The sequence below is a fragment of the Quercus suber genome, unplaced genomic scaffold, assembly GCF_002906115.3.
Source record: "Quercus suber isolate HL8 unplaced genomic scaffold, Cork oak 2.0 scaffold_160, whole genome shotgun sequence".
Classification (NCBI taxonomy): Eukaryota; Viridiplantae; Streptophyta; class Magnoliopsida; order Fagales; family Fagaceae; genus Quercus; species Quercus suber.
The window spans coordinates 960,864-1,032,952 of NW_027069621.1; the positions used below are offsets into that span (position 1 = coordinate 960,864).

A 72,089-nucleotide genomic window follows, 5' to 3' on the forward strand; every position below is an offset into this window, starting at 1 on the left:
TCAAGGAGATCAGAGAGAGGTTAGATTTAATAGCAAAGGATAGAGATCAATTTCAGCTTGAGGTGAGACTCGATGATAAGCGTGTTGTGCATAGGGAGACCCACTCCTTTGTTCGTGATTGTGATGTTATTGGGAGGGATGCTGACAAGCAAAAGATAATAGATCTTTTGATGCACACAGGTGATGATCGTAAAGTTTTAGTGATTTCTATAGTGGGGATAGGAGGTTTGGGCAAGACTACACTTGCTCAGTTGGTGTATAATGATGTGAGGGTAGCTAGTAGTTTTGACCCCAAAATATGGGTGTGTGTGTCAGAAGACTTTAATGTTGTAAAATTAGCAAAAGAAATCCTAAAGTCTGCAGGTGGTGGGATTAGCGAGAATATGAGTATGGATTCTGTGCAAGCTAGTTTACGAAGTATTTTGAGGGAAAGAAGATTTTTGATTGTTTTGGATGATGTCTGGAATGAGGATCGTGACAAATGGATTGACCTAGAGAATTTCTTAGTAGAAGGAGGACATGGAAGTAAAATTCTTGTCACTACACGTAGTCACAAAGTTGTGTCAACGATGGCTCCTGGATCAATCCATGACCTAAAGGGTCTTCCAAACAAGGATTGTTTGTCCTTGTTCTTAAGGCGTGCATTCATTGAAGGAAAACATGAACAGCATCCAAAACTAGTAGAGATCGGAGAACAAATAGCGGAGAAATGCAAAGGTGTTCCTTTGGCTGTAAAAACTTTAGGGAGTTTACTTTATTCTAAAATTGAGGAGCGTGATTGGATCTCTATAAGGGATAGTGAGATATGAAAACTGGAGCAAAAGGAAGACGACATTTTACCAGCATTAAAATTGAGTTACAATAAATTGCCATCGTACTTAAAACAATGTTTTGCTTATTGCTCATTATATCCAAAGGATTTTTGTTTTTTTTTTTTTGTTTTTAACAAAAGGGAAATAATCATTTAAGATAGAAATAAATTGAAAAAAAAAAGTATGTTATGTAATGAAAAAGATAATTGTTTTTTGGTTTTAAAGATTGAGTCTATGGAGAATAAAAGAGTAGACAAATTATGAACTCTATTTTTGTAATCTTTTCATTTCCTCTCTCTAAAAGTGAACTGAACATGGTGTTAATGAGCTTACTTGGCCTGTATTTTCTTACTAAGAGTAGATGCGATGCAAAAATATAAAACCTAACCCATGTGTAACTTGCAATATTAAAGTCATATTATCAAGGAAGTATGAAATCTATATTTTTGTGAAATTGGCATTATTTTAAATATATTTGATTCTTCTTGTTTCTAAATTGACAGATGTTCTTGGGAGATTGTTCTCTCAGAAAAGTATGTTCCTTGTGCTTAAAATTGCCACTAGTAAGATATTTTTATAATTTTTAATTTTCATTGTTCAATCTAGTGAGTGATTGCATTGGATTTACATTTCTTAATACCGGTGGATTTTCTTCAATTTATACTCATCTAATGATTCCATGCTTCAAAACATTGCAGCTTATCAATTCAGCCATAACATGCAGCACAGAAAGTCTCAGCCTTCTCTTGTATTGTAAATAATTTTAATAATATTGTGGTGTGCATTTAGTGTTTGTAATGATTAATGGAGTGATGTGTGTTTATATTTATGATTTCAATTATATTTCATGTATTATCTAATTTGCACAATGTTTTAGTAACTTGAGTCATGTGTGTGTTATTGATTGTTTGTCTCTGCTTCTTGGTTATTGGAGTTATTCAAATGAAATTTGTGCTTTATCATTTAATTAAAAAATATTGAAGTTTGAAATTTTTTTTCATGTGATGTAAAATACCTAATAGTATTAGAATATTTGGTAAGCCAACATTGTGAAAATTTGAATTTTATGGAAGTGGAATACTACCTAGAAGTTTGCTTTAGCCATCAACTGTTGGTTTCGAATGTCAATTTTTTTTTGAAAATTTGGTATTTTAAACATCCAAAGTTGCCATATCTACTGAGTGGCATTAATGCCCAAAGAGAACTGAGGACTGAAGACTGAAGATTGTTCTGAAATCAAGATGACAATGCCAAGGAGATATTCGTGAGTATTGTGTATAAGTTGCCTATAAAATTGGCCTCCATTGTTTGCTGAGATTCACACAATTTTGACAATAATTGATGCCTCTTGTTTTCGATGTTTTGTCAGGTATTTGTGGAAGATTCTTCCAAGGAAAAGGGATTCCTTTAGCTTAAACCTTCTTTTCTAGGTGAGATTTCAGAGTTTGATTGTAAAAAAATCCATGATGATGTGAAAGCAACAAAGAAAGACATTGAATTAGCCATTAAAGTAGCTTAGTGTCTCACTTGTGCGCACTTGATTGAATCGATCTTTGTCCTAGGTCATACATGGCTCTATCAAAACTTGCTATTGATTTTGGAAGAGAATCTATGTTGTCATTGCAATGGTTTTTTAGCTCACAACATGCACCTGTGATATCTATTGGCTCATGAAAACTTGCTATAGCTCTGAGGTTTGGAGGATTACCAAAAGTGAATATTTGACGAAGCAAAAATTTCCTGCTTGCCACATGTTTGGTGGTGAGCATATGCATAGCTTCTTCAAAAATTTCCAAACCCTTAACTATTAAATCCATAGTTATTGTAATCCTAAAAAAAAACAAACTTCAATTTTTTTTTTACTTAGTGAACACCAGAGAAGATATATGTAGTTTTGTGTCTGAAGGCTATATTTTTTTAATCTCATTTTACACTTAAAAACCTTGATTCTTCCTGGATATTAATTAGGCTAAATCCACTAAACGAACACTATTGACTTCTAGATTTAGGTACTTTTTACTTTCATTTGAAGGCTTTGGATACTTCCTATAGGTTTTTAATTTTTGGTACTTTCTATAGATTATCAATATAATGTTCAAGTTTCCGGCCTTTAATATATGGTCCTCCGGCTAGGTTATTACTATCATGCTCAAGGTTTAGAAATTCCTTAGGAGCTATGTAATGTAGGATGTGGGGAAAAAATTAACATTATTTCTTATTGCTTGCATGATGTACTATGTTATTTGCTTTGCTTTACTTTACTTGCATGCATAATGTTGATGATGTATAGCTTGGGTTTGCATTGTTGACACTTGATATGCTTATGAGTACTCAGCTGATAAGTGTTTCTTGATGAAAATTTGGAATTACAGCCTATCAGTATATATAAAGAGTTTTATATTTTACTAATGATCCTTTGTTTATTGGTTTGATCTCAATTTTAGGTTAGTCTGGAGTCATTACAGCTGTGGTAAAAGGTTTCCTCTGCACTTTACAAGGTAGAATCTATGAACTTTATGGGCGAGAGGCATCTGGAAAAACAACACTTAGCCCTTCACGTCATCAAGGAAGTTCAAATCAAAAGTTCTAAGGTACATCCTAATTTTGTCCTCTTAAACTTTTTGATCAGAAGTGTTTAAGGTATAATTGGAATTAGTTTGGTTTACTCAGGTAAACAGGGGACTTCTTTCTAACCTATTATTGTGAAATCTGAAAAGTCAATTTACATAGATCTCAAAACCCTTGATTGTTCTAATATATAGTTTTCACAATAATCAAAGCTAATTATAGATCATTTTTCAAAACTTTCATGCCTATTTTAGCTATTATCATTTTATCAAAGGCTGTTGAACCTTAAGCACATCCCTGTCTCATGTCTCTCTTCTAATGTGAGAGTTTCATGACCAATGGATTTGTCACATTTAGTTTTGCACAATTTATAACTTTTATCTGTATTCTTCATTTATGGTGGCACTTTTAAAAGAAAAAAGAAAAAGATGACACTCCTGTTTTTTATCTGAAGAAATTTTGAGAACTACTATAATAATATTGTAATTCATTACATCTTATATGCTATGATATGTAAAGACTTGACCAACAGTTCCCATGAAAAGAAGGAAGTATTAGACGATATTGAAAACATTTACCTGAACAATTAGTAGTTAAATTTACATTTTACTATGCTTAAATTGGTGGTTTGAGCAATGGCTTTTCATAGAGATATCCCATTGGTTTTGGAAACTGTTAGTTGTTTATCCTTTTAAGATTATCTTATCAGCTATGTTCAGCGTAGCTTTTGTTAAGGCTAATATTTTGGCTTGACCACTCTTTTGGTGAACTTTTTATTCTAAATTTTTAACTTTTCTAGTTGTTTATAAGATATTTTTATAATGGAATTACTGTTAGTCCATTGTTTGATATCCTGATATCTTAATTTTAACTGATAGTCTCTTAGATGAAGCCCATTTTGCAATTAATCCCGACGCACTAGATATGACTGTCTCCAGATCTTCTGCTCAAGAATGCAGGATCATGCCATATCACATTGTTTGATGCTGCTTTGTCATGGAAAGGAGCTCCTACTATCTTTTAGTTCTTGCTGTAAGGTTTTTCCATATACTCACTTTTTCATTATAAATGTTTTCTATTCGTTTTACAACTATTAAGATACAATTATAAATACTTTGTACATGTAATAGTTAATATTAAAACCACTTGCATCACCATAACAGTGATAGCAATTTAGAATTAGGCATCTTATGAATATAAATAGCAACATGTATATTTGCTAGTGTTGTCTGTCAATGATGGAGAATCTTGCTGCCAGTTTAGTCCGTAGATGGTAATGATAGTGAATTTGAGAAAATGAGTACTAATGATCCTTGTGTGTATACTATAAGCACAAATTTGTAAGATCACACTTAGTGATTGGCATGTTAGGATTTTTCATTTTCTTTATTCTTTTTCCCCTTTTTTGGGTGTACATTATATTTAATATGGCAGTTGTTGCCTTGGATTGCTTTTGGTTCTGAGTCCAGAATATCTGCACTTTAAATGATTGCGGTGTTGGTTGTTCAAGTTTCATTAACACATTCATTAGAATTGCAACTGCAAAGTTGTCATTGTCATTGTCATCATCATTTTCTGTCATTTAAACAAAATATACCCAACAACTATAGGTGGCCAAATCTCCGTATGTTAACCTATATTGATCGGGTTTGCAGTTTGTTTCATCATTGGAGCCTATATTAGTACAACTTACTCAATGTAGACAAGAAAAGAGTGTTAAGTTATTTGCACTCTGTTATTTTCTTTCTCAATATTCTTATGCTTTAATACCATCCTAAAAGTGACATATGCTAGCTTTTTTTTTTTTTTTTTTAATCTTTTCATTTTCTCTCTCTAAAAGTGAACTGAAAATGGTATTAATGAATTTACTTGGCCTGTATTTTTTTAGTACCTATGGATTTTCTTTAGTTCATACTCATCTAACGATTCCATGTTTAAAATGTTGCAACTAATCAATTCAACAACTGGCAGCACAGAAACGTCGGAAAGTCTTAGCCTTCGCTTGTATTGTAAATAATTTTAATAATATTGTAGTTTGAATTAAGTGTCATAATGGTTAATGGAGTGATGTGTGTTTATATTTATGATTTCATTCATTTTTCATGTATTGTCTAATTTGCACAACGTTTCAGTAACTTGAGTCATGTGTTATTGATTGTTTGTTTCTACTTATTGGTTATTTGTTGTGCTTTATTGTTTAAAGCATAAAACTCATTTTCGTCCCTACATTTTTACGTAATTTTCACTCTGGTCCCTAACTTTTTTTTTCACCGTTTTTAGTCCCTATCCTGGAAAATGCGTCTCGTTTTTGTCCCTGCCGTTACATCAGAGACGGAAATTGCACAGCTGGCAAATAGAAGCTGAAGTGGCCATTAAAATAATAATAATAAATTTTATTTTGGCATTAAAAAATGTCACGTCAACATCTAAATTTAAAAAAATTAATTTATTAATTTTAACTAAATTAAAAAAATTAAAAACCGAATTAAAAACCAAAAATCAAATGAATTGAGATCTAAGTGTGTCTTAAACAAGAACAACAAAAACACAAACTCAGATATAAGAACACAAACTCAGAAATTAAAATCCAAAAATTAAAAATCTCAAAATCACCATTTTATCAAACCCAGCAAAATCATCAAATCCTATACCCTCGAGTACCAAATCAATCCAAAAATACAACACATCCAATCCAAACAAAAAAAATCTCAAACTCAGAAAAACTCATCTCAAGCAAACCCAACAAACCCGCCTCAAGCTAGTCCAAAACCTACAACAACAATGAACCCATTGCCGAAGTCTCGCAACGCCTTTTAGAAGCTTCACTCTCCAGCGATTTGAAGTCGGCGTTGGAGCTCATCGTCGATCCGTCTGTTGACGTTAACTTCGTCGATGCCGTGTGCTTGAAGAGCAGGAAGACCGAGGTGATACCGTGTGATGAATCGACAAGTCAGGTATTAGGGGCAAATGAGAGCCCCTAAATGGGGAATGCAATTTAGCAGAGGCTTTTGCTGTAAGGCTAAAGAATTGGTTTGTGAACATGTACTCATCATCAAAGAAGAAGGCAACTACCTTCATAGATGGGGAAGTTTCCAGTGACAAACATGAAGCTGGACAGTATATGTTCGAGAATGATGGAATTCTTGATAAGATATCATGATCTTAAGAAGACAGGCGTTTGAAAGAAAAGGAGAATCAATGTCATATTCTTGAATAAATGAATTATAGTCATATATGGTAGGTGTCAAATTACCTGGCCACTTTTGAACACGTGAAGTGACTTGAAGGATCTTTGCACTTGAGATTACAAAAATCTAGCTCTTCAAGTATAAGTGTTGCTCTTGATGTGAATTAAGCATTTAACGACCGTAACAATTTAACTGGTCTCAAGTGAAAATGCCTTTTGTTTTTCTAGGAAGAATTGGGTCTCTTTAGTCTGTCTTGGGACTAAACTGTTAGGAAACTTAAATCTCCTATCATTCTTGTCTAGTTTATCTTGTAAAATAATTTTTATAATGAATTATAATTCTTTGTTTTAGTATTATAGTAATCTTAAAGATCAATTAAGAATTGGTTTGTGAACATGTACTCATCATCAAAGAAGAAGGCAACTACCTTCATAGATGGGGAAGTTTCCAGTGACAAACATGAAGCTGGACAGTATATGTTCGAGAATGATGGAATTCTTGATAAGATATCATGATCTTAAGAAGACAGGCGTTTGAAAGAAAAGGAGAATCAATGTCATATTCTTGAATAAATGAATTATAGTCATATATGGTAGGTGTCAAATTACCTGGCCACTTTTGAACACGTGAAGTGACTTGAAGGATCTTTGCACTTGAGATTACAAAAATCTAGCTCTTCAAGTATAAGTGTTGCTCTTGATGTGAATTAAGCATTTAACGACCGTAACAATTTAACTGGTCTCAAGTGAAAATGCCTTTTGTTTTTCTAGGAAGAATTGGGTCTCTTTAGTCTGTCTTGGGACTAAACTGTTAGGAAACTTAAATCTCCTATCATTCTTGTCTAGTTTATCTTGTAAAATAATTTTTATAATGAATTATAATTCTTTGTTTTAGTATTATAGTAATCTTAAAGATCAATTAAAACATCATTTATGTGTCTTCAAGATCAGTTATATCTAACACTATGTTTAGGTTTGTTTTGTTTGATCTCCTAAATCTGCAAAATAGTGTTTGATCGATACTTGTTAGATTGGCTATTAGTGTTGAGCTAGAGTAATAAGTAATTTGCATAAAGCAAGATTAGAAGAGCCAAGCCTCCAACAATGGCTAGCTAAGGCTTTATGGCCAGTTTAGATTAAGGGAAAGGGAGTTAGAGTAGAGTAGAGTTGGCCATCCAATTTTCAGCCAACTCTACTCTACTCCCCTTCCCTTTCCTTCAATCCAAACTGATCCTTTGTGCAATGCTGGGAGGGGCAGGGTTTTGGTTTTTCAATTTCCTCATGCCCTAGTATCATAAGAGATATCATTTATTATTACTTGTCTTTCTCGACTTGTATGAAGATAACTCAAATGGGATTTTTCTGTGTTTCATATGTTTATTAAAAAAAAAAAAACTTCATATTTGTGGAAATCTGATCATTGTAGCCATATGGTATGAATTACCCAATCACTTTGAAAATTCTGGCAAGTCCAACATTGTGAAAAGCTTAATGGTGATAGAAGTGGAAGACTACCAAGCAAGAGGTTTGCTTTACCCTTCAATTGCTACTTTCCAATATTAATTCATTTTGTAAGTTCTTAGTTTCATACTTCTAACATAGTTATCTATACAGGAGGAGATACCATAGTCTAATAGTCCTAACAGGACTGAAAGTTGAAATTTTCATAACTTGTGTTAAAAATTCATGAGAAACTATTAAGGACATACCAAGTATAACCTCTTATTGTAGTGATTAATATTGACAAAGGCATAGAAGATGTTTAGGTATGTGCAAATTCTTTCCCCTCTTCTAGTTCTTCTCTTTTTTTTAGGAAAAAAGAATCTTAGTAAGTCATAAGTTAATCATAATCAACTAAGATATCTGAAAGTTACTTAATATTTTGACTTTGTTTAAATTGAAAATTTCACCATGTGTCTCCTTCAAGTCTTGGGTTTATGAAACTTTAACTTTTATTAGGGATCTTTTAATCAAGTCTTTGAATTGCAGAGTTGAGGGCTACTAAATCTACTATAACCAAATACTTTATTAATGAGAACTATAATCAATATTAACACAATCTTGGTAAACTCCTTAAAAAATAAAAATAATTTGTCATTCCTCCCTTAGTCTCTAAGTAATAATGACAAGAATTCCATAAAAGGATATTATTAGATTTAATCTAGCGTGTTCCATGCATTGTCTAGATTTCATGTGATCCACTAAGTCAAGTCATAGAAATTAGAAAGAAAGTTGGGATTGCCAGGTTCTTAGGCAGGCGCATTTACAACCTTTTAAAGATATATATACTTGCCTTTAAAAGAAATTATTTAGACTTATTGTTTAATTTATAATTGCAATTAACATAATTGAGTAGGGGTGTCAATTCGGGTTAGCGTGTCGGATTCGTGTCGTGTAAAGGCAGGGGTGTTCGACTAAATGGCTCAACCCTAACTTGACCCATTTAATAATCGTGTCATGATCTTTCAACCCTAACCCGACCTGTTAAGGTTGACCTGACCCAACCCATTTGACATGCTTAATAAACGAGTTGTGTTGGGTTAACACAAATGTAACACAACTCATTTCAACCTGCATAATATTAAATATAACATTCATCTAAAAATAATTTTTTTTACATCCCAAAAAGCAGTGTATACACTTCAAGTTTTCAACCCACATTCAAAATTATATAGTTCAACAAAAATATAACATTCATCTAGAAATATGTTCTTTACACTCCAAAAGAAGTGCATACACTTCAACCTAAATTCAAAATAACAAAGTTTCAAAAAAATAAAATAACATAGTTCAACAAATATATAATATTCTTGGAACTCGCCAAATGCTGCTAAGTATCAATATTGAAAGAATTTGAGCAAACAGTAGACTAATCCTGACTATGACCACGATTATCATCCATAGATTCTTTATTGATGTCCAAATTCATAACATCTTCCACAAGCTCATCCAATTTCATTTGTGTAAGTTCTATACCAAAAAAGAAAAAGAAAAAAGTATTAGTAGTTCTAGGATCTGTAAAGTTTCAATTTCCAATTATATCCCTTGTAAAATTTTATAATTACTCACTTTTCTTTTTTAATTTAAAATATATGTTGGATATAAAAGGTATATGACAAATCTAAAATAAAATAAATATTTATTTGTTATATGAGTTAAACGGGTTGTATTAAGTGGGTCATTTCGGGTTGACACAAATAAATTGGCGTGTCAAACGTGTCTATTGCGAGTTACGCGGGTTGACCCGTTTATGATCTGTTTCTTATCATGTCGCTTTCGAGTTGACCTGTTTATGACCCAAACCCATTAAGGCCCAACCTTAACCTGAAAAACCCCGTGTTGGGTTCGTGTTGTGTTCGCAGGTTGGGTCGAACATTAACACCCCTATAATTGAGCATAATATTCTAAGGCTTAAAATCCAAAATAAATCCAACTAATAAATTGAAAATATAATTTTTAAATTATTAATAGTGTAGGTTAAGTCAATTTACTTTAGTTGATCATTTTGCCAAGTCAAACTTGATCCAATCTATGCTTAGAATATATATATATATATATACAAAGTAATGTTACACCACTCATTATTTTTTAATAAGATGCCAATTTTGACAAATCCACCATTAGATTACGTTATCTTCGTATATTCTCCATGCTTGCAAAATTTCAAGGTAATCAAATATCAATAGTCTTATCATCAATTAATTGTTTAAATTTAAGTATTTGTAATTCAAAGTAATGTTACACTAATCAATATTTTTTAATTGGATGCAAATTTTGACAAATCCACCGTTGGATTACATTATATTCGTATATTCTCTATACTTGCAAAATTTCAAAGTGATCAAATATCAATAATCATGTCATCAATTAATTGTTTAAATTTAAGTTTTTGTAGTTTAAAATAATACATAAAAAATGAGATTATGGATCGAATGGTAAATAACATCTAATTGTCATAAAAATTGACATACATGTTAAGAACATATAGTCATGTAATCCAACGGTGAGATTTTCAAAATATGAATTCAATAGTATGTTATTGGGTGGTGTAATATTCCTTATAGTTACACCTGATGTAACTTGAACTCAGCATTTATTTTATATATATATATAAAAGCTGAAACTTAGCATTTATTATTGCTACGTTTCTATTGAGCCATATTAGTAGCCACGTCATCCATTTATTTCCAACATTTTCTCTCTCATTTTTAATTATTTTTCTCCTTAGTAATTAATGACCATACAATTACTCTTCCTCCAACATTTTCCCCACTTTTACCTTTTTATCTACTACTGCTCTATTCCTTAACCTTACAATTCCTCTATCCCTTATCTTTTCTTTTCTTTTTTATTTTGACTATTCTTCTCCCCATTTTATTTACTATAAATATATGTTTTTCTCTCTTCCATTCAATCCATATTTTTCCCCACAAAATAGTAAATACTCTCTCTCTCTCTCTCTCTCTCTCTCTCTCTCTCTCTCCTTTCTTTTGGTGAATTTTTAATTCTTTGTTGCATATCTAATTTAGGTTGATGACTTTTTTTGTTGAAATCTATTTTGGGTTGATGCATTTGGTTATATTTAATTTGTTATCTTTTTTTTTTTTTAATTGTTAAATGTTATCCAATGATATTATATAATGATATAATGTTATTCTATTACGTAGCATAACTTGGATAATTTTTTTGTTTACAATTATATATTTTCTTTTGAGTATTCTTTTACTCATCTTATTTTTATATTTTTTTTTTCTATTTCTCTCACATTCTCTCCTAGAATACGTGGTTAAAAATAAAAAAATGAGAGAAAATATAAATAATTTAACGATACGGAGGATGTGGCTGAATTTGAATGTCAAATAAAATTAGATGAGAAGAAAAAAAAGTAAAAATAAAAGATATACCAGTAAACACCAAATTATCTATATCATCCTATGCAATAGAATAATACTATATTGCTGTATACCAAAGAATAGCTTGTGAGGTGTGGGGGGCACGGGCCGGGGTTCAAGTTTATAAGAAAAAGTTTCATATACATATACACTTAGTGTCTGTTTGGCTAGCTTAATTTTTGCCAACTTATTTTACTATTTAACTTATTTTTGCTACTATTCATAGGTCCTACACTCCTACTGCACTTTTTGATACTATTCATAGGTCTCACTGTACTATTTCAATTAACATTTATATTTACCTACAGTAATTTCAACAAAAAATTTTCAGTTTCAACAAATAAGCGGATCCCAAACAGACCCCTAGTGTTAGTTTGGATTGCGCTGAAAATATTTTTTAGCATGTTTGCGTCTTAAACAGTGGGTCCTGTGCACTGTTCACGGGACTCACAAGTACGGGATTCAGTAAAATTTTTATTAAAATTGGGTTTCACGGCACTATTCATATATTTAAAAATTATTTTGTTATAGTATTTTCAGTTTTCAGTAATAAGCGATATTCAAACAGATCCTTAGATTAGTTTAGAGTAAAATTTTATGTTGTAAAAAAAAAAAAAAAAAAAAATAGCATGAAGAAATACTTTCATCGGTGGTGTGGTTTATCAAAAAAAAAAAAAAACTTTCATCACAACAATGATGGCAATAAAAGAAATACTCGGTGAAATTATCAGAAAACAGATACGGCTTTCCTACTATTTCTACCTTAAACCCCAAAGCCAAAATCTTCACAGGAATTCCTTGCAAAATGGGTTTCTTTACACCTTCACTAATGAACCATCTTTGTCTCAATGCCTTCAGCAGAAGACCTCGCCTTTCCACTGTACTCTGCTCTCTCCACCAGGTATCTCTCTCTCTCTCTCCAATTTTATTTCACAGTTTGTTGCGGTAAACTTTCTGGGACATTGTAATTTTCTTGGTTTTTTGGGTTTGTTTGATTTCAATGCCTTTGTGCTTGACCTTAATTTTTCTGAACTGGGTTCCTAGATTTTGCAAAGTTTCCTTCTTTTTCGTTTTTGGGTATTTTTCAATGACTCCAATGCATGTTTGCATGAATGTGAAATTGAAAAGATTAAAAATAATGTATAGAGTTCTTGCTTTCTCTTTGCTTAATTTACATGTGAAAGAAGAAACAAAGGCCCATCTGTAGGTACTGTAATTATAGTATATAAAAAAAGTAAAGAGGAACTATAAATTACAAAGGGAAGCCAGAAATTTTCTGATATTGATTGAAACTAAAGAGGGAATAAGGGATTTTATTGCTGGAATGCTGGAGCTTGTGATGGTAATAATGGAAAGAAGAAAGATAGGAAGAATTTGAGAAATTGGTAAGTGGAACGAGACTAGTACTTGCAAGGGCATAAACATGGTGAGTTGAGTGCAGTAGGTCACGGAGAAAATGAACAATGAATGATCTCAACAATGTGTCTCAGATTGTGTATGAAAAAGATCCTGTTGATGAGGATGGCACAAACATGTTCTGCAGCAGTCAATTCTTGTTTCTTCTTAGATTGGCTAAATCCACTAAATAATCAACCCCTGCCACCTCCCCGCTTCTCTCAAAATATTAATAAAAGGAAAAAAAAAAAGAGAAAGAGATAAGTTCCTTTCAATTTTTGAGAGTGAAGATAATCTGTGGGTTTTTTATTTTATTTTTTGTAGAATATTTTTTAAATAATTGGTATGTGCTGTAACTGATGTGCAACAAGGGATTTCATCTTATGCTTAACCATATCAACTAGGGCCCAAATCTGAAACTTTGATGGAATCTTCAGTACACCCTGTAATTTTACTTATCCAAAACAGAAGAAGTATTCCTTCTCAGACCTTAACATCGTGTTCAAGTAGTGAGCTCTTTTGACTTCTAGATTGGGATACTTGTTATTGGTGTGTTCAAGGTTTTGGGTAAATACTATAGTTCTGTAATATATGGTACTACCTTTAGGTTCTTTACATAGTGCTCAACTTTTAGGAATTCGTTAGTAGCTGTTTGAGTGGGATGTGGAGAAAAAAGTAGTGTTGCTTGCATGGTCTACCATTTTATTTTGAGTCCCTTAACTATTAATTTATTAATTGAAAGAGGGTTCTTTTCATGTTATGCTTTAATCACATTATTTGCATTGCTGTTGCGCATGTGCATAAGGCTCGTGATATGCAACTGATGAGTGTTGTTACATGAAAATTTGGAACTTCTGTCTGTCAACATATGAAAGAGCTTTAAAATGTACTACTTATGAACCAGTTACTTCTTGATGAAGGTATGATAATGATTTTTATCTCAAGTGTAAGTTTAGCTACAAATAAATGGATTATGGAGTAGTGTCATTACAGCTGTGGTGAGAGATTTCCTCTGCACTTTGCAGGGAAGAATTTTTGAAATTTATGGGTGAGAGGCATCTGGGAAGATAACGCTTTCCCTTCACATCATCAAGGTAGCTCAAAAGCTTAGAGGTGCATACTAATTCTCTCCTCTTGTACTTTGTGATTGGTGTTTTAAATGACTCGAATTAGTTTGGTTTGAGTAGCATAACAGGAAATTTCTTTTTAACTCATCACAGTATAATCCAATTAGTCAATTTAAAACATAGATCCAAGACCCTTAACTATTTTAATATACATTTATTACATTAATCAAAGCTTCTTTTATTTTTTATTTTTTATTTTTGTTGATAAGATCCTTCTAAAAAATTTCATGCCTATTCTGCTTCTAGGCATGAGCTTAAACTACTTATCCCATCAAGGGTGAATGCACCCAAATTATCCAGCAACTACTATCGGAGGGTGGGATCAGTTGCCTGTAAATTTCACTGGTTATAGGCGATTCTAAAGGGCTCTTATTTAGAAAGGTTTCCTACATTATCTAAACAGGAAAAAAGGTCATGCCTATTTTAGCTATTATCATTCTATCAAGGGATGTTGAACCATACTTATAAAAAAAAAATAATAATAATCAAGGCATAAATTTTGTTGGGGCTAATGTTTCCGCTAGACCACCCTTTTGGTGTACTTTCATTGGAAATATCACACGTCTGGCAACTGATTAGAAATACATTTATAATTCAATTGCTGTTAATCTATTGTTTAAATCATAACTGATAATCTCTTAAAACCCATCTTGCAATTAATCCTCAGATGCAAGATACAACTGCATTCAAAATTTATTCTCTAGAATGCGGGACGGTATCACATTGCTTCATGCTTCTTGGTCATGGATAGTTTGGTACTATATTTTTTACTGATTTTATGCAGTCTTAGCTCAGAGGTAGAGCATTTGGCTTTTAACCAGATGGTCTTGGGTTCAATCCAGACAGATGGCGTTACCTTTTGTCTTTCACTTACCCAAAAATAAAAAAATTACAACTATTAAGCTACAGTTATGAATGCTTTGTACATAGCAACACGTAATTGTGAATATTAAAACTGCTAGCATCACCAGAACAGTGTGACCAATTTGAAGATTGACATCTTATGAACATGAACAACAGTATGGACCTTCCATCACTGACAGACAGCATAAGTAGATCTCCATGCTGTTGAATTTTCAAAAAAACAACAGAATGGAGATCTATTTATGCTGTCTGTCAGTGATGGACGGTCTAGACCATGAATTTGACAGAATGATTACTAGTGAACCTTGTGATTATAGGCACAAATTTATAAGATTACACCAAGTTCTTGGCATGTTAGGATTGCCTTTTTGTTTCTTTTGGGTATACCGACTACATTTTATTGGCAGTTGTTGGCCTGGACTGAAGTGCTTTGGTTCTAACTTCTAAGTCAAGAATATCTGCACTTTAAATCCTTGTCCATAAATTATTTCTAGAGGTATAGGTTTTTGGTTCCTTCATTTGTATTCAAAGCCTCTGTCACTTTAGGTCTGGAATCGTTTGTTAAAATTTGGGAAGGTGAAAGACTATAGAGCTAGAGGAATATGGCACATGTATGATAGTTTTAGAACTAAACATGAAGCATAGCACAATCCCATCAAGATAGACTTTTTCAAAATCATTGATATCTTTCACAATGTTAAGCTATGTTTCCTTTGATGTTCTAAATCTGCAAAATAGTGTTTCAATGCTTGTTGGATATTGGCTATCAGTGTTTTTGTATTAGTTTTGGTGCCAGGGTTATGATTAATTTGTGTAACGTGAGATAAATAGAGATAATTTAGTTTTTATTTTTAAAATAATGATACAGATGTAAATTGAAAATACACAAAATGAAAATGAAAGCGATACTGATTTTTAAGCATGAGCTGTACGACCAAGCCCAAGTCAAGAAGCCAATGTCCAAGTCTAAAGAGTCAGACAAAAATTAAAATCAGTATAGCATAACTCTGTCCAAGGAGGTCTAGTATACGCACTAGTTAACATTATGTCAAGGAGCAAGACTATGGCTCCATTTTGAAAGCATCGACTTGGAATTATTTCTCATGTCAATGAGGGGACCAATAAAAAAAAAAAAATCTAAATTAAGATATGGACAATATCACACTCAGGGGAATTTGCATTTCTCTTACAATCACACGTACGTGATCCACAAAAAACCAAACATTTCAAATCCATAGTATTTGAATTTAAAGCGCATTTGAATTTCAATTGGGTTTCATAATTTTCATTTCTCATACACAGCCAAACAAGAACAACCAAACCACCTTAATTATTGGCCTTTCATTTTATATCTTTGATTCTTTGCAATAGAAACTGTAAAGAAACATGAAAGGGAAATTTACATTAAGGAATAAAACAAATTCACCAAATTATACCATGTTATTAGTGAATTTGGCATCAATTTATTTAGCTTTTTGCTAAAAGTATGCTAAAGTAAACTTGTATTTTTTTTTAAAAAGTGAGATTTAAAAAAAAAAAAAAAATTGTACATAAAACTTGTCAAAGTTGGAATTTAATCGGTATTTGAATTTCATTTGGGCTTAATTTTTAAAGAAGCAAGCAAGCGAAGGGCCTACCTTTGTGAAATTCTGAAGCACTGATGTTGACTGAAAAGAATAGGAAGCAGCGAAGAAGAAACATTACACTTTCCTGTCTCGTATTATAGGCCTCTGTTCGTCTTATGTTTTCTTTTGCAACAAAATATTTGTTCACACTCACTCACCGGTATCACTACTGCAACACCAACATTCTCATTTAACAAAGTCACAAGCAACTGTAACTCCTCCTTTCCTCCACCTCTGGTTGATCATCTTCACCTGTGGAACTTAACCACTCTTGTTAGGTAGAGTATATCCATATAAGAGAAGTCTTTAGCCTATAAAATCAACCATTGATAAAATGTGAGGCTTAATTATCTTTGCCTCTCCTTGTTTTTTAAAAAGTGAGATTTAAAAAAAAAAAAATTGTACATAAAACTTGTCAAAGTTGGAATTTAATCGGTATTTGAATTTCATTTGGGCTTAATTTTTAAAGAAGCAAGCAAGCGAAGGGCCTACCTTTGTGAAATTCTGAAGCACTGATGTTGACTGAAAAGAATAGGAAACAGCGAAGAAGAAACATTACACTTTCCTGTCTCGTATTATAGGCCTCTGTTCGTCTTATGTTTTCTTTTGCAACAAAATATTTGTTCACACTCACTCACCGGTATCACTACTGCAACACCAACATTCTCATTTAACAAAGTCACAAGCAACTGTAACTCCTCCTTTCCTCCACCTCTGGTTGATCATCTTCACCTGTGGAACTTAACCACTCTTGTTAGGTAGAGTATATCCATATAAGAGAAGTCTTTAGCCTATAAAATCAACCATTGATAAAATGTGAGGCTTAATTATCTTTGCCTCTCCTTGTGATTCAAATCTAGTGACTAGGGATGGAACCAGGATTCAAACTTAGGGGGGCTGAAGTTCTTTGTTCATAGATTTTAAAAAATTGGAATATCAATACTAGAGGTTGACAGCCCTGCATCTTAGTTCTTCAGTTATGGTGGCTCTACATTTTTCTTTTCTAAGATGACAGCCCTGCTTTTTATCTGAAAGTTTGAGAACTGTTATAACAAATTAGTAAAGGCTCAACCAACAATTCCCTCAAAAAAGATGGAAGTATTAGAAGATATTCAAAATATTTAGGTGAAAAATTAGTAGATAAATTTATAATTTACAATTCATAGTTTGGTAGTTTGGTAGTTTAAACAATGGCATTTCATAGAGAAATTTCATTGGTTTGGAAACTATTGGTAGTTTAGCCTTTTATAAGTACAATTATATACTACTTAGTCCAGAGGACTTAACTAAAGTCCATTTAATAAAAGATCAAAATCATCATTTCATTAGCTATGTTCAGCGTAGCTTTTGTTAAGGCTAATATTTCCACCCTTTTGGTGAACTTTGTTTTGAAAGTATACTTTTGTAGCTGTTGATAAGCAATTTATTTATAATGGAATTGTTGTTAATCCATCATCTGATGTCCCGATATCTTAATTTTAACTAAAATTCTCTTAGATGAAGCCCATCTGTCTTGATACACTAGACAAACATACTTCTAAATTTACAAATTATGGTGCTTAAAAAAAAATTAAGATATACATTTATTAGTACTAGTTTTCTTCAAATTATACTCATCTAACAATTCCATGGTTTAAAATGTTGCAGCTTATCAATTCAGCAATAACAAGCAGCACAGAAAGTCTCAGCCTTCTCCTGTATTGTAAATAAGCTTGATAATATTGTGGTGTGTATTAAGTTTGTAATGGTAATTGAGTGATGTGTGCTTATATTTATGATTTCATTCCTATTTCATGTATTATCTAATTTGCACAACGTTTTAGTAATTTCAATCGTGTTATTGATTATTTGTCTCTGATTCTTGGATATTTTAGTTACTCAAATGAAACTTTCTGTTGTTCTTTATTGTTTAATTAAAAATATTTGAAGTTTGATCTCTTTGCCGCATGTGTGGAATACCTAATGACATTAGAATATTTGGTAAGCCGACAATGTGAAAAGTTGAATTTGATGGAAGTGGAAGTCTATGAAGAGGTTTGCTTTAGCCATCAATTGCTGGTTCCGAATGTCAATTTATTTTGAAACTTTGGTATTTTATATTTCCAAATTGTCATATCTGAGGGGGATGTATGGCCGTAATGTCGTATGAGGACTGAAGACTGAAGATTGTTCTATATCAAATTGAAAATGACTGGGGGATATTGGTGAGTATTGTGTATAAATTGCCACTTATATCATATCACCACGTGACTTTGGCCTCCATTGAGATTCACATAATTTGGAATACACTTTACGCCTCTTGTTTCTGAAGTTTCAGGTTTTCGTGGAAGATATTTCTGTCCGAGAAAAAGTTATTCCTTTAGCTTAAAACCTCTTTTACTAGTGAGATGTCAGAGTTTGAATTTGACTAAATCCGTGATGTCAAAGTAACAAAGAAAGACATTGAATCGGCCATGAAATTGACTTAGTTGCTTGTTTACAATCCCTTGTTTGAATCAGTCTTTCTCATAGGGCATGGGTGGCTCTCTCAAAACTTGCTGGTGACTTTGGTAGAGAATATGTGTTGTTATTGCAACATTTTTTAGTTCACAAGATGCACTTGTGATATCTACTGGCTCATTAAAACTTGATAAAGCCCTAAGGTTTGGTGGATTACCAAAGGTGAATATTTGACCCCAAAAAAAATTCCTCTTGCCACATGTTTGGTATGAGCATTTGCATGACTACTTCAAAAATTTCCAAACCCTTAAATTTTAATTCCATAGTTATTGTAAACAGAAAAGAACCAACTTTAGTTATTAATCTCATTTCACACTTAAACCTTGATTCCTTTTGGATGTTAGTTAGGCTAAATCCACTAAATGTACTCTTTTGACTTCTAGATTTAGGTATTTGTTACTATCATGTTGGGTTAAAGATTGACTTCTAAATTTATATTCTTTTCTTTTCTTTTTTTTCCCTTTTGAAAAATCAAACACAAAATTTTAAAAATTTGTAATCTTTTCACTTCCATCTCTGAAGATGAATTGAACATAGTGTAAGCGAATTTACTTGGCCTATATTTTCTTACTAAGATCGGATGTGAAGCTAAAATAAGAAATAAAAAAGGAAAAATAGATTAACCTGAACCATGCATAATTTACAATTTGTACTTTGTAGTCATATTATTAAGGAAATATGAAATAGGAAATCTATATATATTTGTGAAATAGACATATTTTGAATATAATTGATTTTTCTTGTTTCTAAACGGCAAATTCTCTTGGGAGATTGTTCTTTCAAAATGGGATGTTCCTTGGGATGTTCAATCTATTTAATTGTTATATTATAAACAATGTCTTGAATGAGCAATATTCAAACATTCTAAGTATGACATTTTTGGAATATTATATAAAATGAGTCATACCTTCAGGCTTCAGGTTTCAAATTGTCTATATGCTTTGTTCTTCATGATCAAAAGCTTGATTAGCAAGCTAACCTCTTCTCCATACCAAATTTTATTATGTGTTGAAGGAGAAGGAATTGTACATCATACAATCTTTTGTGCAAATGAAACATTTGTTTCCAAATTTACAAAGCATAGTGCCTAAAAAATAAAGAGAAAGATATCTTAATTTTTAGTTAACACCAAAACAAAATGAAGCAAACTTGTGCTGATTATAATTTTATAGTACACCAAAAATACCTCGAGCAAGTGAGTTTGCTGTTTACATCACCAAGAAAAGGAATTAGATAGAACCCATAACGGCCTGTAGATCTTGGGCTTGGGCCTTAGACCAAAGGGCAATAACAGAAATACAGAACTCAGGAAGTGAAATCATAGGAAATGTGTATTAAGCTATGTTTCCTTTGATGTACTAAATCCACAAAATTGTGTGGGCAATAACAGAAATACAGAACTCAGGAAGTGAAATCATAGGAAATGTGTATTAAGCTATGTTTCCTTTGATGTACTAAATCCACAAAATTGTGATTCGTTGCTTGTTTGATTGGCTATATTATTTTTAGTGCCAAAGTAATGAGAAATTTGCGTAAATTAGATGAATAGAGATAATTTACTTTTTATTTTTAAAATAATAATGCATATATAAATTGAAAATGCACAAAATAAAAAATGCTAGTGATACTGATTTTTAAGAACGAAATGTCTAACCAAGTCAAGAAGCCGATGTCTAAAAATCCGAAAAGTCAGACAAAAATTAAAATCAGTATCGCAGATTTCACTCTGACCAAGTGGATCTAGTATACGCACTACTTGTATCCCAAATTTCTATGTCAAGGTCCATTTTCAAAGCACCCACTTAGAATTTTTCTCATAACCGATAAACACCTTTTGTATATGCTATTTGAGTTTAGTGTTTGGTTGTTGTGGGTATTAATTTTGTGTCCTTGAAGGAGTAATGAGATGGTTGGCGGGTCAAATTTGTCTTCATTCTTGGACTTGAAATTGTCTATAACATGTCCACAACCTATTTTGGGTTGTTGGGTTCTAAATACAGGTCCACAGTCAAACTAATTTTCCTTTCAGGGTCCACCTATTTATATTTTTCATTTATGAGTTTTCACACACCATTTTAGGGAATGAAACATTACTTTCCACCAAGTTTAATGTATACAGGATATAGTATATTGGTTGATCATTTTCTCCTGTGGAACTTAACCACTCTTGTTGGGTAGGCTAGATCCTTATAAGAGAAGTCTCATTAGAATATAAAACCAATCATTGATAAAATTTGAGGCTTAATTCTCTAGGGCACTTCCTCGTGATTCAAATCTAGCAACCACCCTAGTTGTGTGGCCATAGGAAGCTCTCAAAGAGACCCATTACTTCAGTCCAAGTGCCAATAGGTCGTAGGTTTGAGTGCTAATACTAACCCATACTTTCTAATATGCAGAAATCGTGATAATAGGACCGAGAAGCAGCACGCCCTGTTGTGTGTCAATGATATCAAAAAGCCTAAGTGATAATGTACCACAAGCGTGGAGCAATAATTACAAATACCAGCCTTCTTTCTTTTTCCTTTTTTTTGTGGAAGAAAAATTTTAAAAAATATCTAGCAACTTCAAGATAGGTTGTGTCGTCATATCAGCATAGCTGGCAAGTAAAACAACATTAAAATTTAAGGACATTAATGTGTTGCAGGATTGATGCAACCTCCTCTGCGTAGAATCACGCTGGAGTTGATGGATTGGGATTCCGTGAAATTACTAGAGCAATTCATTCCAATCCTTCACAATTTTTTTTATAATTTTTTCTTTTATTCATATTTTATATTTAAGAGTTGAGATTTAAAGCTTTTTTTTTTTATTTTAAATCTCAACTATTTTTTTTTTTTGAGAAAAATAATTCTCAACTATTTATATCAATTATATCTATACCAATTGTATCAAGTAGAGTATTGCACTTATCTTAATTCCGAGTTGATAATGTTTGTGGTACGAAGGGGTTGGGCTGTCATATCAACACAGCTACAAGGTAGGACGATATTAATATAGAAGAACATAATTGAGCATTTCTATTAACTTGTGCATTAATTTGTTGAATGATTGATGCAACCTCCTCTACGTACAATTAAGCTCAAGTTGATAATTTTCTCTCTGTGGCCTCTCTCTCTGGAGGATGCCAGTGAGGTGAAAAATTTTGTTCTCCTCCCTCTCGACCCCCCCGGGGTTCCGGATAGAGTGAAAGATTTAGCCTCAGTGGCTCTGTTTTTCTCCTTTAGGTAGAATACGCAGTTTCGTTCTCTGAGTAGCTTCTTAGGAAGTTTTATTTTGGTGTGCTCACACACCCTTTCTCTCTTATAATGGAGGAACTAACCCAGAGCTGTAAGAACCTTAAGCTCTCTGGAAAAGAAGGTGGAGAGGTGAACATCGAATCAGAGGTGGAAGCCCCCGGAATGGTGGTCGTTGGGAAGTTCCTCACAAAAAGAAGAATAAGCCTAGAAGCAATAGTGCGTACTTTGAAGCCCATCTGGAAAACAACAGAGAGCTTTGAAGTACAGGATGTGGGGGATAATATGGTGCTCTTTGTATTTAGGAATGAAGAGGACATGAACAAGATCCTGTGGTCCAGCCCATGGTCCTATGATAAGTATTTACTTGTCCTTCATAGGCTTGGTGAGTCGGAATCGATCTCCACCCTCTCTCTTGTACAGGCGTCTTTTTGGGTGCAAATCCATGGTCTGCCGATGAGAAAACAGACCAGAGAAACAGGGGAACGCATTGGTGGCACCATGGGGGAAGTGATAAGGGTTGATGGGGTGGAGAGAGGTTTCAGCATGGGTAAATACCTACGAGTAAGGGTGTGCATTGATATCTCGGAACCGATTTGCAGGGGTAGAATGATACGTACAGGAAACACGTCCTCAACTTGGGTGGATTTCAGGTACGAGCGACTACCGATATTTTGCTACTGGTGCGGGAAACTCGACCATGATGATAGAGACTGCTCCCTATGGATTCAAAGCAAGGAATCGCTGAGTTTAGAGGACAGGCAATATGGGCCGTGGCTTAGAGCAGACATGGAGCGACTACAAAGGCCCTTAGTGGCAGAGGTGAAACGGAAGGAGACTAAGAAAGCAAAGGAAGCAGAGGTGGGTGGTGCGTGGAGTAAACAGTACAGGCAGGCCAAAACCCAGCCAAAGCAAACCTCCACAACCCACCCGATGGAGGACAGGGGAGCAGGTTGCTGGGACGAGCGGCCCCAGGAAATGCGTGACGCATCAGAGATGGCAGTTGATGGACTAGCACTGCCAATTAGGATGGCAGCGGATTTTGAGGTCCAGCTGCAGGAATTAGACCGAGCAATAAATGGAGAAGACATGTTGGTAAATCCGAGAAAGGAAGAGCTGCCAACCAGTCCCCAAATCACGGGAATCACGGAGGGATCAGCAACACAGGAAAGTAACGGGCCACCCCAAGACTTACGGCCCATCCCATTTCCGAAAAAAGGCCTCGGTGAAATGGAGGGGCCCATGCGACAACAAGAATACAAGGGGGGCACTGAAGCCCAATATGAAGAGATGCAAACCAAAGCCAACTGCCCAGGTACCTACAGGACTGGGTCAAAGGAGGGTAGAGAAGGGCCCACTACAAGGTCAGAGGGATTAAAAGGGGCTAACTCTCAGCCATTTCAAACCAAACACAGTGGGGTAGGAAAAGAAAACACTTTGAAGAAAGGAGAGACGGTGATAAACACAAAGGGTCACAATGAGCCGAAAAACCAGACAACGTGGAAGAGGGTGCAGAGGGAACCCACTAGCTTGGCCTCGCCGATCAGTGAAGGGGATGGGATTGGTGTGAAGAGGAAGGGGATGACGCCTTTAAAAGAAATCCCAGCCAACGTACCAGTGGAAAAACGATCAAAGCTTGGAGTGAGCGCAATGGAGCTCTGCCAAAATCAGATCAAGCAAGTACTATCGGTGGAGGCTGCAAGGCAGCCCCGCCGGGACCAATGATAACGCTCAGCTGGAACTGTCGGGGGCTTGGGAACCGCCGTACAGTCCGAGCGCTAGAGAAGGTAGTGTCTTCACAAGATCCTAGTTTAATTTTTCTCATGGAAACTAAGATGTGTGTCTCTGAGATGGATGGCATCAAGGAAACGATTGACAGGCCAGGAGGCTTGGTGGTGCCTAGCAAAGGTAGGAGCGGTGGGTTGGCCCTCCTTTGGAAGAGGGACATCAGGGTGGAGGTCCAAACTTTTTCCGAAAACCACATCGACGCCATCATCGTGCCGGGGAGGGGCTCCCCAAGATGGAGGCTCACCGGTTTCTATGGAAATCCGGAAACGAGTAAAAGGGAAGAGTCGTGGTCTTTACTCACCAGGTTGGCAAATGGTAATTCTCTCCCTTGGCTTTGCATTGGGGATTTTAACGAGCTGATGCAGGGAGATGAAAAAGAAGGTGGCAGCACCAGGCCAGTAAGACAAATGGCCAGTTTTTGTATTGCTGTGAACGAGAGTCAGCTGAGGGATTTAGGCTACGTTGGCCAAAAGTTTACTTGGTGTCGCAGAATGGGAGACAGGGGTTGGGTCAGGGAGAGACTTGACAGGGCTTTAGTATCCACGGCGTGGGCACAACACTTCCCCACCCACCAGTTGTTCCATATTGCAAACTCGGCATCGGATCACTGCATTCTGGTTCTCAAAGACACTCCACCGCGTTGTAAGCCAAGACAAAGGAAGAAGCTTTTTAGATTCGAATCGATGTGGATCAATGATGAGTCATGCTCGCCAGTGGTGGAAGAAGCGTGGGCTAAAGGTATGGCACGAGCACCAATCTCCCCCTATTCCTGCTGTCTCGAGGAATGCCGCTCTGCCTTGGCCTCTTGGAACTCCTCTACATTTGGGCATGTGGGAAAGAAAATTGCTAACCTCCAACGATCACTTCAAGACCTCGAAAGCCAGAAAGATAATAATCACTTACTGGAAGAAATCGAGGACACAAGGAGAGAATTGAACAAGTTGCTGGATATGGAAGAAGCAATGTGGCATCAAAGGACTCACATCTCTTGGCTCAAACAAGGCGACAGGAACACCTCCTTTTTCCACACTAAGGCATCAAGCAGGTACAAACACAACACTCTCCTGGGGATTAAGGATATGGAGGGAGTTTGGAGGGAAGATGTGGAGGAGATTGGGAACGTGTTTATTGATTACTATAAATCTTTATTTACATCTTCCAATCCAATTGTCAGTGAGGAATTGATTGATGCCATTCACCCGAAGGTGTCAGCCCACATGAACTCCTTTCTAACGAGGGACTTCCGTGCAGAGGAGGTGACCAGAGCTCTGAAACAGATGTTCCCCACCACAGCACCGGGGCCAGACGGGATGCCCCCCCTATTCTACCAGCAATATTGGCCTACAGTTGGTAAGGTCATAACTGAAACTGTATTAGATTTTCTAAATGTTGGTATCACTCCTCTAAACTTCAATGAGACACATATAGTGCTAATTCCAAAAGTAAAAGACCCAAAACATGTGCAGGACTTTCGTCCGATTAGTTTATGCAATGTAGCATACAAACTTGCATCAAAAATCCTTGCAAACAGGTTGAAGCCTTTTCTCCCAACCCTGGTGTGCGAGAACCAGAGTGCATTCGTGGCGGAAAGGCTGATTACAGATAATATCTTAGTGGCATCAGAGACCATGTTCCACATCAGTCAAAAAAGGAAGGGCAAGGTTGGGGAGATGGCACTAAAATTGGACATGAGCAAGGCTTACGACCGGGTGGAATGGAAATGCCTGGAACAGATCATGGTCAAGTTAGGNATAGATTAACCTGAACCATGCATAATTTACAATTTGTACTTTGTAGTCATATTATTAAGGAAATATGAAATAGGAAATCTATATATATTTGTGAAATAGACATATTTTGAATATAATTGATTTTTCTTGTTTCTAAACGGCAAATTCTCTTGGGAGATTGTTCTTTCAAAATGGGATGTTCCTTGGGATGTTCAATCTATTTAATTGTTATATTATAAACAATGTCTTGAATGAGCAATATTCAAACATTCTAAGTATGACATTTTTGGAATATTATATAAAATGAGTCATACCTTCAGGCTTCAGGTTTCAAATTGTCTATATGCTTTGTTCTTCATGATCAAAAGCTTGATTAGCAAGCTAACCTCTTCTCCATACCAAATTTTATTATGTGTTGAAGGAGAAGGAATTGTACATCATACAATCTTTTGTGCAAATGAAACATTTGTTTCCAAATTTACAAAGCATAGTGCCTAAAAAATAAAGAGAAAGATATCTTAATTTTTAGTTAACACCAAAACAAAATGAAGCAAACTTGTGCTGATTATAATTTTATAGTACACCAAAAATACCTCGAGCAAGTGAGTTTGCTGTTTACATCACCAAGAAAAGGAATTAGATAGAACCCATAACGGCCTGTAGATCTTGGGCTTGGGCCTTAGACCAAAGGGCAATAACAGAAATACAGAACTCAGGAAGTGAAATCATAGGAAATGTGTATTAAGCTATGTTTCCTTTGATGTACTAAATCCACAAAATTGTGATTCGTTGCTTGTTTGATTGGCTATATTATTTTTAGTGCCAAAGTAATGAGAAATTTGCGTAAATTAGATGAATAGAGATAATTTACTTTTTATTTTTAAAATAATAATGCATATATAAATTGAAAATGCACAAAATAAAAAATGCTAGTGATACTGATTTTTAAGAACGAAATGTCTAACCAAGTCAAGAAGCCGATGTCTAAAAATCCGAAAAGTCAGACAAAAATTAAAATCAGTATCGCAGATTTCACTCTGACCAAGTGGATCTAGTATACGCACTACTTGTATCCCAAATTTCTATGTCAAGGTCCATTTTCAAAGCACCCACTTAGAATTTTTCTCATAACCGATAAACACCTTTTGTATATGCTATTTGAGTTTAGTGTTTGGTTGTTGTGGGTATTAATTTTGTGTCCTTGAAGGAGTAATGAGATGGTTGGCGGGTCAAATTTGTCTTCATTCTTGGACTTGAAATTGTCTATAACATGTCCACAACCTATTTTGGGTTGTTGGGTTCTAAATACAGGTCCACAGTCAAACTAATTTTCCTTTCAGGGTCCACCTATTTATATTTTTCATTTATGAGTTTTCACACACCATTTTAGGGAATGAAACAATACTTTCCACCAAGTTTAATGTATACAGGATATAGTATATTGGTTGATCATTTTCTCCTGTGGAACTTAACCACTCTTGTTGGGTAGGCTAGATCCTTATAAGAGAAGTCTCATTAGCATATAAAACCAATCATTGATAAAATTTGAGGCTTAATTCTCTAGGCACTTCCTCGTGATTCAAATCTAGCAACCACCCTAGTTGTGTGGCCATAGGAAGCTCTCAAAGAGACCCATTACTTCAGTCCAAGTGCCAATAGGTCGCAGGTTTGAGTGCTAATACTAACCCATACTTTCTAATATGCAGAAATCGTGATAATAGGACCGAGAAGCAGCACACCCTGTTGCGTGTCAATGATATCAAAAAGCCTAAGTGATAATGTACCACAAGCGTGGAGCAATAATTACAAATATCAGCCTTCTTTCTTTTTTTTTTTTCTTTTTTTTGGAAGAAAAATTTTAAAAAATATCTAGCAACTTCAAGATAGGTTGTGTTGTCATATCAGCATAGCTGGCAAGTAAAACAACATTAAAATTTAAGGACATTAATGTGTTGAAGGATTGATGCAACCTCCTCTGCGTACAATCACGCTGGAGTTGATGGATTGGGATTCCGTGAAATTACTAGTGCAATTCATTCCAATCCTTCACAATTTTTTTTTTAATTTTTTTCTTTTATTCATATTTTATATTTAAGAGTTGAGATTTAAAGCTTTTTTTTTTTTTTAATTTTAAATCTCAACTATTTATATCAATTATATCTATACCAATTGTATCAAGTAGAGTATTGCACTTATCTTAATTCCGAGTTGATAATGTTTGTGGTACGAAGGGGTTGGGCTGTCATATCAACACAGCTACAAGGTAGGACGATATTAATATAGAAGAACATAATTGAGCATTTCTATTAACTTGTGCATTAATTTGTTGAATGATTGATGCAACCTCCTCTACGTACAATTAAGCTCAAGTTGATAAAGCTTGTGGTACAACCGTACAAATCGGTAGGGCTGTCATATCAACACAGCTATAAGGTAGGACGATATTAATATTCATGAACATTATTGGGCATTTCTATTAACTTGTGCAAAAATATTGAGGAGGCTATAATTTTCCTAATCTAATGTACCATTTATTTTTTAATTGTGGTAATTTTTTAATTTTGATATTTTTTTATGTAATTTTTTTATTTACTTTTAGGTTTAGAGTATTTATTTTTTTGTTTTAGGTACTTGTAATATTGTTTAGTTAAATTAAGATTTGATATAATTTTCTAAGTTTTAGGTTTTTTAGCCGACCTAAGTTTTTTTTTTATTATTTAAATATATTATAACCTCTAAAGTAATCGTTAACGTTAACGGTTATCTTTAAGGTAATTGTTAATAAATAATTCTTTAAAAATTTTAATTTAACTTTTATAAAAATTATCAAAAAAGTTAATTTTTTTCAATAAATTTTTTTTTAAAATAATTTCTAAACCAATACGCTTGGAGTATCCATTAACTTTTCTGACTCTTTTTGTTGTACTGGACTCTTCTTTGTTTATTGTTTGTGGGTATTAACTTCATGACCTAATTGGACGAGTAAGAGCATCCACAGCAGGTGTGGCAAATGTGCCAAATGCTAAATATTTGGCACATTTGCCACACCAAACACAAAAATGGAGCATTATGAGATGTGCCAAATCTTAAAATTTATACCACATATCTACAGTACCGTTGCAAATTTGCAACGGTACGGTCAGATGTGGTAAAAATAAAAATTGTTTTTTATTCACTCTTCTCTCTCCTCTCTCTTCATTTTTTCTTCTCACATAGTGAGGGATTAGGTGAAATCGATTTCCTAGAAGTTTTCTTCCCATTAATTTGATCTTTGAACAACATATTTTTTTTCCTCTGCTTATTTTCTTTAATTTGATTTTATTTTAAATTCCAATTACAACAATCTTAGTGACTTCTCTAGATAAAATCAAGATTAGCATAACTTTGGTATTTGTCAAAAGTAAGTTACCAATCCCTGAGGACGATACTCTTCTCATCACTTTACTACAAAACTACAATACTATGCACTTGCAGTTTTGCACCGATCAGTGTGTAAGTCACAAAAACCAAAAAAAATAGCCAAGTAACAAGATTCCGCCTAGACGGATGTAAGTTACTGACAATGATAAGATCCCTAAAGGGGTATAAGTTACAAAAACCAAAAATGGCCAAGTAACAAAATTCCGCTTAAACGGATGTAAGTTACTGATGATGACAAGATCCCTAAAAGGGTGTAAGTCACAAAAACCAAAAATGGCCAAGTAACAAGATTCCGCCTAGACGGATGTAAGTTACTAACGAAGCAAAGATCCATTGAAGAGACAAGAACCTTACAACAAACCAGAACAAAACTCAGGCTGAATCTGAGCTCCCAACCAGTTCACCAAAACCCTCAACGAGATCCCTTGAAAAGGTGCGAGTTGCAAGAAATCAAATAAATAACAGAACCCGCGCAGACAATCATTGACGAAGAAAAAAGAAAAGTACAACTAACAATTTTTCTAAGTACAAAGCATGGACGGGTGTAAAATACCACAAGCATATAATGCACCAATAAGTGAGCAATCACAAATACAAGTAAGTACGTAGCTACAAATTTAGTTAAAGCCCAAAAACAACGGGCAATTACCATTGTTTTTACATCTAAAGGCCCATAAACACTGGGCTAAAAATATTGTTCTCGAAGACAGATTAAAAGGAAATTGTTCTGAAATTAGATTTACAAAAAGCCCAAAACATAAACGGGCACCCAAAAAGAAAAAAGAGAACATTTTTATAAGTATCAAGTTTGGACATCAGTAGCAGCATTGTCACCGATGAGGGCGTCACTAGCAGGGGCATTAAGGGCGTTCTTGGGAGCATCGGTCTCAGTGGCAGAAGATTGTGTTGGGGTTTATGCCCTAAAATCCAATTGGTTTGTATGTCGTGAATAATTAAGTTGTTTAATTATATGAAACAATCTATTTATGTACTAATGGGACATTATCTTAGTCCATGAGATGCATAGTATGTGATTTATGTGAAAAGTCACAGAAGATGTAAGTCACAAGTTCTTTGTAAACTCAAAATTTTAGTTCGTAGTCGGTGATGAAATTAGGTATTTCATTTGCGAAGACTATAACATATCAACTAAGATGATTTGTCTTGATCATGGAAGTGGAGACTTCTAGTTGATATGTTAATATGTTTTAAGAGTTAAGACATATTGAACTGGACCGCTGTGAGATTTATTATTCTCCTAGTGACTGTCAAATGAATAATAAATCTCACGACTTCTATTTACATCAACTCTAAATCCTGAGAGAATAATGGTTCTGATCATGAGATGTAGGTTGCCTTGATATATTAAGAGTGAGATCTATAAGTAACAGTCAAAACCTTAGTATGTTGGGCAACCGCATTTAATGTTGACAGAACATATATTCTCAAAATGAAATTTATAGTCTCTTAACGGAGATATAAAATATTCCCTTGAGATAAGTTTAATGGGTTTGGTTATTCAGAGTGTTAGGTCCAACCACTTTAGTAAGGAATTACTAAAGTATATATTTATGGAATTGGATTTCATAAATCTATATTGAATAATATAAAAGATTAAACCGGGTACTCAAGGATTAAGATGTAGTAATCTACAAAGTGGCAGTCAACATTCATAACTTTGTATTAATACGAATATTTTAATGAAGGAGTTGCATATATAATAAAGTCTTAGGATATAATTTATAGATAAGGCCTAGAGTGCAACTATATTTATATAGTGGTATTAAATATAGTTAATAGTAACTTTGGACTTATCAAGAGTTGACAGAAAAGCCCAAGGCCCATTGGAGCTAGTGTTTTATTGGTCCCTTTTAGTCTCACTCCAAGCCACATACTAGAGCCCAATTGGAATGACCCAAAAGGCTAGCCTAATTAGATAATCAGTTGTATATAAGGAGAGAAACATACAAAATTTCATTAAGGCTTTTTCATGAGACTTTTCATTAAGTCTTTTCATGATAGTTCTCATAAGGAATGAAATGGTCTTTATGTGAGTGTTGAACACCCTTTATTCTCTCATTGGAAACTGATTGAGAGACCACACATCTTGGGCATCAAGTGGAATTGGAGTGAAGATTAAAAGTATTCCCAAGTGCTTCGATCTTTGTTTTAAAATTCACCGCTTCAAGATACGCTCTCTTATACTTGAATTCTGAAATTTACATAGTGCATGTTATAGATTGAGAATGAAGTAGATCTGTTAATTTTCCGCTGCGTACATACTTATTTCCATCAAATGGTATCAGAGCGGTTTTCAATATCCAATCTGTTTAACATGTTTTGTGAGTTATAGAATAAGATTTGATAGTTTCATATTGTTAGAAGATTATGTTTTAATTTTCTACATGTTGAAACTATGATTTGATGAAAATTGAAATTGATGTTATGATGTTGTTTAAATTTAAATTTAAGTATGTTAAATTGAGTCTTAAGGCTGTAGCATCAATAGAATTCAGTTTTGACATCAATCTCTATCTGTAATGTTCATATGTTGAATGTTTGTTCATTAAAAACGAAGAAAACTGCCTTATAAAATTTCTGGAAAATTCGTGTTTCGCGATTTTCGATCAATTGAATATCACTTTCGATCGATCGAGTGAAACAGTGATCAGACATTTTAAATAGATTGATTTTCGATTATTAGTCGATTGATCGAATTTATTTTTTCGATCAATCGAGAGGCAATCAAGTATCAATCAAACAAGTCAGGAGGTCAAGTTCAAATTTTTTAATTTTTTTGATCAATCGAGGGGCACATTCGATCGATCGGAAGAAGGAAAATTAGAATTTTTCTCTAAGTGTTTTCACAATAAAAAAAGAGCAATGCAATGTGTGATTAGATTACACATGGTTCTAACTAAAAGACATAATGAGATCAAAGATATTAGTTAAATAGAACCCTTAGTCCTAAATAGTTTGGGACTTGTTCTTTAAGAAACATTCTAATGAGATTAGATTTGTTGAGATTAAAAGTCCTTAACTTAATTTATTTTAATTAGAAGTTTTAATGAGATTAAAGCTTAATTAAAAGGTATATAGTTTCTAATGAGATTAGAATTCTTATTCAAATAAGTTAAGGATAGAGTTCTATAAAACTAATTTTTGATCCATTAGTGTTTAAGGAATCCTAAATAGTTTAGGACTTGCATTTTAGTTAGTGATTCTAATAAGATTAGAGTCTTCAACAAGTGCAAGGTTGTTAGTTGTGATGGGATCACAATTATTTAAAGAAAAAACTCAAATAATGAGTGGGAGTACTGAAATAACCCTTCTGTTAAGTTTATTGTAATGTGAATAGATACCTTGTCTTGACTTCGAGTCTTGCATTCCATGTGGAGAGTATTTACTTCACGGATTACAAGGTTAAACTTCTTTGTGACTGCACGAATGTTCGTTACGCTATTGTGACGTGACTTAGTTACATCACATTGAATTTAAACAATTAAACACATTTAATGTGTAGGGTTAAAATTGTGATTAGATCACAATGATTTCAAGACAATCCACTTGTTTAAAATTTCTAGTGGGAGAGAGATTCAAGGGTTGATTCTCACGGCTTCCATTGCTGATTTATAGTAGTGTGATTAGGCACCTCGCCTTGGCGTATATGCCTTGCTCCCTTCGAAGGGTGTTTAATTCATGGTACTACAGGTTAAACTTCTTAATGATAGATGAAGTGTGATTTTACATTGAGAACGACCACACTTCAGTGGAGTTACTTGGTGACTCACATAGATTCCAAGCAATGGTTTACACTAGACTAAGTTTAATGTTAACCTCCGTTCGGAGTTATGTCATTATTACTTAGAGGCCAAAGAAAAAGCGGCAAATTATTTTTGTTTGATAAGAGTTACCATGATAGCATTAATAATGAGAATAATTCTTGCCTGATCATAGTGATTGGTATGACCTCGCTTCCGAGGAATATTAATTGCGGGATTAGGTTGCTGTTGCACCTAGTATAGTATGGTTTTCGGGTTCCATATTATATGGTTATGGATGCAAAATGATAATGTCCTGGTATTTAAGTTCATGGTCTCAAAATAAAGTTGTCATAAATTTTGTTCTCTAGCTACTATCATACAGAATCACATTAACTAAGAAACAATTTTGGACATGCTGCTTAAAGGAACTAAAATACATAAATATGTTTTGATTCAGCATTGTCATAATTTCCTCTACATGATGCATTGATGGAAGATAGCTTATGATATGATCATAGTCTCCATTGAAATGCTAGAATGTTTCATTGGCTTTTATCTCAATTGTGCTACAGCATGAGATACAAGAGTTAGTACTAGATTTAGACTTTATATTAAGTCTAAATGAGATATTTTGGTATGAAATATCGTGCTACTAGACAATATTCGATATAAGTCATATTGAGTGCCAAGAAAAGCTGAAGGAGTTCCAATTCCACATCAATATATGAATTGGAATTCTTGGATGTAGAGATTAAATATTAATCTCATATAGATATGATCCACAAGTTCTTGTTAGAATCATTTGATCAATTCAGATTGTTTTGAAAATAAATTCTATTTATATTATCTGAATAGAAGAGTGAGTTCTATGCAACGGAAGACATCCTAAAAGCTAAGGCTAGGATCAATATGATTTAATTCAAATTATTAGCCTGAACCGAAAGGTAAGGGTGGTAAGAAGAAGAATTATAATACCAAACAGTTGGGCAAGCAAGTTGCCCTAGTAGTTGCCAAAAGGAAATTAGACTCAAAAGTATGACCAAAGGAAAGTGTTTCTGGTTTGGTTAAACTAAGCTTTGTCCATGATTGTTTTCTAGATGGAAATTTACATGTTTTACCTTTTAAAGAAAAAGTTTTCATCCTTTGGTATTGTATGTTTTGGCACTTATATGTTTAGATCTTATTAATCTAAATGGTATTCAATATTGGTGAAAGATAGGCTTTTAGAACCATTATTTTATTAAATTCCCAATCTATTAATTCTATTTAGAGGATAATATAATCTAGGACTCCTTTATTGTAAAGGAATATAGTATTAATGACTTCTTTAAGTCAGTGCATACATAAAGGAGGAATAAGATTCTTTTAGAAATAGTAAAGTACATGATAAGTATTTCCATTTGCTTATTTCTTTTGGAGACATACTCTAATAATTATTATACATTTTCTAAAATTGATTTCAAAAGTTTGTTCTTATGACATTTATCAAATTGTGGATTGGGTGAAAACCTACTATATGATACTCCTACTTTTGGAGATGTCCAGCACTTGTGCTAGAAAGGAAGTCTGACAATTTGAAATCAAAAGGTAGAAAAATGTGTGTTTATGATGGGTGTCCAAATAAAATTGCATAAGATTATTTTGGTAGTCATAAAGAAGACAAGATGTTTGTAAAGTACAAATACAAAGTTCTTGATGATGACTATGTGAATAATCTTAAAGAAATGTTCCAAAAGAATATGTCAGAATTTTTTGTAAGACAACTATAAAATACATTTAGAAATGAGATGGTTGTATTAGATACACCACAAAATATTATCCTATATATATATAGCTAGTACACCGGTACAATATTGTAATGGGAGGATTGTAAATTCATACTTTTGGGATAAACTTTTGAAGTCATTCCACAAGGATATGAATCTGATCCTCGGTCCTACATAGAGGCCATAGATGATATAAATATGAATTATTGGATCAAGGTTATGTGAATAGAATTAGATTCTATTTAAAGTCTAGAACTTGCAGAGGCGCCTATTGGCATTGAGCCTATTGTTCTCAAATAGGTCTACAAGGAAATGAGATTAATAGATTGGAAGGTGCAAACCTTCAAAATCAAGACTAGTGGTGAAAAGATTTATTCAAAAAGATATGGTTCGATTACGAAAAGATATTTTTTTTTTCACTAATAGTTAAGTTTGACTCTATCTAGATTCTCTTATTCATTATATTTCATTTGGATGAAATATGGCAATCGATATCAAGAAAACTTCTTTTACTAGCAATCTTGAGGAAGACATCTATATGATGTACCCAGTGTGAGAGACCGCGTCCCCGGCCCGTTTTTAATGAAATGTTGGGCCAAACCCAAGTAAATGGGTGGAGTCGTGTTATTGCCCCTCAAAATGGAGGTTCGACTAGTTATATTTCCCCCTTTAGATTAAGGGTTTTACAATGGAGTCGCCACTTATTTAATTTTTGGAATAAATAAGAAAACCATAATTGAAAAATTCGTCATTTTATTAATTTGAAATTGAATTTACATTGAACATAGGAAATTACACGGTTTTGGTCCTAGATACAATCTAAGATAAAGTACATGGCTTTGTTTCCTAGTTACAATCTAGAAATTGAAAATTACAAGGATAAGCACTTGATCTACTAACCCTTGATCTAAGTTCGGAGGCTATGTTACAAGGTGGGAAGGTGTTAGGCACCCACCTTGCTCGGTGAAACCGGTCTTCTAGACTATGGTGGCCAACATTCATATCACATCATCCAATATGTTATCAATCAATTTGCATGTTGAATTTAAAGTGTGTGCATGTGATAAACCCTAATTCAATTTATTAAGCACTTCATTTGGATTGACAAATAAATTCTAGTGAATTTGTGTGTATGGTGATATCCTAGATTCAAGGACTCAAAAGAATTATGAAAGAAACATGTTTTTCATATTTTTGATGTAGATTTAAGATTAAAACTAGTGTTTATGCATGAACATGTGATGAACAACTAAGAACATGTGAAGAACATATAAGAACAATTAAGAACTTCAAACATATTTAAATGATTACTATCATGCTTTAATCTTAAACCCTTATCATGGTAACACAAAAAACAATTAGGGAAAGAGGTTATACCTTCATGCAAGATCCATATGGTGGAGGAGGAGACTTTTGAGGGAGATCCTAAGGGTGGAGGAAAAGAAGAGCTAGGAGAGGGAGAGTGAGTCTCACTCAATACCTTGAGTCTTAGGAAGACCAAAATATACAAGACTACTCAACTTCACTAGAACTCAAGAGAAGAAGAGAGGGGTTTTTTTTTGGTGTCTTGGAATGAAGGAGAGGGAGGGTTTATATAGTGGTAGTGGAGGGAATATGAATGGAAGGCCATTTAATGAGGGTTGACAAGGATTATGAACCTAGACCTCATTTTAGCCTTGGGGAAAATCTAGTGCATTAAATGGAGAGATTGGTGGGAGTGGGGAGCAAGCCAAAATTCGGTTTTCCCGTAGCTGCTGTAACAGCTTGTAGAGCTAACTTCGAAAAATCATATCTGACCCAATTCTGATCAGAATTGTCTCGTTCTTGTGCTCAAATTGAAGCCCCGGATGTCTAGTTTCTTGACAGATTCAAAATATTCTGAGAGATATTGATGAAATGGTGAGTAGAGGTCATTTGTTAGAAAATGGTTTCAGCACAATTAACATTAATAGGTCCCAAATTAGCTCCCAATTAACATTAAATGGCTCCAATCACTCCCATTTCAGATTAATTGGTTCCAATTTACTCTAATTAAAAGATAATTACACAAATTACTCATTGAATAATTAATGTTTAACTATCTAATTAATTAGGTGTATGCAACCTCACCATAAAATGTAGTCCTAACCAATTAAATTATGACACATCATTGTTCTCAAATTGATTACACCTATAACCAATTGAAATCAATTGTTCATAATCACATATAGTCGGACTCAATTTGTGATAGTACATCTTAGCCATTAAAACTTGATTTGATGATAACTTTCAATCTAATGGTCTGATTAGGGCTTATGACCAGTCGATTTGATCGTTACAACATCAAGATCATTTTGGTGAAATGAGTCCAATGATCTAATGGCTAAAATCAAGATGCATATTTTTAAAGTGAAAGTACCATTTTACCCTCCATATGAGGTTAAATGCGGGTTGCAAAATGGGGTGTCAACATATACCTAACATAACTCATAAAAAATAAAAGGGAAATGTTAATGAGTGTCCTCAGGGCACTGGTTAATAATCCATTTAAATAAAGTTTTTATGGGAAATTAAAAAAAAAGTAATTAATATTTTGACAGTTTTTTTCATTTTTCATAAAAGTTGTATCAAAATTTTCTTAAAATTAGTTATTAACAAGTGCCCTAAGGGCACTCATTAGTATGACAAAAAAAAAAAAAAAAGATTGTTGATGGGTATCATGGTTTTTAAGTGGTTGGTGATTTTAATATGACAATTGTTGGCCTAGAGTAAGTGGCGGAACCAATAATTTTTTCTATAGGGGAGACAAGCTAAAGATAACAAAATTATTGAATTAAATTGTTTAGATTTTTGCGGTCATTTTCTCACTGAACTAATGAGTATATTTTTATACTGTTTTTATTCAGATATTTTATATGTCAAAATCTTGAATGTAACAAATTGTAATTGAGCTAAACAATCTTATACACATTCCCCATTCAATTTAGGAGATACTATTGGACCAATTTATTCTTTTGTTTTGTGTTGTATTTAGTAGAATTTCACGTATAGTGATTACAAATTGATATTATATATGTAGTATCTAATTGTAATTTTCAAAATTATATATATAATAGCAGTATAATGAGAAATTTGGCATAATCAATATCATGAAAATTGCAAAAAAAAATATTTTAGTACCTTCAAATGTTCTGGTCGAACTAATATTCTATATATTTTATAACTCAAACTAACATCAATAGCACCACTACAATTCATCATTCATGTGCATAAGCACAAATTACATACTAGTTTTATTAGATGGAAGGCATAAAATTTGAATTAAATGAATGGAAAAAATTTACATTAAAGAATACAACAAACTAATCAAATTATATTTTGTTGCTAGTGCATTTGGCATCAATTTATTTGGTTTTTTACTGAAAGTATGATAAACTATATTTGTACTTTGAAAACGTACAAAAAAATGAAGTCTTAAAAAATTGTACATAAAAGTTAACAGCTAAAATATTTTCAAATAAGTTGTAGGCAAACAAATTAAATCCAAACTTAAAATTTGAAGAAAAATCAAAATTCGTCGACAAAAAAAAAAAAAAAAAAAAAAAAAAAAAAAAAAAAAAAATGCGTTATGGCACATGTGATTAATTGTTATTAGTTCAAATTTAAATTTAACACTGAAATTACTTTTTTAATCCAACCATAACAACCTGTCATTTATGATTTGTTATAAAAAATGTGTGTGCATCATCATTTCTCAAAAAAAAAAAAAAAAGTGGAATGGATTGTGGAATGGCATTGCCGAAATGGGGAAATTTTTTTTTTGCAATTGTGGCAATACCATTGATTTATTATGAAAATGTTGTAAAAATATTGTGTACGTAACATTATATTTTTTTTAATTCTTCCCAGATTTCAGCAACCACCCCNATATTTTTACAACATTTTTACAATATAATGCGTTATGGGCACATGTGATTAATTGTTATTAGTTCAAATTTAAATTTAACACTGAAATTACTTTTTTAATCCAACCATAACAACCTGTCATTTATGATTTGTTATAAAAATTGTGTGTGCATATCATTTCTCAAAAAAAAAAAAAAAGTGGAATGGATTTGTGGTAATGGCATTGCCGAAATGGGGAAATTTTTTTTTTGGCAATTGTGGCAATACCATTGATTTATTATGAAAATGTTGTAAAAATATTGTGTACGTAACATTATATTTTTTTTAATTCTTTCCCAGATTTCAGCAACCACCTTTTTTTTTTTTTTTTTTTTTTTCGTTCCACCCATTTTCGGCAATGGGATTGCCACAATAGGGGAAAAAAAAAATTCCTTATTTTGGCATTGCCATTGCCACAATAGGGAAATTTTTTTTTGGGCACCCACACTTCGAACACTTCTCACACACACACACACACACCCACTTGGTCAGCTATTTGGGCAACAAGAATTTCGGTAATACCATTACCGGAATTCCAAATTTTCTCTCTCCTCTTTTTTTACTTTCTTTCTCATACTTTTGTTGGAATTTCAACAACGGTGTTGCCGAAATTCACTCTCTCTCCTCATTTTCTTAAATAAGTTCAAACAGTGCTTATAATGCAAAAATACCCCAAATTCAACAATATTCAGCCAAGAGACTGCAGAATTATCTTATATTATTTCAATGGATTATTTATATTATTTTAATAAATTTTCGGTTAAAATATATGGGAGATAAGATAAAAGTGTTAAAGTAGCTATTTTTTATAAAAATGAGCCCCAATTTAATAATGGAAACAGCTTTGTAGGTAACTGGGTGGTTTGTTTAAAAATTTGATAATATACACGCCACACTTCCCGCGTTCCAAAAAAGAACAACCCAACAAATTATAATTTATTTTTTAAATGCTTTTTGACAAGATAGAAAAGTTGTTTTAATATACAGCTTTTTATCAGTCTTTGTGAACAGCTTTGGTTCCTCTTCTTTTACTTAGAGTTCAATAATTTGAGAGAGAGATAGAGTGAGGCGTGGAGTCTGGGTACAAAGATTTTCGGGAGCAGAGTGCGTAATTTGGCTTTGTCGATTATCTAAGAAATCTCCGAGAAACTTCCAGTCTAGTGTAAGGAAAGGTAAATCATAAAATATCGTGCATCAGTGCAAGGAAAAGTAAATCATAATATTGTGCATCGTTGATGGGTATTATTGTTTAGTGGTTGGTGATCGTAATAGGACAATTGTTGGCCCGGAGTGTTTTGGGTTTACTGGGTTGTCCTTAATTGATTTGACCTTAATTAATTATATTGATTATACGTAATATGTATTGGAAAAAACGGCTTTTGTCAATTTATTTTATTATTTAATTTATTTTTATTATTATTTATGAATTTTATTATATTTTTTTAGTACTATTTATAAGTTTTATTATATTATTTCAGTTAATTTTTATTTTTATTTATCGTATTTTTAATAGAAAATTTTCAGTTTTAACAAAATAAATCGATCCCAAACAAACTTTTACACTAAATTTGTTTTATTGTTAAAACATTTTCCGCATTGCTTTTTGTGTGTTTGATTCAAAAGAAAAAAAAAAAAAAGTAATTGTCTAACATTGTAAAAAAAAAAAGTGTGTTGTATCTAACATAACTTACACATGTAATTGTACTTGAAAGTGTAAGATATTATTCTCATACACAATTTTGGTGTTATCCTTTTTCCTTCTTCGGTAAAGCCTTTCGTCTCTCCTCATTGATGAAGTTTTCTACTTTGTACAGAAAAATTACACGTGGGATGTGTTGTTGCAATCCTGTTATATTATTATTTTGTAAAGAAAATACACCAACATATCTAGATGGAAATATTTTCATCAATCAAACCTATATTGTTTGGGTTATGCAGGATTTTTTTTTTTAATGGGTCAATGGAGCTTTTATTATTACAACTTACTATTTATATTATTTTAAAATGAATTTTTTTTTTTTTTTTTGGTGATTCTGGATGACTAGAAAGTGATCTGTCATTTGGATTCATTGTTTTATTCCTTTGATGTACTAAATCTGCAAAATAGTGTTCCAATGCTTGTTGTATATTGGCTACTAGAGCATCTCCAGCAGAATAGTTAAATATTTGTACTGTTTGACTAATGAACAGTGACATTTAGCTTTTACCTACTCATTTTTTTAAATACACTTCCAACAGATTCTCTATCCCATTCTCTATCTCATTTAAATATTATTTTTTCATTCATTTTTTATTCATTTTTTATCATCATTTATTCTTCCTATATTTATTTCCAACAATTATATTTTTTAATGAAAAGTATTATATTTACAACATTTTTCGCAATATTTTCACAACAAAATTTATGTGAAAATTTGTTACTAGTTCTAATTTAAATTCACCGTTGAAATTATTTTTTTTCTCACCAATATTAACTGTAGGGACCCAATATGGATTGACCCTGAATATGAATGGGTTTTCAGCCCAACCAGCCCAAACAATAAATTTTTAGAGTATGGGTCCAAGAACTAGTACTGTTTTTCAGGAAAGGTTCTACTCATCAAGTAATAAGGGATACTTTCGGTTCGCTCTTTGAGGAAAACTATCCTCGGCTTTCTTTCAGTTGGTCTCTCTCTTTCTTTTTTTTCTTCCTTTTTGTTTTTTTGTTCCCCAAGTCCCCCTCTGTTTTCTTCGTTCCTATGTTATATACTCCGTTTTCCCCCTGTTTCCATCGTACACGTGTAGTTCTTATCCTGGGAGCTCCTTTCTGTCCCATCCAGTACCTACCGGAACTTTCAGCTTAGTAGTCATAAAGCTGCTTAGTTACTGTTTAGGTATCACCTCCACATTAATGCGGCCAGAGCATTAGTTGGAAAGCATTTAATGTGGAGGTGATAGCCTTTAGAAGATATTTGCTACCTTCTCCGACGCCTCCTTAAGCTATATCCAATTTCCAGTTCAGATACAACTTGGCGGAGTCTTTCCGCTAACATGAAGGTTACCTTGACCTCGGACTTTGGTGTCCTCGGACGTGTGTTATGCCGCTGTATATAATATCTACTCGTTTCTTTCATACTACCCATTTGATAAGAATAAAATTTTTTAGGCTGTCCTCGGATAACTACGTGTTCTCGGATTGGGCCTTTAGGCCCCGAGCCCACTTCTGAGGACTACTATACCTTTTTAACTAACAGGCCCACAATAGCCCCTCAAAATCTCGCTTTTTGCCACCTCGGGAAAAAGGAGATTTTGATATCAATCCTCATTTATTTCGTAGGTTTCCCCCTTTTCAGAATGTCTTTTTGTTTGCCCAAGGCACGCTCCTGATGCTTCGGCATCATGGGCACGCCATTATTAAATGGTAACTGCTCTGCTGTCCACACGTTCAACGACCTGATGCAAATCAACGGTGGGGGATCCTTTGCATTTATGGGCGGGGTTTTCCCGCTCCTACTTTCTGTGCTCTTGTAAAATGCCTTTCAAATCAAATCTTTCTTCAGTTACAAATTACTCTCTCTCAGCACGTATTCATTGAATCTGTCTTTCTCTCATTACTCCACGCTCTCATAAATACACAGAGTTCGTCCGAGGAGCTTATTTTCCACCCTGTAAGTTTCTTAACCCTCCTAGTTTTCCATCTTTTGTATCAATTTTTTCTCTGCTTTGTTAGAAAATGGGTAGATTTAAGTATCTAGTTGATTCCGAGGAGCAAATGGAATCATTTAGGACTAAGGGCCCGTTTGGATGCAGCTGAAAACTGAAAACTGAAAACTGAAAACTGAAAACTGAAACACTGTAGCAAAATAATTTTTAAATGTGTGAATAGTATCGTGGGACCATTTTAATGAAAAGTTGCTGAAAAGTGAAAATTGTGGGTCTGAACAGTGCACAAATGTACTGTTCATTGACAAAAGTCAACAGTGCGGCTACTGTTCATTGAACAGTAGCAGCACAGTACCGTGAACAGTGATTCAAGTCTTCTTATACGGCTGAAAGCAAAAAAAAAAAAAAAAAATGGAAAAAACGCAAACGTGCAACGCAACGCGCGTCCAAACGGTCTCTAAGTATAGGATTCCCTCAACAGTGGGTATGAGATACGCTTCCTCCAACCTGGTCGCACGATAGAAAAGGGGGAGGTAGTCATTCCCATGGTAGCTTTTGTTGAGGGAGGGATGACTATCCCAATGGGTAATTTGACGAGAAATTACCTTAGGTTTCTTACGTTATCTCCCACGCAGTGCGCCTCGAATATGTTCAGGTGTGCTAGGGAGTATAGAGGGCTTTAAACGCCTTATACAACTTAGGGTTGACACATCACGATGTGAATTGGGTATATAACCTCAATCATTTGAGGATCAGGGATATTACCTTAAGTCTAGGTACCTGCAGTAAGACTAATTCAGTGCCTTCCTACCTCAAAAGGGTTTTAAAGACGATTTCTTATTTTTTCCGGGGAGTGGCACGATGGTTCGCCTTGCCTAACTGAAGAGGGACAACCAGGTGGGGTTCCCAGGATATGCGTCCCTAATAAGTAATTAATTTTTATATAAATATTATTTTATTATTATTATTATTATTATTATTATTATTATTATTATTATTATTTATTATTTTTGAAATAGTTTTATTCCTAATGGAATTTTTTTTATGTTTTAATTACTTTGCAGACAAACGCGCCACTAGGCGTCGTCTCAGGCTGATACAGGGAGAGCTAGATAGAATTCTGCGGTCCGAGGTATATGTGAATCCCTCCGATGGCCAATTACGAGCCGCACACTTAATACTCAAGTATAAGCCTGCGTCCACAGCCTTTCAGGCTCCAAGTGCGTGATAAAGGAAAAGATCCTCGCTCCACGTATCAGTGTAGCCTTTGAGGGATTCATCGTTCTGAGGGCGAACTTATTCCTGAGGTGAGCCCTTTACTGAACCATTGTCAGAGGCTACTCTTTCTACAGGAGCTTCATCATCACGCTCCACTCCCCAAAAGTGGGAGAAGAAGTAGAAAAGAGAAACCGAAGAAGAGGAAGAAGGAGGAAAGAAGAAGAAGAAGAAGAGAAGAATCCCCGGAGGACTTGTGGAGTGCCCGATTCTGCCGACGAATTTGAAGTTTTTGATCACCCCTAGTTCCTGAAGCGACTTCTAAGAAGATGGTCATCCAAAGGAGAAGTCAGAGGAGCTTTGAAAGAAGTAATTGAGGGTCAGCCTGGCAGGTGGTGAAAAGCAAGTTCAGGTCCAACCTCCGTTCTTCCCCCTCCCCTCCTCAGTCATCCCAATGGACTGGTGAATGAGCCTAGTGATCCGAAGAGGAGAAGAGAGCGAAGGGCAAAGAAGTGATGGACGCTGGGCGGACTCCTACTACCAGCGAGGGTGAGGACCAAAGAGCTGCTAAGCAGCAGAAAACAAGTCATAGAATACAGCGAGAGGTGGATAAAACAACCACTCGGTCCTCGGATCCCGAGGTCTGGCTCCCAACCCCTATGCTCGATAAAAGGCCTATAAAAGAGGATGCTTCAATTAGGGACTTCAGTGGCGGGCTTGGGTGCCGAGTTGCCTCAGCATTAGAAGAAACACTTCTTCTTCCTAAGGACATGGCTGAGCTGAGAGCGATTAAGAGGGACGAGGTCTTTCAAAATACCAAAAGATACTTGGGCATGGTACGACGCTACAACCGTTACATTATTCTTTTTATTTGACTATTATTGTATGTATAGATATATTTCTTATTGTTGCATATTTTTAACTCCCTTTTTCTCTAGGCCGTTCAAGCCACCTTCAGGCTGGAGGAGATAGCCAAATCCTACTACGATCAAATAGACGATGAGAAGAAGAAAAGGATATCAGCTGTACGCACTCTGAATGCTTCCGAGCAAAACATTGCGCAGCTAAAGAAGAAGTTAGCAGCCGAAGAGGAGGCTCGGAAAAGTGCTGATTCAGCCCTAAAGGGGTTCCAAAGACAGGCCGAGGATCAGGGGCGGCTTCTACGTGATGCCAACGCCCAGCTGGCAACCTCTAAGGAACAGGTGCTGACCCTGCAGAAACAACTGGAAGAAGTCTAGAAGCTCAGAGATTAGGCTGAAAAAGCCAAAGCCGAGGCTGAAAGAGGAAAAGATGCCGCTGAGCAGCAGGGTTACAATATGGGAATGGCCGAGACAGAGGATAATTTCCGAGCTGAGGTTCCCGTCGTGTGCCTAGAATACTGTGCCCGGACCTGGCAGGAAGCCCTCGACCGAGCTGGAGTTGAATCTTATTCAGAGTTAAGGAAACCTGAAAACATTTACTTCCCCCCAGCTATTCGGGCCTTCACTCCCTCTACCCCAATAGGGGAGGTATCTGTTATTGTTGCTGAGCCTCCTGAGAAAGTTCAGACTCAAGCTCTTCCCACACTCAGTCAACAGGAACCATTATTAGCGCCTGGCAAAGAAAATGATCTATCCTCGGCCAAAGAAATAGCAGGGCTCAAAGACGGAGCAGCCTCCCATACTTTTGAACAGGCCTTAGCCTCGACTACCCGGCCTGTTGAAGATGCTCCCACTGCGCAGGAAAAAGATGCTCCCCAAGAGGTAGCTGGCAGAGCCCCTCCCAAGCTCCAAATAAAGTTAACCAAATAGTTGCTTGTAGTTAACTTTCTTGTTCTTGTAGTATCCTTTGTATCTCTTTTCTTTTTGGCNAGTAATTCCCAAATTTGCAATACACGTCACCTTTTATTCTCTTGTCTATCCATCTAATAAAATTATCCCATGACAGCAAAGCTATTACAATCCATGATATGCATATATACACTAAGCTATTACAATTCATTGTGTTTTGTGTAATGTATTATATAAGAATATAAAACTTAGAAAGTGTTTGGCTTGCTAGTGAAATGCCACTTCATGGTTATATTAATGACTAAAACTAAAATCAAATCAAAGAAACAACTTCATAGCCAGCATCAACAACTTTACAAGACAAATAAAAGTATCACCATAATATAACTTAATGAACATCATTGCTGCAGTAGAAACTGCGAGGACTAGTCAACTAAAGATTTGGGCAGTTGTCTGCAACATAATATAACTAGATGAACAGGGTTTTAAGGTAAAGAAGAAAATTTCATTAAAGAAAACAGTAAAGCAGAAAGTGGTCACATTAAAAAAAGGAAAGAGAAAAGGTATGTTTTAATATTAAAATTAAATTAGATAGAAAAGGATGCAATGAGAGCTGAAATTGGAATGTCAAGACAATGGACACATGAATATAAAGAGTAGGTACAAGTACAAAGTAAAATGAGATGAGATGAGGAGAGAGGGTTACTTTTGTAGTAAATACCCCAAAACAAAACATATGAAGGGATGGTTTTGGTTTGTTCTGCTCCTCGAAGATACTAAAATATTTAATTAGTAGACTTTATTGGAAAGACTCTCTCACGTAAAGTAAAAGAGAATGACATAATTCAGAAACAGTAGGAATGATATTAGTGTGTGCTAACATAGTCTTAACAAAACTATTTCCCTAATATGTTAGCATCTACCAGTAAAACAAATTGGAGAAACATGACTAACTTTTGATTTGAAAATTGCTCCTATTAGAACAACACCATATACTGACAGATGACCACCAAATAATCAAAATGTGTATATGCACCAAAACAGTACCAGTATCCAAACAAGAACTCTCACAAACAGAAACAGTAGTTGCAAGACAGTAGTACCAATAAAATAAAATAAAAATAATAATAATATATAAAAATAAAAAATAAAAAATAAAAAATAAAAGCCAAGAGAGAGACAACTACACAGTGAGATGCTGCACAAACTCATGTGAGTTTGATCATACACAATCAAACAAGCAATTTATCAAACACATTGTGAGCAACTCTTTGAAACTTTAAAATTCTAATAAATAAATAAAAAACCCCAAATCAGAAACCCGTTCAAAAAAAAAAAAAACAAGAAATTACCCAATAAAAATAAACAAGAAACACATATCCTTATACAGCTACAATATACAAATTTATGCAAGTTCACAATCTAGACTCACTCAAGCACTTTATCAAACACGTTATGAGCAATACTTTGAAATTTTAAATTTAAGTAAAAAAAGCATCAAATCCAAAACCCACCCACAAATAACATGTTATTACCCCATAATATCACAATTAATAAGAAATTACCCAATAAAATCACAATTTTAAGAACATGGTTATTTGATCTAACTCAAAAGAAACCCATGAAACAGAAATTAAAACAGAGTTTACCTTTGTGAGAGAATGCTAGGCGTGAGAGAGAAGAGTGAAAGATAGTCCAAGAGTGAAGAGGTTGTGAGAGAGAGAGAGGCAGCGTGAGCTGAGAAAGCTGAGAGAAATTTGTGGGTTAGGGTTACAGAGCTGAGAGAGCTTGAGAGAAATTTGTGGGTTACAGATTTTTTTTTTACGTTAGAAAACATTGTAATTTTGTTAATATAATAAGGGTAAATTAGGTAATTTACTTAGTTAATAATTTATGCACTCTACTCTCCCTCCAAATCTTTCCAATTTGAGGGAATTAAAAATGGGGGCCTAGAGGGAGTTGAAACCCCTCCAAACCCCCCCAAACCCCTCTCCCTCCTTTCTTAAAAAAACTTACAAACAAGGTAATTAGATTACTCTCCCTCCCTCTACTCTACTCCCCTTCCTTTTTTAAACATCCAAACAGGCCATAAATGATTTGAGTTCCCACTTTACACATGGTTACATTTTCCAAACATACATGTATTCAAATGACACGTGAGTTCTAACTTTTAATTAACTTAACTAGTAAAGATTTTTGTCATCAAATATAATATATGAGTTCGAGCACTATCAATATCAAAAACTAATTGGAGTTTTCATATGCTTAGGCCAACCTAGTACATCACAAGATCAAGCCGCCATGTCATCCATCTCAAGCCTAGGTTGAGCCGAGGGAAGTAGCCAAGTAGGTAACCCATCACACTTTTTATCATCAAAGAAAGAATCTATCCCATTAAGAAAAACTCCCATAGTAAAGATGTACTTAAACTGATTCTATTAAGTTTAGTTACTTGGTAACAAATTTTTCACTTGCACTACAGGACTCCATTATATATACATATATATATATATATATATATTTCCCTAAATTAAGGTCAGACTTAATTCATTGTACTTATGGCTTCAAAACTGAGTATTTGAATGCAATTGGGTTTGGGAGTGGAACATATATACCAACTCATATCTAGCAATTCCAATTTCTGATAGTTTGAATTTGATCCAATAGCTGTTACAGTCTTACAGATGAATAAGTTTTTTGGCCAAGCGTTAGTAATTGCATTTACAGCCTCTGAGTAATGAAGCAATCAAACAGACTTATTGTTATTGTTTTCCTACAGTCAAAACAGTATCTTTCAGTTGCTATATCGTAGAGAAAGTGAAGTCTGCTCAACAGCATAAAGAAACAATTAAGGCCATATTAACATAGCATATTCCATATATCATGATTCTTAGACATACCATAGATACGTAGCCATACAACAAGCCCAACATGACAAAACAAAACCAGTGAAATGTTTATGTTTGTCACTCTCAAGCTTAACACCTCCTAGCCATACAAAATTTTCCAAATATTTCACCTTCAAGATAGAGGTTAAATTACGAATCCATTTAAATATATTAGGAAAACACCAATTCTAAACATTTGAGCTAGACATAACTAAAATAGTCATACGGATTGGGTCATTGATAGATGTGAATATTAACATGAAGAAAATTGAAAATCAAGCATAATGTTATATACAAAGAGTATTGCTAAAAGTTATCCATTAAGGGCTAACCGATGGGATACTACCACTATACACATTAGTCAACCAAGTGAAAGTATATAGAGTCAGAAAGGTTATTATCTCAAATAAATATTAGAATCAGAATGGAAAATAAATTTTTTATTTGGAATGTTTTTTAGATGTTAAAAAATATGACACAGCAAAAATACATTTGTTAAAAGTTAGGAACTTTAGAGTGGGTTTCAGTTAGCTCAATCGGTAAAGTTTCTTGTTATCAAATAAGAGATTTGGGAGATCAAATCCCATCTACACAAAAAACCAATGGGTATCTTGGCCTAATGATAAAATGTAATTATCATGAAGTGAACACCATAAGTTAAAATATCATCCTAACTATCAAAGTTAGGAGCTTCAAAAGCTTATAGCTCATAATGCACGAAATATGCATGAACATGTCTGATGCAGCATGAGGGTGCAAGAGTAAGAAAAATAAAATAGAACAACACTAGGATTCATTACTTAGAGCTGCCTGAAAGCCTAATAAGTTTCATCACCTAACACTGCTTGGAATAACCACCAACCTAGAGAGAAAACTCTCAATTCAGTATCATTCATCAAATCCAACATATTTTATAATTTTGTTATGAAGCTTTTAAGTAGAACTTCCAGAGTTACAATAGATAAGGAAAGAAATTATATAATCAATTACATTAAATTCATAAATAAAATGTGAACCAAGTAAAATCGGGCAGCATTAATTATGGCCACTCTCCCTGCATCAATATCTCAAAAATTGTAGCACATGATTTATATTATTGTTTGCAGTAGTTCACATCTTTAGATCTACCATGCAATAGAACTACAGAGACCAGTGCCCCTAAGATCAATAGTCACTGACCAATACACAGGTCCCATATAGATCAAACCTAATCCAAATTTCACCAGCCCTCCCAACACATGACATCATTTATGGCTATGCTAAGCAAAGGGATGTGTAAGACGCTTTAACATCAACCTCTTGATGTTCTTTTGAAGTGATAAATGTGGCCACTGGACACCTCTCTTTTTTTTTTTCCTTTTTTCTTTTTTAAGGATAAATTGAATACAAGATGAAGAAGGCTATCAAATTTTTGGGAGGAAATAGCCCTTCAGAAAAAAAGTTTGACATTTGTGTGGAACCTAACGAACTAAGAAGTAGGAGTAAATGATGAGGCCAAAAATTTGGGCATACATACTTGCAACAAAAATACCATCCTGCTAATATTTATTCAATAAATAGACTTGAAGCACATCTCATGCACATCTTAGGCCAAAAGTCATAATAACACTGAAAAGACAAGGTATAAAAAATAAAAACCCCACAAAATTAGCACTGTCCATATAAAAGGAAATGCATTCATCCATAAAAAAAAGCTAAAATGACCAACACTATACTGGCCCTGGACATTGACAATAATATTGGATTCACTGTGAAATTGAAGCATGGAAAGGCAGCAGCCACTTACAGATGAAACAGATTAAAACTAGTGTCTGCACCCTCTGCAAACATATTATTATCAATGCTACTAAAAAAAATTTCTCATGATTTAACATATTAGTCACATAGAACTGGACCAATTTGTCTACTTACATGATTAAATCATAGGCAAATTAAGAAAGGAGGGAGCACAATTAAGAAAAGAGAAAATGGGAGAATCCATTCCTCTCTCTGTCTCTCCATCCTTCTGCCACCCTCTGCGTGCAAATTTACCAGAAGTTCAAGACTCTAACCCTGCAACTCATACATCCCTCACAACTCTTGAGCAGTAAAAACATTACACTTCAAACAACACAGAGCCTCTTCACACTTTCTACTTGATTGTATCATATGTAGTTATAGAGATTATAGATTTGAATTAAGTCAAAGCTAGTAGAATAATAAATTAATAAAAAATATTAAAACTATAACATAAATCATCACTTCAGCTTGAAGAATAGATAATCAAACTGTTTGCATCAAGATTCACATGTTAGTTTGACAAATTGAGCAATTGATTTTCTTTTCCGTAATCTCAATGGAATTCAAGGATATAAAATACAGAGATACTGTACCCAAAAAAAAAAAAAAAAACATCTATCAAAGAATTGGATGGATTGTTGCGCATAATCAGAACTAAAAGCTAATTTCTAATCCCAGTGGATGATGGGATTCAAGACTGACCTTATACCTGATGCCACACAAATTCAACATTGATCCCCAAGTCAGTACTGTGCACTCCATCAGAGCTAATATTTTAAGTATCTAATTAAGTACTTCATTACCAATAGTCAGAGCAAGAACACTTTCCACCACTAAAAAGGTGAAAGCGGTATGGATCCCTCAATATGATTTTCCGCCCAACACTTCCACTGACAAACTTGTAAACAGAATGGCAATCAACACAAACACGAAGATTCTTGAAAATCCTGAGAGGTGAACCTTCTGAAGTACTAATCAAGCCAAATGCAAGGGCAATTCTCTCACTGTGGTTCCAAAGATTGTGTTCCTTCTGTTCTTCATCTGTATCTTGTAGTGCATAGCTTATATCAGAAACATAACCTGCTTCTTTAATCATCTTTCTAAGCTCTCCCAACTTGGCATATATCTGTTCAGTCTGCGGATGGGATTGGTCTCCCATTCCAAATGAACTCACTTTATCTTTCAACTTGACCCAACTGCAGGCAGGTTTCTTCTTTATGCTATTAGATCCCATTTGTGTCCTGACATTCTCTACATCCTCCCATCTCCCAGTAGTTGCACAGACATTTGAATAAAGCACATAAGCTGAGTCATCTGATGGAGCTAACTCCAGAAGATGTCCTGCAGCCTTCTTTGCAAGCTCCAAATTCCGATGGATTTTACATGCGGCCAGCAAGCTTCGCCAGACGAGGTCATTTTCTGGGACTGGCATCTGTTTAATAAAAATTTCAGCTTCAGCAAGCTTTCCTGATCGTCCAAGAAGATCAATTATGCATACACAATGCTCAATTCCTGCTGGAACACCATATTCTGTAGTCATTGAAGCAAAGTATGCAAGACCCTCATCCACTAGGCCCCCATGACTGCATGCAGAGAGAAGTGAGACAAAAGTGACATGGTCAGGTTTCAAACCCAGCTCTAACATTTCATGAAATGTTTCCCTAGCCTCCTTGAAACACCCTTGCCTTGCAAAAGCTGATATCAGTATGTTCCAGGATAGTCGTGACCTATTAATTGGTAGGGGAAGTAGTTTTAACACATCATCCATTTCCCCACATTTTCCATACATATCCATCATAGTATTTATAACATAATGATCTGATTTGAAACCAAGTTTAGTTGCCAAACTATGAAGCTGTTGGCCTTCCTCTAGTATAGATAAGTCAGCAGTAACAGAAAGAGCTAAAGAGAAGCTATACTGATCCAAATCTACTCCAGCACATCTCATCTTTGCAAAAAGCTTTAGAGCCTCTTCTCCACAGCCAGCATAAGAATTTGCAGCAATTACAGCATTCCACGTGATAGAGTTCTTATAAGCTAAATGATCAAAAATATAATTACTTGATTTCAGATCGCCACACTTGGCATACATTGTGATAAGGGAATTCTGCACGTAATTATCTGGTTCATATCCTGTCTGAACTATATATGCATGAATAGGCATCCCGTGTTTTTGTAGGTTATCAAGAGTCAAGCAAGCACCAAAAACATTTACAATTGTAATGTAGTTTGCAGGTACACCATCTTCTCTCATCAATTTAAAAGATTCTACAGCGTCATTTGGTTCTTTATTTTCAGAATAACCACCTATGAGTGCATTCCATGTTATTTCGTCTCGGTTAGACATTTTTTGAAATACTTTTTTTGCATCAATCATCATACCTGATTTTCCATACATGGTAACTAAGGCATTACCAATGATCAAGTTGTCATGTAAGCCTGCAAGAACTACAAGGGCATGGACAATCTTGCCCACAACAAGAAATTCAAGGTCTGAACAGGCAGCTAATGCACTTGTAAAAGTCACATGGTTCATTGCTTTTCTCATCCGAATCATTTCGGCAAAAAGTTCTAATGCATACAGGCACTTCTCATCCTGTACATACCTTGCCATCATGGAGTTCCATGAGATTAAATCCTTGTCTGGCATTTTCTGGAACACCAACTCCGCATCCGCAGAACTCCCTGCCTCAGAATACATGTTTATAAGGGTATTGCATACACAAGCATTTGATTCGAGTCCCAATTTCACTACTAGACCATGAATTCCTCTGCCCCACTTCAGATTATCCATAGTACCGCAGGCAGTTAACAAAGTTGAAACTGTAATAGAATTTATCTCCTTGTTGATGCGACGCATCCAATAAAAATATCTTAATGATTCTTCACAAAGCCCATTATGTGCATGTGCAGCAATCATTGAATTCCATGAGATTGTGTCATGTTCATCCATGTGATCAAAGACATAACTGGCTGCCTCCATTCTACCAAAAGCACCAAACATCGATATAAGGGCATTGTCCACAGAAACATTACTCTCTAATCCAGATTTTACAACATGTCCAAGAACTTGATAACTTAACAATTCATCTCCAAGCATCCCACAAGAACTAATGACTGCAGCATAAGTGTTTTCATTGCAACATACCCCTTCGCGTCTCATATGCTGATACATACCTATAGCTTCCTCTAAATCTCCATTATCTAAGTACCCAACAATCATTGAAGTCCAAGTGACAATGTTCCGGTCAGGCAACTCCTCAAAGAGCTTCCTAGCCAAAGAAACAGGCCCATAAGTGCAATAAAAATTCAAAAGTGAAGTACCAACAAAAACATCACCTATCAAACCAATCTTAACAACAAAACCATGGAGTTCAAGCCCTTCACGTAACATACAATCCGACCTATCACAAGCTGTTACCAAACTAGCAACTGAAAACCCACTTGCCTCCACACCATGTCCATACATTTCACGAAAGAATCCAAACGCTTCATGGTACAAACCCACCTTAACAAACCCAGAAATCATGTTATTCCAAGAAGCATCATTTCTCTCACACATTTTATCGAACACATTCCGAGCACGTTCAATATGACCAAACCTCGAGTACATAGTTATCAAAGTATTCGAATGGGTGACTTTCAAACGCACCAAACCCTTTACGCATAGTCCATGCACTGCTCTCCCAACGATCTCTTGGGTAATATCCGAGAAACCCTTTTGAACAAAGCTCGAGATTTCGGGGTTCGGGTGGTTTGAGAGGAACGGGATGCCATGGTTTCTGGGCTCTTCTATGATGCATGGGAAGGAAATGGGTGTAGCCCTGAAGTGGGTTTGGCGTGAAAAAGCAAGTAGAGAAGTGGTTTTGGAGAATGGAGGTCTAAGGTTGAGAGCTGGTGAGAGTTTTCTGCAACACCTAGCCAGCTCTGGTTGTTGGTTGTTGAGACTTGAGTTTGTAAGGTAAAGGGGAAGAGACAGTGAATAAGTAAATTTTAATGGTAGACTTTTGCTTGGTGTGGATGCGTTTTGTGTTACTGTTACGACTTTGAGTCAAGAAAGAACTTTTAAGGGGACGATGACTAGTTAAGAGCATTTCCAATTGTCAATTGTCCATGTGAAAGCAAAACATCTTTTATAATAGAGAATGAGGCAAAAAAAAACTACTTCAATAAATTCTTTATACTTTAATTTTTTTTTTCTCATGAACAGTAGCTACTGTTCATTCTTCAAATGCTTTTTTTTTATTATAATAATTAGATGTTGAATAAAAAAATGTTGCAAAATGTGTAGTTGTTAAAAAAAAGAATAAATAATGAATAAAAAATAATATTTAAATGAAATAGAAAATGTGATAGAGAATCTGTTGAAAAGTGTATTTAAAAAAATTGGTAGATAAAGGTAAAAGTCACTGTGGGGCCCATGGGCCTGATAGCCTCGGCCCATCATGTAGCAGGCCCGAGGCCCAGGCCGAGGAGCACAGGCTATTCAGGGCCAAGGTGAGGGAAAGTCTTTTTTTCCCAATCCACATCGAGGACCACCTTATCCTCGGCCTGACGAAGGTAATTTTGGGGAGAGACTAACCCCAAAGTAGGCTGTCACTCTCACATTTAATGCATTCAACTAACCCCCCTGGCCGCATTAATGGGGAGGTAACCCCTTGGCAGGATAACGTTGATCAGAGTGAACCACTTGAGTACCAATAAGGCCTCTGATGGGACGGACGGCCAGAAAAAAAGGCAAATAGATGATCAACAGATGGAAGGAGGGGATAGGAAGATAAAAACTATAAAAGAAAAGCTAGTAAAGTAAAAGAGGGGGGGGGGAAAAAAAAAAGAGAACAATAAGGCCTCCTCGGCCCGTGGCCAAGGAGCGTCCCCCATTTGTAAATGCACTCTTAGCATTTTTTATAAGAAAAGTTCATGCATGGTGATCGACGGCCAGCACCTAAACCTTTCAATCCACTCTCTATAAATTTATTGTTTGGGCTGGTTGGGCTGAAAACCCATTCGTATTCAGGGTCAATCCAAATTGGGCCCCTACAATTGGCGCCGTCTGTGGGAAAGGATTAGGGTGCTGGCCGGCGCACCAGGCAAGCGCTCTAAGTTCTAAGTGCTCGTTTTACAGTAGGTTGAAAAAAATATATATAGAAGGTTCGACAACAAAAAAAAAAAATGAAAGACCTCGATATTATTATTGTTATTTCATGAAAAGAAAGGTTACAGATTACAATCAAAGGCTCAGGTAGGCCTGTTTTACAAGCAAATTTACAAGCTAATACCACCAGTTATTTCTACAATCAGAGGCCCAGGTGGTGCCGCCCTAAGGAGAAGCTAGACGGAGGGAAGTGTCAACTCGTGCTTTTATTTGGCACCAAGAGAATGGGAGAGCTTGACACGCGGCGGAGGAGGTGAAGGGCAATCATGCTCCCAGGCCCCCAACAACTCCCTCCTCGGCTAGGCAGAGCTGGAACAAAGAGAGGAGCAGATGCAGGGGCTCCGGGATACCCTCCCCCGTGATGTTCCCTTGATTCTCTCCGGCCCTCTCGAGTGTTGGCCGTTGGAGACGGCAACACTCTAGCACCGCCTATGAGGTGAATTCGCACGTCTTCCTCGTCGGAGGTGTGCTCCGGGGAAAGACATTAGGTTCTCTAACAACACCCCTCTGGGACGCCTCGAAGGGCGCCATTAGGGTTACGCCTAGATTCTGCCGCACCGAAAGCCCAGTGGGGGCTGCGGCCTTACCGGTTTCTGCCAATCCCGGTAACAATTCCGGCGGGGTTATTAAAAGGGCATGGGAGGTTGGAAGAATATGTTTTGTTTTGTTTGTGTTGAGAGGTCCATGGGTTGTGGAGGAACCATCTCCTCAATTTATATAGGGGATGGGGGTTGGTGAGAATTAATTCATGCAGAGTTCGAAAAGAGTATTATCAGCCGGGTTAGTAATGAAGTCGCCAATTTCCAAGGAGGCCACGGACGGTTGGACTCGTGTTAATTTACAAGGACATTAATGACGGCGCGTTTCGCGCACCGGAGCGTCAAGCGCGGAATACGAACAGACAAAGGGCGTTTCATAAATGAAAAAGATGGGGCCTCGAGTTGGAGGCGAGGTCAATGCCACATGTAAAGATCATAATCTGACACAAAGAGGAATCATCTCCAGTAAAGCGATTTAAGGACAAACCTCTACTTACAGAAAAATTGAAGTGGTAGACAGAACCAAAGTATTGCATGGTCCTCGGACCCAAGCCTATGGTAAAACTACACACACCATTATATCTAATACTTACAGAAAAATTGAAGTGGTAGACAGAACCAAGGTATTGCATGGTCCTCGGACCCAAGCCTATGGTAAAACTACACACACCATTATATCTAATACTTACAGGAAAATAGAAGTGGTAGACAGAGCCAAGGTATTGCATGGTCCTCGGACCCAAACCTATGGTAAAACTACACACACCATTATACCTGGGTACTAGACAGAACTAAGGTATTGCATGGTCCTCGGGCCCAAACCTATGGGGAAACTAGATACTTACAGGAAAATAGAAGTGGTAGACAGAACCAAGGTATTGCATGGTCCTCGGACCCAAGCCTATGGTAAAACTACACACACCATTATATCTAATACTTACAGAAAAATTGAAGTGGTAGACAGAACCAAGGTATTGCATGGTTCTCTAACCCAAGCCTATGGTAAAACTACACACACCATTATATCTAATACTTACAGGAAAAATAGAAGTGGTAGACAGAGTCAAGGTATTGCATGGTCCTCGGACTCAAACCTATGGTAAAACTACACACCATTATACCTGGGTACTAGACAGAACCAAGGTATTGCATGGTCCTCGGACCTAAACCTATGGGGAAACTAGATACTTACAGGAAAATAGAAGTGGTAGACAGAACCAAGGTATTGCATGGTCCTCGGACCCAAGCCTATGGTAAAACTACACACACCATTATATCTAATACTTACAGGAAAAATAGAAGTGGTAGACAGAGCCAAGGTATTGCATGGTCCTCGGACCCAAACCTATGGTAAAACTATACACCATTATACCTGGGTACTAGACAAAACCAAGGTATTGCATGGTCCTCGGACCCAAACCTATGGGGAAACTAGATACTTACAGGAAAATTGAAGTGGTAGACAGAACCAAGGTATTGCATGGTCCTCGGACCCAAGCCTATGGTAAAACTACACACACCATTATATCTAATACTTACAGGAAAATAGAAATGGTAGACAGAGCCAAGGTATTGCATGGTCCTCGGATCCAAACCTATGGTAAAACTACACACATCATTATACCTGAGTACTGGGCAGAACCAGGGTATCGCATGGTCATCGGACCTAAACTAGTAGAGAAAATAACTATCTAGAGAAAAACCAAAGCGTTACTTAGAATCAAGCTATACCACGATCTCTAGATTTATATTCGAAGGGTAACAGACGGTTTCATGAGGCTAACTCCGGAATAGAATACGAATATTGAGCAGAATACAAATAGTAAAGCAAACAAAAGAAAATATCATTAGATGGAAGCAAAGTATTATATATTTAGTTCAAACGGAAGGTATACAATTCCCTTACAATGCTGCTGAGGTAAGAAACAAAATAATATCAAAGAGAAAATAAACAAAGCTATCCTGTGCCGTATACTAGTCTCCTCAACTTAGTAGGCAAACCAAGTCAGTAAGTAAATCAAAAAGCTTGGGCCAAAGCTTAAGGGCTAGATCTCGGAAGGTCCGTCGGAGGACTTGCCACGTCTTATGGTACTTCGTGACCCTCAGTTACAACGTCCCCCAACGCTATCTGGGGCTCAACTTCCTCGGATGGTTGATCAGTTAACGACGTATCCTCGGCGGTCATATCTTGACCTTCAATCGATGGTAATGAGGATCCATCCTCAGGAGCAGCAAGTACAACCTTGCGAATGGCGGTAGGGTAGTACACCCTGTCCTCCCTTCTAAGATCAGAGGAGGCGTCAACCCCTGCTTGGTTGAGGGCTTCATGCCAGGTTTGAGAACAGTAATGCCTGCACACTGCAGGAACTTGAGCCCGAAGGGTGGCTTCAGTCTTAGCCACCCCTTCTGTGAAAGCATCCTCCTCTGCCTTTTCCATAGAGCGCTCAGCGTCTATTTTCGCAAATACCGCCTCATCTTTGGCTCTCACAGCCTCGTCCCTAACATACTCGGCAACACCTTTTTCATGGATCGCCTTGGTCAAATTTCCCTTCATATAGGTAATGTCTTCTTTGACTTTTTGTAGTTGACCCTCAACATCTTGCAAGCGGTTAGTTTGATCCTCAGCTTGCTTCCTGACCACGGCTAGGTCAGAGACAGCAGTATCCCTGGCCTTCGCCATTTCTGCCAGATCCTCGGTCGCCTTTTTCAGGTCGGCCTCAGATCTCTTAAGAGTATTGGCCGCCTCTAGGAACTTATCGCGTTCTTGCGCTAAGGCATTGCTATGATCATCAACCTCTTCGCCCAACCTGAAAAGGGCCTGGATAGCCTGCCAGTAAAAACAAGCAACTCTGTAAAGAGAAAGAAAGGTACTAAGCGACAAAATTTTGAGTAAAATGAATAGGTGTCAAAGGACCTACCATGCCTAGATATTTCTTAAGGTCGAGGACAACCTCTACGCCACTCATTTTCTCTAACTCCGCCATGTCGGTGGGAAGAAGAAGAGATTTCTCCAGGGCCTCAGCCACGAGAGCCCCTCGTCTCCTTGAGACTCCCGCATCGACGCGTTATCCATCAGGGGCTGATCGTGGAGCATGGCAGCAGGCAGCCAGGCTTGAGCCTCGGACTGCTGGGTGGCCTTCTTGCTCTTCCGTTTATCACCGAGCTTCAGTTGCTTCGGAGGTCTGCGAAACCTACCCTCATCGGGCGAAGAATGAGATTTGCTCCCATCCATTGGCTCCTTACCCTTGGAAAGTCTTTTCCTTTTCGGGTCATGAGACTCGGTAGGAGGGTCTGTTACTGTGGGAACAGGGGACGACCTGGTTTGCATGGTTAGAATCTAGGGCTGAGGTGCTGGGGGCTGGGTCTGCAACTCCCCTGGTACATCCTTCTTGGAACTGCCTTCGAGCAAGTCAAGAAGATTGGTTTGGGGCTGTCTTTTTAAACCCATCTCAGCCTGAGTACCAACTCATATGGACTGGAGATCGGCTTCGGGCAAATGGGGGTCTCCTAGGTCACCGGGAGGATCCTCGGACTGATCAACTAAGTCAAACACACTATATTCGTCCTCGGAAGAGCTCAGTTCAACCACCTCCCTTGCTTTCTTAGATGGTCCTTTCTCGGCCACCGTTACTTGCCGGGATGAAGAGGGACCTGATAGCGGAATGCCTTCAGGTATATAAGACCCCTCAGTAAAAGCAAAACCGCCTTCCACCACGGTAATCTGCGTAAGCCGAGGGTCACGAGCTCTAATTACGTGCTTCGGAACTGGGAATGACGTCTGAGCTGGGTCGCATCCGAGGATTTTATGAGCAGCTCTGACTTGGTTATCAGGTTCGTTCAAGAAAAGTTCCGACCTGAGAACGGTTTCCAAATCCGCTTTGTTAACCAGGTGGAAATGACGTGCAAAAGCGTGTGGGTCTGCGAAAAGAAAAGCGAAATTCCTATGGTTAATCAACCAAATCGAGTATACAGGTATAGAACTTGAAAATGCTGAGACCTAGATTATCTTGTATTTCGGATGCCCTACCTGGCTCCCCCTCTACCGTTGGGCAATGAAAGCCGTCGTGCCACTCTCCCGACACTATGAGGAAATCTTGGTTCAACCCCTTATTGGAATCAGGAAGACACTGGATAAGACGAACCCTATCGTCCCTTGTCTTCATATAATATGTCTTACCCCTCAGGTGATGAAGGTTGTAACACCAGTTCACATCGTGGTGAGTCAGTCTCAGCCCCATTTTCTCATTCAGGGTATCTACACACCCTAATATCCTAAATACATTCACGGCACACTGAGTAGGGGCCAGGCGAAAATGCCTAAGGTAATTAAGGGTCACCGGCCTCATAGGGATTCTCATCCCTCCTTCTACGAAAGCAACTATCGGGATCACAACTTCACCCTCTCTCCTCCTAAGGTACCACTCTCCCTCTTCACAGTACTTTAAATTCACATTATTGGGTATTCCATAGTCAACAATGAATTTGTTCATCATCTCATCGGACTCGACCAACTTCTTAAACTTACCCATTCCCCAAAGACAACTAAAAGTTCTAAAAGAGAAAAGGAAGAGTGAAATCAAGGAAATTTGGGGTCGCTAGAAAAAGAAGACTTACAGAAATATGACGATACTCTTCAGATAGTGTGCAAGTCGAACCAGATTCAAACTATATGCATCAATAATTGTAAGCGCGAAAATGATGAAACCAGGCGGTTCAAACAGGTATTTATACTCCCCCTTAGGTTCCCCAAATGTAACCGCTTGCTCATAAAAGCAAAAGATCATGCCGTTGAAAGTGGGAAACGTGGTGCCGCCAAAATTTAATGTGGGCGCCCATTAAGTTTTGAAACGCTAAAAACGCGCATCGGGCAGTCAAAAAGCCGCCAGCATCAGTACAAACCGAAGCGGGGCAATTCGTCCAATGGACCAGCAGGTATCAAAACCCTCCTCCCCGTCCGAGGGAACGTGCAGCAGAGTTTTGAGGGGCTATTGTGGGGCCCATGGGCCTGATAGCCTCGGCCCATCATGTAGCAGGCCCAAGGCCCAGGCCGAGGAGCACAGGCTATTCAGGGCCAAGGTGAGGGAAAGCCTTTCCTTCCCAATCCACACCGAGGACCACCTTATCCTCGGCCTGACGAAGGTAATTTTGGGGAGAGACTAACCCCAAAGTAAGCTGTCACTCTCACATTTAATGCATTCAACTAACCCCCCTGGCCGCATTAATGGGGAGGTAACCCCTTGGCAGGATAACGTTGATCAGAGTGAACCACTTGAGTACCGATAAGGCCTCTGATGGGACGGACGGCCAGAAAAAAAGGCAAATAGATGATCAACAGATGGAAGGAGGGGATAGGAAGATAAAAACTATAAAAGAAAAGCTAGTAAAGTAAAAGAGGGGGGGAAAAAAAAAGGGAGAACAATAAGGCCTCCTCGGCCACGGGCCGAGGAGCGTCCCCCATCTGTAAATGCACTCTTAGCATTTTTTATAAGAAAAGTTCATGCATGGTGATCGACGGCCAGCACCTAAACCTTTCAATCCACTCTCTATAAATTTATTGTTTGGGCTGGTTGGGCTGAAAACCCATTCGTATTCAGGGTCAATCCAAATTGGGTCCCTACAATTATCAATTTTCCATATATTGTTGACTACTTTTGCTACACTATCACTATTTTCCTTTTCTTCATTATTATTAGTTTTCCTTCCTTTGCTAACTATTTCTTTAACTTTTGTTCTTTCTTGTTTTTCTTCTACTTCTATCTTCCTACATAGAGATTCTTTAAAAGTACTATTTTCTTTTAACATGTTTTTTCTTACAACTTTCCCTACTTCTTATGTTGTCTTTATCTTTTCACTATTCTGTCTTTCAATCATCTCTTTTGCTTTATCTTGGTCTATTACTATGTCATCTTTCTTGCTATTTTGTTTTTTCATTTTTTCTATTATTTCTTTTACCATTCCTTTTTTAATCATTCCTTTATCTTTTTCAATTTTTTACATATTTTAGTTTTTTTATTGTAGAGGCCAAAAAGCCAATACTGTCTAAAATACTCGAACTATCCCTAGTACAGCCAGTACAACTTGGCCTTTTTTTGGCTATATTTTAAAAAAATACCAGTACCAGTTTAATAACTAGTACAATATATTTCTCTTGTTCAACTGGTATCGATATGATATTGGCTTTCTTGATTTGAAGATCATATCTAATTGCCGAAAGCTTTGCGATATTATTTGAGGTATAGCCTAGATTAATAGAGTATCCTTTAATCCAGTGGCCCTCACGAATCACAATTGCACAAAATAACCCCCCGCCCTTGCTTTACCAGGATTTTCTTGCAAACTACCGTATGTATTTAGGGATATGAAAGGGAAATTGAGGGGTGCCCATCTAATTTGTTTCAAAATTTTGGATTTGAGGAGGTCTCTAGACGTTAGAAAGTGGAATTGCGGTGCAAGCTAGGTATTGTTTGATGGATAAGTTCAGCTGAATCAGCTTTCAATGTTACCTTTTGAGGGAAGATGTATTTGTTTCTTCCTAACCACAGTTGCCATGTAGTTATTTCCAAGGGATGTAGTTATTTTCTAGTTGAAGCGATTTTATTTATTCCTTTAATATTATTATAACAATATTATTATTACTTCTTTTTTTTTTTTTGATTTTGCATTTTGCTAAAGCAATTGTCTTAAAGGGAGGAGAAAGAAATTTTAGGGGAGTGTTTTCGGAAGGGAGCTATTCTTCCAAAAGATTGAATACTAGTGGTTATCTGTTGACTTCCATTAAATTTTTATTTTTTACTTTTGTGTCTAACTAAGTAATGAAGTAACAACTTTTTTCATATTGAAAATTACAAATAAGCACCTAATTTCTTGAAGCCATTTCTATTCGGTTTGATCACCAGAACTGTTATTGCTAAAGTTGATTCACTCCCAAATCCTCGTGAACAAAACTAGACCTAACATAATTGGACCCGGACACGTTAACTCAACTCAAGCCTAAAGAAAAATACTTGATTTGACCTGAGATTTTTTATCCAAGGTAAAAATAAGTCAACCCAACCCATTTAATTTCCAAATTGGATCAACCCACAAGTCATATGGGTTGACTTGTTTTTTATTAAAAAAAATTAGACCAAAATGGCCAAATGAGAAAATTCACTGTATTCACATCATACTCAAAGAATCTGATTTCTTTCACACGCTAGTCACCATTATTTAAAAAAAAAAAAATTAAACCTAAATCCAAATGTTTGAGAAAGAAATTGACAGGCAATTCAACCATTGCATGTGCAAAATTAAGTTTGATTTTATGGTTGCATGCAGCATATATGCTTGTGCGATATTTCATATATGCTTGCAAGTTGAAACTTGGAACATGCAAATGTTAGGCTACTTATAAACTTAAGACTAAATTGGAGGGAAAAAAATATAGATGAATGCTTTATAGGAAAATTTTTAGGTACTCTTGGTGCATAAATAAAATGGTGTTCTCTCCTCTTACATTTATAATGGACCACACCACGAATTTAATGAGTGAACCCTACCATAAGTGTGAGAAGAGAGAGCACCATTCTCCATATTGCAAGAGTACCTAAGTATTACTTTGCTTTATAAGTGTGAGTTCATATTTTAGTTGGGGATCCTAAAAGGTTGAAAGTAGCTAGAAACTTTTGAGAGCCTGAAAAGCTGAAATATTGCGGAGGGCATGAGCTCCTACATAATCTCATATTATAGTGTAATTTTCTGATAAATGAATTTATAATTATTTGTTGTATTAATTCTTTTTATAAGATAGAAAATTTTAAATAAAATATTTGTTGTAAATTAATTTCACTTTTCATTTCCACCTCGCATCCCAGTCTGTGGAGCCCAAAGAACTTACCACCCAAAACTCAACTTTCATATTTAAATTCCACAGTTGGGTTGATGAAGTTTTTAATAATTCATGGAACATGTAAACCAATAATACGGCATGTCATTTAAGGGATTCAAGTCAGAATGAGTGGTAGACCGTAGGCAGAAGCTTTACGGCCATACTCTGGGCCTTACAGTTAGCACAAGCTGAGGAATTTCACAAGATCATCGCGGTGCGAGATGCCAAAACTTGTTTTGATGCTTTGAATTCTAGCATGTCTAATGTAAATTGGTCTATATCTGTACTGTTATGCACTGCTATAGAGCTTAGTTGTAGATTTGTTTCCTATGCATTTAGTTGGGTTAGAAGGGATGCATATTGTGTTGCACATGCTCTCACTAAGTTTGCTTTTATAAATAGGCTGTATATCTGTTGTAATATTTTTTTCCCTCCCTCCATCGGTGTTCAAGGAGATGATCAGGAAGGATGTTTATGTTTCTACCTTTCATGATACTAGTCACTATCCTGTATTGCACTGGATAGTTAAATAAAAATTATATATATTTGTTGCTTGAAAGTATAATCAGCCTTATACAATTTATTAAAGAGTGATGACATTAAAGCAAATGAGTAATCGTCCTAAAAATTACATTTGTATATTCATAGCCTTTATGTTTAGAAATGCTTCTACTTAAATTTAACTAAACCGAAGTGGACCAAAATGCTATATTAAATTTAGCCTAAGATTTTATATATTACTAGTTTGAGATCTATATTTTTTTTAATAAATTTGGATTTAGAATATGTGCTTTCAACCCAAACTTGTCTTTTTCCATTATATAAGTGCACAAAAAAGGACCGAATGCACCAAATGGACCGAAGTGGACCAAAATGAACCGAACTGGACCAAAGTGGACTGAATAGAACCGAATGACCGAAGTGGACAGGATAGGACCAAAGTGGACCAATTAAGACCGGAGTGGACAACATGGACCGAATAAGACAAAAGTGGGCCCAATAGGACTAAATTGGATCAAATAGAACTAAAGTAGATTGAATAGGACCGAATGAGACTAAAGTGGATAGAATGGACCGAATAAAACTGAATTGAACTAAAGTGAACTAAATAGGACCGACTGGACCGATTAAGTGTGCGTTTGGATTAAAATGAAAAATTAAAATTATTTCATTATTCAGCTTATTTTTGCTACTATTCTGGGTCCCACTGCACTTTTTGGCATTATTTATGAGCTCTACTGTACTATTTCAACTAACTTTTACCTTTATTTACAGTACTTTCAGTAATAGTTTTTCAGTTTCAACAAAATAAGCGGTATCTAAATATACCCTAAGACTAAAGTGTACAGAATGGACTGAAGTGGACCAAAAGGACCAAAGTGGGCTGAATTGGACTAAAGTGGACCGAATAGGACTAAAGTGGATTGAATATAATTGAATAAGACCAAAGTGGATAGAATGGACCGAATAGGAATGAAGTGGGATGAATAGGACTGAATAGAACCAAATTAAACTAATTAAGACCAAAGTGGACATAATGAACCGAAGTGGACTAAATAGGACCAAAGTGGCCCAAATAGGAAAAGTGGAGCGAATAGGACTAAAGTGGATTGACTAGGACCGAATAAGACAGAAGTTGACCGAATAGGACTGAATAGATCCAAAGTATACTGAAGTGAATTAAATAGGACTGAATATGATCAAATTGGACCGAATATGACCAAAGTGGCTCGAATAAAACTGAAGTGGATTGAATAAGACCAAATTAGATTGAATGGACCAAATAGTACTGAAGTGGACCAAAGTGGAGATAATGGATCAAATAGAATTGAAGTGGACCAAATAGAACCGAAGTGGACTAAAGTGAACCGAATAGGACCAAAATGGAACAAATTGGACCAAGTGGACTGAGATAGACCAAATAAGACTGAGGTGGACAATAATTTTTTTTTTTTTCAAAATTTATAAATATTAATCTTTAGACACCTAAAATATTTTTATATGTATTTCCTAAGAAATATAAAAATTATTATCAAAGGGTTTGAATTTTATGGCATTTGTTTTTTGACCTATGCTACTCTTGGGCTGACATTGCTACTGACCAAGTTAGACTACTTTCCTTTTCTTTTTTGTGAAAGGCTAGACTTAATTAATTCAACTCAACCTTGCTCATAAAGCCCTTTCCCAACAATCTTGTCCTCTAGTTGTGATACTAAAGTGCTTTAATAAGTAATTGACGAATTAGTTTAAGCCTTTAAGGTGATTTGAGATTTTGAGAGTTAAAATGCTAGATTTATTGCATAGTCTCTTGATCTCTTTATTATTTTATATATTAACAACCTTTTCTAATCCAAATTCATCCCTAATAAACAATGAGTCCTTTGATTTTAGATGTTTCCTTTTTCTTAAGTAAAGCAAGGAAATTTAATCCTGGATCTTGAGTCTTGACCAGACCAACACAGGAGCTGGGAGTGTCACTTGGCCCTAAGGCCACTGGCCTTTGATTGTAGAGGTTTTATGACTTTATCACATAAAAGAATGCATTAATTAATAATATGTGTAACTAAATCAAAAGTTCCCAAAACTTTGCATAGTGTTGCAGAGAAAATGAAGGAATTTATATATATAATAATAGATAAAGCTAAGAGAAACTCAAATTAGAATTCTAAATTAGAGTTCCAATTTTGTGTCATATGTCCTAAATTATTTATTCTTAAAGAGTTTTATTTCTTAATTTTAGAATCAAATGTGGGACCACATCATAAATATTCATCCAAGTGAGTTATTAAGTACAAAAACCAAAGAGTTTAGAATAAATGAATCGTATAAAAAAAGCTATTCACAATAATAATAATAATAATAATAAAAACATGGACAATTTACATTTTATACCTAATAATATCCTTACAAATTTTTTTCAAAGAGTTAACAAAATATAAAAATGACTATCAATAGTATTTCAATTATATATATATAGGAATTATATTATGGGTGTGTTTAGATACCGCTTATTTTGCTCTAAACAATAAAAAAAATAATTTCTGGATTACTATTCACACTAAAAACATTGTTCATTTGCTTATTTGCACTATTCATGTCCCATGAACAGTGCAATAGGTGCTGGTTAAAAAAAAAAAAAAAAACGAAGAAAATGCAGACGTGATTAGCCAGAAACGCCAATCCAAACGCTACCTATGTATTTTATTGTATAACTTTAAATGTATCTATGCATATGCATGAGGTTACAAACTAATAAGAATAATAGCTAGTAACATTCAAGACATGAATTTTAAAGCTTGTACCAACCGAAGTGATTTTTTACTTTCCAAAACTACATTTCCAAAGGCTACTCTTCATTGTATATAAATATAGGCTTCATTCATTTTTACAATTTTACACCATTAAAAGAGAAATTCACGGAATTCTGCAAGATTATTACTGTATTTGAAGAAATCTGGTTTTGTTGTATCCTTGAGATAAATTTGCTTGTGTTTTTTTTTTTTTTTTTTTTTTTAAGCTTACTTCAAGTATTTTTTTAAAAGGAATTTCTTTTTGTTTTAATGTGAGACTGTCACATCACCCACTAACTAAATAAAATGTAGAAATTAAAACTCACTAAGGTGTAGGGCCACTACCACTTGCCCTTGTATATTTAAAACAAAAAAGATATGTTCAATTAAAAAATACTAGAAGTAAGCCTTTTTCTTTCTTTTTTTTAGTTTGGGCGTGATAATAGCTTCCTACTTGTCAAGAAACCAATGTTTAAGACAGTAAATATACTTAAAAGAATGGTAAGGATATTTACTTATTTATTGCAAGGAAACATATATCTTGAATATGCTTGGGTTTAATTAGCTACATATGGTATACGAGTAATAATAAGAAAAATGATCAATTAAATTTATATAAACTTATCTAAATTTTTTTTCTGTTTCAAAAAAACTTATCTAATTTTTTTTTTAGAACTTATCTAATTAAATTGAAATATATCTTAAGTAAACTTAAATTGAATGAGCTAAATTGTGTAAGATTTGGGGAAGTGATGCATTAGTGATATTATATATCAATACAATTTAAAAAATAAAAATAAAAAATTTGAGGCGAGTCATCAATTAAATTTGATATATATAAATTTTTATTTTAGGAAGAATTAGGAGCTCGGCGCCCCTGCTACCACAAGTCCGCAACTACTAAAGTGGTTTATACTTTATAGTCTAGGAAGTTTTTTATTTTATTTTATTTTTAAATTTTTTTTTATTTTTGAGGGATTATAGTCTAGGAAGTAGGAACTCTAATGTTGAATTCTTCAAATTTAGCCTTGGCCCAATTACCGTACTGAATTTTTTTTCCTTTACCCTTTTTTTAAAGTTTGCATTAAGCATGTCCTTAGCTCAGACTAATTTGTCCATATAACAGATGATTCAAACACATCATGTGGCTAGTGGTGGCTCCAGAAATATTTTTTAGAGAGTTCATTCGAATTTGTGTTGAAGAGATTAACAATGACCCTTTTGTATATAATATTTTCTTAATTCAATTTGATCATTAGGATAATAAGATAGACATTTTCTCATAAGTCATAATCCATGATCCGTAGGAAGATTTTTCAAGTCAACACGAATTTCACTTAGAAGATAAATCTTAGATAGGAGATGAATATTTGTGAAACATATGATTTCCTTATCAAAATATTAATTATTATTGCTAAGATTAAATAATCTTGGAAACCCTTACTATAAAGTACTATAATAAATTTTGTTTTTGATACAAGATAGAATACTTTAGTTTATTATTTATTAGTTTTATATTTACTCTTTTCAATTCATTTATTTAACAATTCACCCAACTTTGAAAATTTATTCGACCTTGTAATTCATTAGGAAGAATTTTTGCTGTGTCTTTTATATTACTTTATTAAAAATTCAACACAAGAATTCAATCATTGAAAAAAAAAAAAAAAGGTCTTCACTCCCCACTGTCCCACACCTCACTTCCGCTACTTTACACTTAATTGTCTTTTAGTGATTACACTTTACTGTTCACTTAATTATCTTTTTCTAAGATTTAAGATCAACAAATAACTAATTTTTGTTGTTGGGCTTGCTATGTTTTATTCCCAAATTTTAAATTAAATTGGTTTGTTGTTGGATTTTTTTTTTGGTTTAAAAATGTCAAGATAAAGGCTGGTGTCAAATTAGTTTGGTGGTGTTGCAATCTAATGTACGTGATAATGTGTGAGTGGTGGCAAGGCTACATGGCTTGGCAAGCTCCATGCGATGGGGCACACACGACAGGGAACGAGGGTTGAAAAACCACCGATTGTCGTGGCGCTTATTGCCGAAGACTCGCTTTTGGGGGTTCAAATTTTTATTTTAGGGTGGTCATAGCCTAAAAATTATAAAATTATTATATATATATATATATATATTTTTTTTTTTGTCCCAATGCATGTGCATGTGGCCAATCCCCGCTTCTGGTGGAATTGATGTGAAGCATTGGTTTTGGACAAGTCATTGATGATAATTCAGGTTGAAATAAGGTAGATATAGATTTCACTCTTCAATTCCGCAACTGGAGACAGGCTGGTTGAAGAACCATAGCTGTCAATGATAAATGAAGTTTTGCTATTACTATAAGTTACCCCATATGCAAAAGGTTGCATCAATTTTCCTTTTGTGTAATTAAAATGACATTAAACTTATTACATCCTTTGACGTACAAAGCAATATGACCTTGCTAAGGTCTTGCATTATTTAAGTTTTTAGCAGTGAAAGAAAATACAGGAAAACTAGTAGGCATTGTAGGGATCTAGAGCTTTATATAATTGTTCTCAATCATCCACTTGAGGCTCCAGTGTTCATATTGACACTTGTAAGCCCAATATGCCCATCCGAAAGTGGCAAGCCCGTAGACATCCAGTTGAGCTTTTGCAAAACTCTGATAGTCTTGCATTGATGCTCCATTTCTAGCAAATTCTGCAGTCCATTCTCCTGCAAAATTTGCCAACACGATTAGCAGGATATGGCTCAAAGCTGATCATGTGATTTTAAGATGAGGATCAAATTTTAAGAGAATTTAGGATGAATTTAAAATAAAGGCTCTAAGCAGATTAAGGTTGACTAGTGTTGATAGCATTAAAAAGGTACGTATTTTGGACTTACCAACAAAACTAAGGGGGCCATTAGAAGTTGTCACGGTTTTTAGTACTGAAGCTCGCTGATTTTTTATGTAATCGATGTTTTGTTGTACATTCATGTTGCTAAACTCATCCGAATATAGATTGTAGAAATGCACGTCAATGACTACATGATTGAAGTTTCCAGCAAATGAGAGTAGCTCCGTTGGATCAGCACTCCCCAACCGGTTTGAGAGGATCACATAAATACTTGGTGTGTACTTTCTCACAGCATCATAACCGGATTTGTAATAGTTTTTAAGGTTGTCTAGAGTGACTCCTGGTGCAAGAGGTTCGTTCATTAACTCAATTGCTGCAAGACTTGGATTGTTGGCATACCTGCACAAAAATAAGGTCTAATTTAGAATTTAGGGACCATTCAAAATTCATTAGCTGCTCTTATTGTAGTGGTCTATATTGCATATGTGGTCTGTCACTCTTAGAGAGCATTCTCAAACCATTTTATCAAAAAACATTAGCAGTAAATCAAACATATGGTAATTTATAGTAAGAATAAAAGTTTAGTTTATTGAACCTTTTTGCTAGGAAGTCTATGACTGCCACAGTATCCTTTATATTGGAATCTCCCCATTCCTGAAATCCATCTCTTGTCCCACTGTGATCATTTCCATTCTGTGATCCTTGAACCGCATGCAGGTCAACAATTACTTTCATCCCATATTTCCTAAAATTTTCAGAGAAAACATCATTTTACAGTAATTTGTTACAAACTTTGTTCTTAATAATGTCTAGTACCATAAACATATTATAATATATGGCTCTGGCATGATTCACTACGACTTACTGTGACCATGTGAAAGCATTGTCCAAGGCCTTCAAAGAGCCCCCAACAAAAGGCTTTGGTGGTGTCGGATCTAGTGCAATCCACCACCCAACTGGAATTCTCACTGCTGTCAGACCATTTGATGACATGAATCTGAAATCCTCATCAGTTATGTAAGTGTTCCAATGATCCTGGGATGAAAAGATACGTTTATTCATTTGATTGCTTACTTTGATCATGTTTATTTTACAAATTAACTCCATGGTATTAAGCTGAACTCGCTAACTTGAATATCTTAATATTAATCCAATTGGTGCCACAAGCTAAATCCTCACCTGCATGACTTGAGGAGCTTTATCTGGGCCATAGCCATTTGTGATTTGGTATTCACCTTGTGGGGTATTGACAATGTTAATTTTGAAGACAGATGGATTACTATCTTCCCAACCTGAGCCTTCATAATCAGCAGTAATCAATGTATCTGATTGTGCCTAATTAGAACATAGAAAGTACAATAATCATGTCAGTCAGTCATTTTCAGCATTTGTTCCTCTAACTGAGATAGTTGAATTGAGCAAGTGGATTGATTTAATCCAATCAATTAATTGTTTGCTTGGCCAATCAAATGAATTGAACAAGTTTGCTACTATTTTCATTTGGTTTAAGGTTTATCAAGCCATCAAAAAACACCCAGAATCCTTGGATGCAATGACTATCAGAATGATGTTAATGATAAACTACCACTTATCTCGAAATGTTAAACTAAAAAAAAGAAAAAGCACGAATTTAATGATTTGCTTTTGTTAGAGATATATATTAGACAGATATTAGCCCAATGTAATAGGCCCAAACCCAGTCCTACTTGTACTAGTAGTCTAGGGTTTAGTCGCCTATATATACTCATGTTAGGGTTCATTATAACACAGGTTATTGTACTACACTCCTACACAATAAAGATGTAGCCCTTAAGGGATTCCTCCGTGGATGTAGGCCGTCAAGGCTGAACCACGTAACCCTCGTGTTCTTGATGTTCCTACACTTCTGTTAAGTCATGTAATATTCAACATGGTATCAGAGCTAATATTCAACATGGTATCAGAGTCAAACTCCGTTCTTGGCATCAAACAAAATCTCTAGCAAGCAAAGAAGATTTTCACGTGCGTAACACAGATCCACAACAGTGCCCATGCCTTCTTTCAGATCTGGGTCCACAGCATCACGTAGCTCCCACAGAAACCCCGTTGCTGCCTCGCTGCTACATCTCTGATCTCTCAAACAAGTCAAACCATGGTGAATTAAATCAGTGTGGAAATGCATGTCAACCTACAACTTTTTAAAGAGTGAAGGTACCTGAAGGAATTTTCCATTTGAAGCTTTGATGTGAATTCGGTTTGGATCACCCTCTTTCCTTATGATTTGAAATGTTTCTGAGTTGCCAGGTGCAGTCGCAGCAGCTACTATTCCATTTCGATAGCCTGTCAACCCCGCAAACTGCTTGTTGAACACTCTAAAATTGAAAGTTGTCTCATCGACCCTCCACAACTGCATCATATTTATGGAAAGCATAGTAGTAATGTTGTCAAGGAATAAGTATTTAAGTACTGAAAGATGCTAATTTGTATATGTCGTACCTAGTGTACAAAACTTTCACTTCTGCAGGGCTAAGAGAGGTGATCATTTAT

At 35.4% G+C, this 72,089-nt stretch overlaps 4 protein-coding genes and 1 long non-coding RNA gene across 7 annotated transcripts in view; 3 read left to right on the forward strand and 2 right to left on the reverse strand.

The window, feature by feature from the left end:
• LOC112002193 (disease resistance protein RGA2-like) overlaps window positions 1-1,760 on the forward strand; it is a 2,471-nt gene extending 711 nt beyond the window's left edge. Inside the window, exons 2-3 of one of the 2 annotated variants that reach the window (XM_065777627.1) lie at window positions 1,316-1,345; window positions 1,511-1,760. In XM_065777627.1, the coding sequence (XP_065633699.1) occupies window positions 1,316-1,345; window positions 1,511-1,573 (93 nt within the window). In that variant the 3' untranslated portion in view covers window positions 1,574-1,760. Of the gene's footprint in view, window positions 1-1,315; window positions 1,376-1,510 lie in introns of both variants that reach the window. The other variant, XM_065777626.1, reaches the window with a different exon arrangement.
• A 10,330-nt stretch (window positions 1,761-12,090) lies between these two features.
• On the forward strand, window positions 12,091-18,375 carry LOC112002218 (uncharacterized). Of its 2 annotated transcripts, XR_002881867.2 has the most exons (4): window positions 12,091-12,360; window positions 13,660-13,774; window positions 13,880-13,967; window positions 18,118-18,375. It is a non-coding gene; the product is annotated as an uncharacterized LOC112002218 (long non-coding RNA). The 2 variants fall into 2 exon arrangements; XR_002881868.2 differs by lacking the exon at window positions 13,660-13,774 and having other exon boundaries at window positions 12,095-12,360.
• A 3,499-nt stretch (window positions 18,376-21,874) lies between these two features.
• LOC112002224 (uncharacterized) lies at window positions 21,875-25,750 on the forward strand. The gene is made up of 2 exons (XM_024034380.2): window positions 21,875-25,035; window positions 25,165-25,750. The coding sequence occupies exons 1-2, from the start codon at window positions 23,924-23,926 to the stop codon at window positions 25,748-25,750; spliced, it is 1,698 nt and encodes a 565-aa protein (XP_023890148.2). The 5' UTR covers window positions 21,875-23,923.
• A 24,617-nt stretch (window positions 25,751-50,367) lies between these two features.
• On the reverse strand, window positions 50,368-53,937 carry LOC111999277 (pentatricopeptide repeat-containing protein At3g24000, mitochondrial). The gene has a single exon (XM_024031407.2). It carries the CDS (start codon window positions 53,498-53,500, stop codon window positions 50,687-50,689), a length of 2,814 nt encoding a protein of 937 aa, XP_023887175.1. The 5' UTR covers window positions 53,501-53,937; the 3' UTR covers window positions 50,368-50,686.
• A 15,147-nt stretch (window positions 53,938-69,084) lies between these two features.
• LOC112030656 (probable glucan 1,3-beta-glucosidase A) overlaps window positions 69,085-72,089 on the reverse strand; it is a 3,616-nt gene continuing 611 nt past the window's right edge. The window contains exons 3-8 of the mRNA XM_024063321.2: window positions 71,758-71,949; window positions 70,743-70,898; window positions 70,429-70,598; window positions 70,159-70,308; window positions 69,610-69,962; window positions 69,085-69,438 (exon numbers count right to left, since the gene is read on the reverse strand). Coding sequence (XP_023919089.1) covers window positions 69,257-69,438; window positions 69,610-69,962; window positions 70,159-70,308; window positions 70,429-70,598; window positions 70,743-70,898; window positions 71,758-71,949 — 1,203 coding nt within the window. The 3' untranslated portion in view covers window positions 69,085-69,256. The remainder of the gene's footprint in view (window positions 69,439-69,609; window positions 69,963-70,158; window positions 70,309-70,428; window positions 70,599-70,742; window positions 70,899-71,757; window positions 71,950-72,089) is intronic.

Excerpts from the sequence above, each read along its gene's own strand:
- LOC111999277 (XM_024031407.2), bottom strand. The coding sequence starts at position 53,500 with ATGTACTCGAGGTTTGGTCATATTGAACGTGCTCGGAATGTGTTCGAT.